Source organism: Zea mays, chromosome 3 (assembly GCF_902167145.1).
Source record: "Zea mays cultivar B73 chromosome 3, Zm-B73-REFERENCE-NAM-5.0, whole genome shotgun sequence".
NCBI classification, from domain to species: Eukaryota; Viridiplantae; Streptophyta; class Magnoliopsida; order Poales; family Poaceae; genus Zea; species Zea mays.
Window position 1 is genome coordinate 213608763 of NC_050098.1, and position 70873 is coordinate 213679635.

The 70873-nt window shown below is 43.3% G+C and overlaps 5 protein-coding genes and 1 pseudogene across 8 annotated transcripts in view; 3 read left to right on the plus strand and 3 right to left on the minus strand.

Moving 5' to 3' along the window:
• The window catches only part of LOC100277124 (uncharacterized), a 664-nt pseudogene extending 233 nt beyond the window's left edge, over nt 1-431 (plus strand). Inside the window, exon 1 of the transcript NR_157059.1 lies at nt 1-431. This exon is cut by the window's left edge and continues 233 nt beyond it. The product of NR_157059.1 is annotated as an uncharacterized protein (transcript).
• A 9388-nt stretch (nt 432-9819) lies between these two features.
• On the minus strand, nt 9820-21718 carry LOC100283437 (uncharacterized). Of its 2 annotated transcripts, NM_001156338.2 has the most exons (7): nt 20343-20634; nt 18865-19330; nt 16710-16907; nt 15072-15316; nt 14755-14913; nt 10810-10897; nt 9820-10403 (listed from the first exon to the last, which is right to left on the minus strand). In NM_001156338.2, the coding sequence occupies exons 1-7, from the start codon at nt 20459-20461 to the stop codon at nt 10122-10124; spliced, it is 1557 nt and encodes a 518-aa protein (NP_001149810.2). In that variant the 5' UTR covers nt 20462-20634; the 3' UTR covers nt 9820-10121. The 2 variants fall into 2 exon arrangements, with proteins under 2 accessions (NP_001149810.2, XP_008672906.1); XM_008674684.3 differs by lacking the exon at nt 16710-16907 and having other exon boundaries at nt 9891-10403; nt 20343-21718.
• Nucleotides 21719-21945: 227 nt separating this feature from the next.
• Nucleotides 21946-25039, minus strand: LOC103651345 (D-glycerate 3-kinase, chloroplastic-like). The gene is made up of 12 exons (NM_001326531.1): nt 24779-25039; nt 24357-24700; nt 23797-23876; nt 23658-23709; nt 23492-23533; nt 23309-23387; nt 23129-23160; nt 22973-23041; nt 22807-22881; nt 22613-22729; nt 22465-22515; nt 21946-22207 (listed from the first exon to the last, which is right to left on the minus strand). Exons 1-12 carry the CDS (start codon nt 24783-24785, stop codon nt 22070-22072), a joined length of 1086 nt encoding a protein of 361 aa, NP_001313460.1. The 5' UTR covers nt 24786-25039; the 3' UTR covers nt 21946-22069.
• Nucleotides 25040-26413: 1374 nt separating this feature from the next.
• On the plus strand, nt 26414-32600 carry LOC100275097 (uncharacterized). 2 transcript variants are annotated; one of them, XM_020549607.3, is made up of 7 exons: nt 26414-26646; nt 27610-27703; nt 27795-27886; nt 28948-29044; nt 29687-30539; nt 30631-30764; nt 31487-32600. In XM_020549607.3, the coding sequence occupies exons 2-7, from the start codon at nt 27612-27614 to the stop codon at nt 32373-32375; spliced, it is 2157 nt and encodes a 718-aa protein (XP_020405196.1). In that variant the 5' UTR covers nt 26414-26646; nt 27610-27611; the 3' UTR covers nt 32376-32600. The 2 variants fall into 2 exon arrangements, with proteins under 2 accessions (XP_020405196.1, NP_001313458.1); NM_001326529.1 differs by having other exon boundaries at nt 26483-26646; nt 27557-27703; nt 31487-32545.
• A 22496-nt stretch (nt 32601-55096) lies between these two features.
• Nucleotides 55097-70873, minus strand: part of LOC100217051 (Splicing factor SF3a60-like protein) — a 25579-nt gene continuing 9802 nt past the window's right edge. The window contains 10 exon segments of the mRNA NM_001143423.1: nt 55097-55382; nt 58125-58271; nt 58907-59035; nt 63771-63848; nt 64782-64946; nt 65041-65112; nt 65226-65372; nt 65603-65699; nt 66047-66189; nt 67056-67160. Of these exon segments, the coding sequence (NP_001136895.1) occupies nt 55236-55382; nt 58125-58271; nt 58907-59035; nt 63771-63848; nt 64782-64946; nt 65041-65112; nt 65226-65372; nt 65603-65699; nt 66047-66189; nt 67056-67160 (1230 nt within the window). The 3' untranslated portion in view covers nt 55097-55235.
• LOC103651346 (uncharacterized) lies at nt 60424-62777 on the plus strand. The gene is made up of 3 exons (XM_008676967.2): nt 60424-61087; nt 61188-62130; nt 62219-62777. Exons 1-2 carry the CDS (start codon nt 60544-60546, stop codon nt 62081-62083), a joined length of 1440 nt encoding a protein of 479 aa, XP_008675189.2. The 5' UTR covers nt 60424-60543; the 3' UTR covers nt 62084-62130; nt 62219-62777.

A 70873-nucleotide genomic window follows, 5' to 3' on the forward strand; every position in this document is an offset into this window, starting at 1 on the left:
TGAGCCCTCTCGCACCACTACATACGCTGTTGCATGCTTTGCTGCGAGCTGTGCGCGCGGAGCATGGAGATGCATGGAGGCGGCAGAGGTGGTGGGTGTGAGCGCGTACGTGGGGAATTGAGGCGTCATGGTCCGAGATATATACATGTCTCTCTTGCTAGGTACCTTAGATTATTCTTAGATTATTCTTAGTTCTGTTGTTAGTACGTACTTCGTCCGACGATCCTGGAATATTGTGTTTTATTTCATTGCTAGCTCTCTTGTTTCTGTTTCATATTTCCTGCCTTTTTTCCCCCTCTGGTATTAAGATTTAAGAAGCTGTAAGTGACGCATCCTTTGGTGTGGAGAGCTCGTTCTGTGATGTTTGGGCATCGTTCCCAACAGTCTTCTCGAGCAGTATTTCTAGTATATATCTATATATGATATATTTATATATGTGTAAGCAGTTGAGGAGGAAGACTAAAGCCTTAAGCCCTGGAATGCATCACTTACACTTTGTCATGTGTAATTAATCTCTGTGTTTGACTGTTTTCATCCTTGCCTTCTTATATTCTACTCTATTATTTCTCTAGCTACTACTTCTGCTCGTATCCACTACATGTATTGGTGTTTAGCGCTGGAACTCAAAAGTGCATCTATGTTTGTTTCCCCTTATAATTTAGTGCCTTTTGGGTGTATAATGCTATCTTCAACGACTTACTCATTCATATCTCCTATTTTAAACTCTACTATGTTAATCTATACTGCAAAACAGTGTTTTACACGGTCATATGCACGATCTGCCGAATAGAATAGAAACTGTCTGAAAGTAGCGCGGACATTTCACCTTCTCCCTATCTTCTTATATTAATCCTAGTGCTCACCTATAGATTTGCAATCCGAGAGAGCATTAATATTTTCCGTATTTGTGTATAAACTACATCATGTTACTGAATATGTATGGTATATAGGGCTGACAATGAGCTCTAAATGTTACACTATAAAATATAATGATCGGATCGGATTAGGATCAAACTCTGTTTCTATTCATTTTTTTGAACTAAAATTAATTTAAGGCTCTAACAAAACGAGAAGAAACATTTAGATCGTGGGCCATTACATACCACCCCTAATAGTAACACATCGGCGAGTAGTTTACCTGCCAGCAGCTCTCTGTCCTTGCCGGTTATCAAAATAACAATGAGAAAGAGTGCAATGATGCTACATGCCAAATTCTCCATGCATCCCTTCCCCCACCTACGGCTTCATCATCACTCGGTGCAGGAGTAATGTATGTGGACATCCCAGATGCAGCCTCATATGCAGATCGACGGTGGTGTGTTTAATGCACACCTCAATAATTGGCGTTAGAGATATATCCCTTGTAACCCCGCACATGAGAAGGAATGTACTGAATCGAATCGAGCCCTGCCGACTGCCGTTATTGCCGGCTGCCGGTACCGCGCTGGAACAAGATAAAGATGTGACGGGACGGAGAGGATCCGGCTGGGCTTGCACAGATCAAGCACACATGCAAGGCATGGCAGCTCTTGCTGCTTTCTAGATGATCCAGGGGGCATTGATGGCATGTAGAACTGTTTACCATCACATGCACGCACGCATGTTTACCCGGTTACCCCCCCCCCCCCCCCCCCCCCCTCTCTCTCTCTCTCCCTCTCCCTCCCTCCCTCCCTCCCTCTCTTCTCTTCTCTCTCTCTCTCTCTCTCTCTCTCTCTCTCTCTCTCTCTCTCTCTCTCCTCCTAGCTTGTGTAGCGGCAGCGCAGCACCTCTGCCCTCTGCTGGTGCTCCGATAGTCCCACTGGATGGATGCACGCATGCCGATCGATGCGGTGTGGTCTTTGCAATGCATCTATCCCGGCCTGCAGCAGAATGGCTAGGGTGCACGACGGTGCACCAGTGCAGCACACAGGCAGGCAGGCAGCGGTGGTAGTCGTACTGCTGGGGGCCGCCGACCGGGGCGCGGGGCTGCTTGTCCACTCCATTCAAAGCTCTGGCTGTTAATGCTCCGCGCCAGGGAATATTCAGCGGACGTGCAGGGTCGAATGCATGCAACGACACTGTTGCTCTCCTCATTTATGGGCCGGGGGAGGCTGCCTGCCTGCCTGCCTTGCCTTTATGCCTTTGCTTTCGATTGGCGTCGCATGGCACTGGGCATTGGCAGCACTCACTGGCCACTGCCCTACCCTCACCCTGTGCTTCTGCCTGCCTGCCTGCCTGCTGGGGCCTGAGGCTATCGGCCCGGCCGGCCACAGGCTGGAGAGGTAAGGTACAGCAAGAGAGCATGCATACTTTGCATTACAGTGCATGGCTACATCTGACTGCATAGCCTGCATGCATGCATGCATGTCACTATATGCACTCCACCTCCAGCAGCCTCCCCCCTCCCGCGTAGTACGTCCTTGTAAGCTTCCTAGCTTGGTCTTTCCAACTCGTGTGTGACGACGCTCGGCACGTGAATTGAGTGATCAGTGGCCTCGCAGTACATCCGTTCAAGAAGGATTAATCGGCACTAGTGCTACAGCAATTCTGCAAAAGGACACAGCAGCGACAGTGAAGAAGAAGCCGTGGTCATTATTACTCCCTCCATTTCGTTTTAGTTGTCGTTGGATAGCGCAAAATTAAACTATTCAGCAACAACTAAAAATAAACGGAAGGATTATTAATTACTAGCTTCGAGTACGTACGTCACCCGCAACATTTCTCTCCCTCAGGCTTTGTTCGGTTATTTTAATTACATGTGGAATGGAGTGGAATGGAGTGGGATTGAGATGTATTTTGACTTGTTATGGATTTAAAACAACTCAATCCGACCTAATCCACATGGTTTAGCATCAAAACGAACAAGCCCTCAAGTGTGTCATGCATGTATGCATGCATGTGAACGAAGCGCATCAAATACACTCACTCATGTACGTTCCAGCTAATAGCTAGAAGTACAGACCTCATGTGCATGCAGCCGTACAAGTTTAAGGTTGCTCCAAGCACCTAAACAAATGACATACACATATGCTTTTGCATGTGCTATTAGCAGATATAAGCTAGCGGCACAGGACATTGTTTAAATCATCATTCCAGAGAGTCCTCTTTTGTTGGCCCGCTACCAGGTGGAGATGGACCATTTTGCAATTAATTGCATCATTGCACAGTAGTGGGGTGTGGTATGCTACAGTGCCGACACTCCAGCTCTACTACCGTGCGTGTAAGATGTGATCCCGTGACCACATAACAGTAACATTTGCTGTGGTGTGAACGAATATGAACTACGTACACAGCGCCTGCCCTTCAGTGTAAATATTGGAACTCATAGATGCTTCCATGCATGCATATATGACATACAAGCCGACTGGTACGGTGCCCTTTATATTTCATGTTTATTTCCTACATTTTGCAGTGCTAGTGGTAGCAACTAGCACTAGCTAGCCTGTTTATTCAGAAAAACTGAGACAGAACTTATGGTGGTGTGCACACAAGTCACAATTTTTCTGTCATGGTGCCGGTGCACCACCACACTGATTAATGTTATGTCTTCGCAATAATGTTTTGTTTGGAACTACTAATGGTTTAAGATATAAATATTCGACTTGAAAATTAATACAACATATATACTGGCTCTGCGTATGCATACGCGTACTCATTGGCGCTAGAGATGTCCAAACGGGCCTCTTGGCCTGACTCGGACCCGTTCAAGCAAGGCACGGCTAGGCCTGAATATTTATCCATGTCGGGCTGGGTTGTCCGACGGGCTCAACTTTATGAACGAGCTCGACACGGGATAGGCTCAACTATGTCGGGCTGGGCCAAGACAGTAAGTCCGGCCCAAAAATGTTCATCGTGCCGGCCTGAGCCCACCAACGCATAAACCAATCTTAAAATTAGATCACCATAAAAATTGAACACATTTACAAATCACAATTGAAGGATATAATTAAATACAATTACATATATTATAAATAATACACATATCACAAATAAATTATAGACCTTAAGATAAAACTATTTTTGCAATGTTTGCCTTATTAAACGGACAGAGTTCTAGTCCGTTTAGGAACGGACTGTGCCCGAGCTAGTCTCCGATGGGCCGAAAACTCTGAACGAGAGCCTAGCACGTAGTTGGCACCGGGCTGGGCCCGGACACACATAGAGCCGGGCCATGTCGGGCTCGGATAATACATGCTACACAATTTTTTCTGTCATGGTGCCAGTGCACCACCATACCGATTAATGTTCTGTCTTCGCAATAATGTTTTGTTTGGAACTACTAATGGTTTAAGATATAAATATTCGACTTGAAAATTAATACAACATATATATACTGGCTCTGCGTATGCCTAGGCGTACTCATTGGCGCTAGAGATGTGTCCAAACGGGCCGCCTGGCCTAGCCCAGACCCGTTGAAGCAAGGCACGGCTAGGGCTGAATAGTTATGCGTGCCGGGTCGGGTTGCTCGACGGGCTCAACTTTGTGAACAAGCCCGACACGGGATATGCCCAACTATGTCGGGCCGGGCTAGGACAGTAAGTCCGGCCCGAAAATATTCACTGTGCTGGCCCGAGCCCAGCAGCATATAAATCAAGCTTAAAATTAGATCACCATAAAAATTAAACACATTTACAAATCATAATTGAAGGATATAACTAAATACAATAGCATATATTACAAACAATACACATATCGCAAATAAATGATAGACCTTAAATAAAAGATAGAACTATATTTGTAATGTTTGTCTTACTAAGCAGACCGAATTCTAGCCCGTTTAGAAATGGAGCGTGCCCGAGCTAGCTTGACGGGCCAAAAATTCTAAGGGCTAGTTTGGGAACTCTATTTTTCTAAGAAAATTCTATTTTTTAGAGGAAAATTAGTTTATTTTCCCTTGTGAAAATAAAACTGAAAATAAAGTTACCAAACTAGTTCTAAACGAGAGCCTGACACACAGTCGGTACCGGGCTGGGCCTGGGGCCTGGAGCCCCGAACACACATAGAGCCGGTCATACCGGACTCGGATCGTGCCCAAGTAGAGCGGGATTCTGGCTCGCCGGCCGCAGGCTTGATGGCCATTTGTAGTTGGCGCTCTGTCCCAGCAAGGCAGCCAGCTACGCGCGTAGATAGTACGTAGTACGTCGACTCGTCTAGGCGCGGGAGGGAAAAGCGCGGCAGCATCTGCAGATGTATACGCGCGCTTCACGCCCCGCCCCCACCATGCTTGTTCGGCGGATCTGCGATCGATGCGCGCGCAACACGACGGCGATGGGCCAGCCCGGCCGGCAGCCGGCCAGCTCGATCCGCTTCCTCGAATGCTAGATAGAGAATGCAATTTTAGGTCTAGGATGAATCTGTGGCTAAAGTCAGACAAAATAGTATGGAATAGATTTAGAGGGTGTTTGGTTTCTAGGGACTAATGTTTAGTCCCTAGATTTTATTCCATTTTAGTTCCAAAATTGCTAAATATAGAAACTAAAACTTTATTTTAGTTTCTATATTTAGCAATTTATACACTAAAAAGGAATAAAATGAAGGGACTAAACATTAGTCTCTAGAAACCAAACACCCCCCTACTACCGCACTCCGCGCATACGGTCTTTGGCTAAGCTAACGAGGAGAAGATCTCTACTACTGTACATACATACATATAGTACAGTGTGTTCTGTCCCTGCCATTGGAGGAGCATGTTGGCCAGGGCCAGCTAAGGATTGGATCCAAATCCAATGGTTCTTTGCTAACTTCTGACGAGAATCCTTGAGTTTTCATGAACCCAGGTTTGGTGGCACACAGTGTGAAACTGATCTTAGGCATATACGGGGGTGTTTGGGAGTGAAGTTTTTTCACAGTTTTAGAAGAATAATGCAGTATTCTCAAATACTGCAGTATTATATACAAAATGGTGTTTGGCAAGCTGGGTAAAATCTCTGTTTTCAAAACTGAAGTATTGCAAATACTATAGTTGTTTTAAGGCATTCTAAACTTAGCTCTGGACCTCAGTTTTCAAAACTGCGGTATTGTAAACTGTGGTATTGTCATGACTAAAGTATACTGTAGTATTTCAAAAACTGTGGTTTTCAAAAACTTTGTTCCCAAACAGGGCCTACACTGCTACAAAAAGTGACTTTGCGGGCAGTCCTAAAAAGTTTTTTTTGCAAACAGTGCACCTTATATTAGCGCTACTACCATTTAAGTGCTTGTGAGGATAACGGTCTTTAAAGAAAGGCACAAGAAGCCCATGGTAAATTAGGCGCTTATAAAATCAAATTTCAACATAAAAAATGTTGAAGCCTAGATCTAGGATATTGGTCGGACCCAGATCTAGACCCTAAGAGCCTTGTGATAAGATCACTGTTGGGCCAATGAAACTGCCGCTTGTCGAGGAACCCAAGGAAGACATTGTCGAGTCATGGTCGCCACCAAGCCGAGGTTGTTGTCGATGAATCAGGACCGTCGCCACTCGGATCAACACCTTCACCATTGCTCGGGCTTCGTGCTTATGCTTAGGACAGTGCACCTAGCTGTGATGATGTGGTGTGGTGTCAGGCAAAAGCCTTGCTTGGCTTATAGACGCGCCGACGACTATACATGTCTAAATGAGTTGTGTCTACTAAGCAACTCGTGACATGCCAAGTTTTTGGCCCATCACAAACACGGTATGGCCCGATGGCTAGCGGGCCCGGGCCGACATGATCCGTTGTTCATGTCATGCGTGAGTTGTTGGCGGACACGACGTGCTAGCCCAGGAACGGCTCAGTTAGATTTTTATTTTCCAATGCATATATATGTATATTATAAGCACTTAAATAAAGCTTGGTTTACTTGGCTAGAGGGCTGCGCCTAGGCTCCTGGAGGCACCCTGTCTTGGTTCAAACCCTCGCAGAGGCTATTTTGGGCCATTTTTTTGCTCATTTCCCTTCCCACCCTGGTTAAGCATGGTGGGCCTCAACAGGCCTCATGACGACCTGTCACAACGTGGCTTTATCTATGTCGTGTTTGGGTCTAAGACGTGGCACGACAGCCTAACTTGGTATGACCCGCCTGTTTAGACATATATGTTGGCGACGATGGCGTCCTTAGGTGTCATACTCTTCTTTGCATTTGAGGCGTCGCTAAAAGAAACCTCTCCTTTGGATTTATCCATTGGTCTCTGTGGCATGTTGTTGTCATCCCACAAGGTCATCGTCGTCGTTTGTGATCCTTGCTGCTCCATTTACCACACCTTGTGCTTGTTTTTAGGTTTTACATTCTCCTTTGCAATGGTTATTCATTTCATAATGTGATTTGGGTTGTATTCCTAACATATGCTTTGTTGTAGTCATTCAACTTTTGTGGCTGATGTTTTGTCACTGCCATGTCTCCCTTGGTGGATGGTAATTGTAGGTCACCTCCCTTTACCGTAAATGTCGCTTCGGACCATGTGGATACTTTGTCGTCGGGATCACACGTTGTTCACATGGTGGATACTTTGTCATCGAGCTCGATTGCGTCTCACCTCTAGTGGATACTTTGATGTTGTTGTTTGTGGAAACTCATGTTGTATTTCTTAAATAGATACTTTATTTGTGGAAGCTCATGCTGTATTTCTTGGATGGATACTTTGTCACCGTAGATTTGGTTTCTTGTACTCAACCATTATGTCAGAGTTTTTTTTTCTCATAGGCTCAAGCCTTGTTTAGTTGGGATATGGGGCTGCGTTTGTTTTCCAAAAACCAAGTGCTCAACCAAAGTGTCTACTTTTTTTAATGATGCTTTTAACAAGCATTTATTTTTATATAATCATTTAAAGATCTTAGACTCTGCTTTTGACTTTCTGTTTTTTTGAAATGGGTGGAATAAATAACTCTTTGATAGTTATTTCAAGAAAAATAAAGATAAGAGGTGCATTTTAAACTTGTTTCAACCAAACAAGTTCTAGTTTTCTCATAGATGATATCTCACAATAGCTTTTTCACATCTTACAGTTCACAATAGCTTTTTTTCTCACACCCACACCTCACATACAGTACAGGCGCGAGCAGGCTACGTACCAAGCAACAAGGCTTTGAATCCACTGTGGACAATACGTTGCCACAATCACCAAGCTTGTTCTTGGATACGCCTAACTCGAAAGAAAGTTAGCTTTGGTCCTCGACCGTCACGGCCCAACTTTCAGTCTAATACGAGTACGTCCGAGCGAGACGCGACACTCGCTGCCTTTATGGCACGTGCTGGCGTGCTGCGGATCGGCAGAGGCCGCAGCCCCCGCCACTGAGTCAGTCAGGCCACGCATCCATCTGCAGTCCCCGGCCGCGCGCCCGCCCGCCCATGCGCAGTCCACTGCCACGACCACGACCCCCAGCTGGGCCTGGGCGCGCTCGCGCATCGTACCCCGTGCAGTGGAGCGTGCGCACGGGAATATGCCGGACTGGCGCGACAATTGTAGGTCCACCGCAGCACCGCTCCGGTCGCATCCCCATGGCAATGGCATTGGATTGGATTGGACGCATGGTGGAGCGTGCGGGCGGGCCATGCCAATGCCATTAACCGATCGCAGCAGCGGGTCTGTTCTGCGCGGTCGCGGATCGTCGCCCTCGTCGTCACTGTGGTGATGCCGTTTGAACTCTGCTTGCTGCTGCTGTTCGTCTCCACAGTCTCTCTGCCCCCCCCCCCCCCCCCCCCCCCCATGCTGTCTTTACTGCTGTTGGCGTACCGTACTGCTGCAACTACCGCTCGCTCACGCATCATCCAAATACCTGCAACGTTGACTTCCACAGCCCAACGAGGCGTGCACCTTCTTGCATGCATGCTGGCGCGCTCGGGTGCCGGCCGGTGCCGACAGTAGGGAGGGCTTCAGCCTGTGGCAGGCCGCCATCAGTCCAGCAGCACCCTGCAGTGGCTACCCAGCACATTCCTAATTTCCTACGACTTGGAGTAGTTTGACTTTGCAGTTTTCAGGAAAGATAGTCCAGCACCCAACCGTGCAGCGGCTATCGAATATACTCGCATAACCAACTAATATTTCAACCACATGCCAGAGTTCAGAAAGATGGTTAATTCAACAGTGTCGTTGTGGTATAGTGTGTGGTGACTGGGCGACCTCGGATTCGATCCCGCTGCAACGGCGATCCTAGTATCAGCCTATCTATCAGGTTTGTTGCCTATTTGCCAGGTCCTGTCGTAGCTATACGCCTCACGTCACGCGTGTACCATGAGAAGTCACACGAAAGGGCAGTCCTACTGTGTTGCCGGTACAGTAGCAGCTACCCACGTTTGCCTCTGGATTACGTGTAGCAGCAGTAGCCGCATGGGCATGGCATGATACCAGAGGAAATAAAGCCGCGGCATCTGGCCTTTGATGAGGCCTTTTGCCCTTTTTACGGCACATGCGTGCGACGCTGTTTCATCGGCAGACCTGAGACCGGCAGCCATCCCTCCAGTGTCCACCAGACGAGAGGCGACCGGCGGCCAGCCTTTGCTGCCTTGGTTGTTGGCTGCTTCGAGACCCCTCCCCTGCAGCGACTGAAAACTGGAAAGTATAGCAAAAGTGCTTTATGAGTTTATGTAACATGACGGGTGCATGGCAACAGACATGGTAATCCAAATGCTTCACAATAAGTTACAACCCTTAATTAATTTTATTTCAAAAATAAATAGAAATAAAGATGATCATATCCTTAGTCTAAAATTTAGAGCTCATTACCACCCCTAATGGCAACACGTTAACGGCGTGTTTGGAACTGACACATGCAAAACACAGGACCGTAAAAAGAACACAGAAATAAAGAGGGGGAGCTCTACAGTGGCACCACTGCGCAGTGGCAAAGTGATTAACGCTTTCTTCACGCCCATGAAAATCTTGGAAGAGCTAGAAGCAGACGTTTCAATCCAAACTGGAAGCATCTGGAGGTATAGGCGGGGCTGCAGTTACGTTCAATCAACATCTGACAATGGTTGCCACGGCTAATTGATGAGACACGTTTCACAGCTAGAATGTACATATCAGGGATTGAAATGAAATAATCGTGAACTTAATTTGTAGTATCCCTGAAAATATACAAGATAGTTCGTGCCTCTGATCTATGCACCAGCGGTCAGCGGATATCAACATACACTTGTCGTGTCAACCACAGAAACCAATGTTGAAGGAGATGACCGAGGTCTCAGGCAGATCCAAACTCAGCCATCCACTTCTCGTGCTTTTCTATGTCTGCAGGCGAGACACTCTTCTGGACCTTCACCAGAGCCTCCACAAAGTCGCACATGGCCACTGGGTCCTTGGCTATATCGTCCTTTGACATGTTCTTGATCTCGTCGCGGGTTTTGCCTGCTATCTTGCGCCGCATACCGTTCATTGAAGCATCACGGCAAACATTTGTCAAGTCATCTCCACTATAGCCTTCTGTCCTCCGAGCAACCTCATCGATGTTAACATCCGCAGCTATCTGTTGAGACAAAAGGAGGTACAGAATAACAGAAATAACAATAAGCCACTGAAGATATGACACAGTAATTGACAATCCAAATGTATGGAATTAGAGTAGTGAGCAAATTGGTTCGACCAAAAAAAAAAGCACCGGTGCAATGCTTCGATAAGTATCTATTTTCTAGGGCATTTACATATCATTAGGAAAATGAGAAATTCAAAAAATAAAATTGCCGGGCAACATACATAATGGTTATGCTGCAGGCATGTACATGTGATTCCACAAAATTAAGCGCCAACAATTTTGACACGTGCATCATGGCATGTCTGATAAAATCAATTTGTTCGCAATGACTCAAAATGAAACAAAGGAAAGGGGACAAAGATATCACGAGATGATCCAGAAAGATATCTCCAACACATACCTGAACTGTTCTAAGATTAATGTTGATAAGTGCCTTTCTGCTTTCGAAATCTGGAAGTGGGATATAAATACGCTTCTCCAGCCTCCGCCTGGGCAATTTAGAAGTCAACATAATGCACATTAATGTGAACAATAGTAAGTTACTAACATATTCCCTCTATTCAAATTGTAGTTCCTTATGCTTTCTCCTACGTTAGACTTCTCTAACTTTGACCAAAGTTTTAGAAAATTATATTAACATCTATAAGTTCGAATAGATGCACTATTAAGAAATATTTAATGGAGAATTTAAGAAAATAGATTGATATTGTAGATATTACATTTTCCTTTAAATTTGGTCAAAGATAAAAAGAAATGGTTTACGATAAAGCTAAAGTGAACTATAATTTGGATCAGAAGTGGTAGATGCATATGGAAGAAGAGAAGTAGCAATGGCAATAGTAGCAGCATACATGGGAATAGCCTGGTGAAAAATAATAATGAGAAAAAAATAGTATTCTCATGTGTGAAGATAAATATCTAGAGTAAATTATAACTAGCAGGTAAATGCCGCTAGTATAGATATAGGCAAAATTCTATTGAACTACCAGACATAAATAGTGTCTACATAAAGCAGGAAACTACCAGACATGAATGTTGCCCAAAAAAGGGATACCAATGGTTCGTAGAACTGTTATGCATGATGTCAGATCCCCACCAAATTTCAACAAAAATACCATCTGGGGTGAAACCAGGCAGGAGGTGGTGCATAGCCTTTTCATTTGCAGCCATGCCTGTTATTATAAAACAGTATCCTATATACATCAATGGACCAAAACTGCCAAAATAACCATCTGTTTTTTCCCTGGTAAAATAATCAATGATTTTGACACCAATAGTTCAGTGTAATTTGTAGTTTCACATTAATTCTCTGTAAGGCTGAAGAAGGGTCTATCCTTGTTTATTTTGGTGGCCTGGGAGATGCACAGGAACGATTGTGTGTTTGAGGGGATTAGGCCTAGTGTTTCTGTAGTCTGCCGTAACCTGTGGTATCTAGCTGGTAATTCTGCGTTTAGCTTTCTGTGCGCAAGGTTGGTGGGGCTGGGCTCTTGAGCAAGCCCCCCACCCCCTTCTGTGTTGGGTCGTTATCCCTCGTGTGTGTGGCGTGCCTATGTCTGTACTGTAAGGGTGTGGGTTTTAGGCCTCGGTCCCCCACTTGTATTTTTTCTTACTCCTTTTTAATAGAATGACATGCAGCTCTCCTGCGTCGTTCGAAAAAAGTATGAAGAACCAATTTAAAAACTCTAACCCTATTATTTGGACAAATAACGGCAAAATCATGTCATCCTGCAAAATTGGGTGCTTTGCTTGAAGAAAATTACATAACTGAACAAGAATTAGGCACTATAAACGCAATGACACAAAGAATTGTAAAGCATTACAAAAGGAACTGGAATGAGCAATTAGTGGATTTGTTTTGTTTAGAACAAATGTAACTAGATACATCGAAAAATATAAATGACATAAACAGGACTGAGTAGCCTTGACCTCAGCCACCAGTCCTCTAGGCTCTGGTGATCAACCTGACCTGCAAAAGACCAGGAAGGGACCAGCCATGAGCTCAGCAGGAGAGCAGCAAAGGAGTTGGATTAATGATTTCTTAAGAGGGAGATCATTAGGCTATTCCTGTTGCATTGTATTATGCAATATTAAATGAGTGCAGCATAGGATGACTTGGTGACATGACAACTTGTGCTTGATATCCAAGACTAGGAAACTGTGTACAGGTTGTGGGCTCATTGTCATCGATACACCATATGCAACAATCAGAGTTGAGGTTCTAAGAAAAAAATCACCAAGATAGAAGATAACGCATTAGGTAAATTTTATCATATTTGTATTCTTATGACATGGCACATTGCAGCATTGGGAGTAGCCTCCAATCAAACACGAACACATCTCAAGCCTGGATGCCTGCATCACTGGCTGGTCGGCCTGCTGGCTGCTGTCGTGGGTGCGTGATTTTTGTACTAGGGAAGATATAATGTGAATTTGCGATGGCTAGTGTTGAGGTGAAGCCCCAGCCTTGGGTGTTCACTTGAGCTAACATCTCCCTTCTTTGTGAATCGTGTCCCCAAGCGGAGTTGAGGAACCAAGCTGATGGCTGGATACCAGGGAAGCCTTTGTGTAGAAAACTAGAAGCCCTCGTATAAAGCCTCTGACTTCCAGAGGCTAAAGGAGCAGAGCAGTCAACCAAGGGCCGAGGGAGCCTCCGACGGAACCTTGGGGAGCAGGCGATCGAAGATGAGGAGAGCCTTCGCATAGCGGAGGGGGCAGCTAGAGACTGAGGTGCTATCGGAAGACCTCGGGTAGGGCTAGATATCGAGACAGCTCGGTTCGGCTAGGCTCGTCCAAGTTCGAGCTGGCTCGTTTAGCTCGCGAGACCAGAAAAAACAATATATATATATATATATATATATCAATTTCTAGTTAATTTCAAACTAATTTAACAATAGAAAATAGTAATTATACTCATAGTTTCACAAACCACATCAATGTAACAACAAATTAACACACCCCATCACTCATCAATTCACAATCCACACACATGTTCATAAGTTTAACCCACAGTTATATTCGCATAGACCAATTTAACACACACAATTCATCAATCATTAGTTTAACTCATAGGTCATAGACACCACACATACATATAACATGTTCATCAATTGTTATGTAAATGATATACGTATAGTTTTGTTTTACTGAAATATGATAGCTCGTTTAGCTCGCGAGCTGGCTCGTTAACGAACTGAGCTAGAATGTCAACTGAGCTCGTGAAAAAAACCAAACGAACCGATCCAAGCCGAGCTGATCAAAAATCGAGCGAGCTGACGAGCCACGAACATTTCGTCCGTCCCTAACCTCGGGAGCTAGCAAGGGTTTTGCCAAGCATTCGCTGTCGTCACGCCTCGGCAAAGGAGTCAACAGACACAGCCCAAAACAAGAGAAGCCTAGGAAAGACCCAAGAAGACCCACAATGTAAGGCGGTTTGGAGTGGAAATGTCCCTCCGTACCCCCGTTCCTATGATGATAGGGATCCTAGGAATATCCTGTACCAGGTAGGGGGCATTCTCGTGAAGGCGAAAAGATCTACCCAACCCCTATAAAAGGGGAACCACTGTAACAGTAATAGGAAAATTTAGTATGGCACCACCCACACTATTGATTGCCTCGGTGTCCATGCAACTATTGGAAGGTCTAAAAAACTCAACCTGGAAGACCTTCTAATGCATGTTGAGAAAACCCCGAACCCTTCCCCATCCATAAGCAGCAACGCCATAGTCCATGACTCCATGTGAGAATGACCACAACTGGCACGGACCTTAGACCTGTGCTTTGGTGTGGGGCAAACGAGGGAATTTTTTAACCCTAGCCTGAAATTCGCACCCATATGGAGTCGGATTTAGTACCCTAACTAACTCAGATAGAGGCCCTTTCACTCCCACCGTTGGAGGGTCAACCCTCGGCGAGAAACCCTCACCTGTGAACACCTCTAATCCTCATAGAAGCGTTCGTGTTTACGTACTGTGTTGGCTACATGTCTTATACAAGGTGCTGGTTTGTCTCTGGTAAATTACATCTTCCACATACTGAAGTTAGGAACTACCATAGTTTCTTGTCTCACCAAATAAACAGTGGTCAGTGGTGTGACAATGCAGCATGACTGAGAAAAAATGATTCTGTAAAAGTCTTGAGAAATCAAATAAACTGTCCCTGGCTTCGACAGTATCTAACGCTACTAGCAGCACCACTCAAGCAATCAGGTGCTACTGCTAAAATATGACAGGTTTATCCGTTTATGTGAACCATCATATGCATCTTCCAGGTACCAACCCTTATTCATAATAATAAGTAGGCAGTAGCACCTAAAATGAAGTGAATATGAGAATAAGAGTTTGCCAACCTCAGTGCCTCATCAATATCCCATGGAAAATTTGTTGCAGCTAGAACCATAACAATTTTTGGCTGACCATCTTCAGTGGTGGAGCTATTGTTTACACCATCAATTTGCACTAGAAGTTCAGACTTCACCCTTCTTGACGACTCATGTTCACCAGATGCTCTGATATGTAGAAAAAATGGACAAATACATTAACTGGCGATATAGGTACATTTTTTCTTGTCCAGCAGAATGATACATTCATGCTTATGGTGCAAAATATTGAAGAAATTTTCATTGACTCGAGTAAATGAACAACTAGCAAACTTGACTTCACATACCCACGTGATGTGCATAAGGAGTCAATTTCATCAATGAAAATTGTACTTGGAGCATAGGCCCTCGCAAGATCAAATAAACAACGAACCATGCGCTCACTTTCGCCGCGCCATTTAGAGGCCAATGTTGCAGAGGAAACATTGAAGAATGTTGTTCCACATTCTGTAGCCACTGCCTTTGCCAAAAGAGTCTTTCCCGTGCCTGGTGGACCAAACATAAGAACTCCTTTCCAAGGTCGACGAATACCCTGATAAAGAAGAGTGGACATAATTAGCCACTATGTATAGAGTTTAGACTAAATGAGAAAGGCTACAAGAGAGAATAGATTAGTTGGGTTCATGACCATTAAAGAATAACATGATCCAAATTGGTATCACAATTAAGAAAACAAATACAAGTATCCAGAAACCACCCATGGAAAATAAAGGAACCACCAGTTTCATGCCATGCCATGTCCACAGCCATAAACATATAAAAAAAGCAGGCAGGCCCAGCATGGTTATTAAAAAGTCGCTTAAGCGCCTTTTAAACGCCTTTTAAATGCCTTTTAAGCACCAAAACGCTACTAAGTGCCTAAAGCGCTAGAACGTTTCACAAAAAAGCGTAAAGCGCTCGTTTTAGGCGCTACAGCTAATTTTAAGCGCCAGTTTTAGGCGTTTAAACGCTATGGGCCGTGAAAAGTGACGCTTTAACACTTTAGGAAGGTCCAGCTCCAGCCCCAGCCCATGAGAGAATCATTGTGCACCCTAAAACGAGCCTGTCAGGTGTCATCCACCATCCACCCGCCACCTCTGCGCCTCTGCACCTGTCATCTGCCACGGCAAGGAAGGGAGATTGAAATGTTGGTTACTAATACTCATGATTTGGATGATGGTTCCTGAGAGATCATAGATAGAAGGGAGATTGAGAGTGATGCTTGTGTCATTGTGGTTGTGGGCATGTCGTTTTAGTTGATTGTGTGCATGTGGTTGTTAGATGTCATTTTAGAACTTGTCATTTTAGTTGATTGTGTGCTTGTGAGATTATGGATATGTCATCTTACAACTTGTATTATGGGAGATTGGTATTTCCCTTGATATTATTATGCGAGCTTATGTTATATTGACATTTTGGCCATGTTGTTTAAAAAGACGTTTTAAAGCTCGCTTAAACGTTGTAAAGTCAAAAAGTAATCATGAGTGCTTCAACGTTTTATTGCTTTAATAACCATGAGGCCCAGTGTCGGAGGCTCCCATATGAGTGTGTCTGCGGGAAGGGATAAACTGAGGCAAAACTCCCCCCCCCCCCCCTCCCCCGGCAAATGCAGAGAGGCTGCTTCAAACCTGTGACCTGGTGACTCAGTGAGACAGCTCTCACCACTACACCAGCCTACCCTTCATAAACATGTGAAAGAGCAAAGTATCAAAAAGACAGTAAGGTTCCCAGCAATATTTTCTGGAAGTATAAAAAACTAGTAATTGTGCATAGCTAGACGATGTCCATGCTAGAGCACTAAACAAATAGTTGTAATGCCAGATCATTCCCATCGCTATGCTCCTGTAAAATTTGTTAGTGCCAACAATAAATAAACATCTTTCAGATACTTTACAGCGCTAAGTTTGAACCAGTAAGGGACAGCATAGCAGAATATAGACTAGTACCTGAAAATATTCAGGCATCCAGAGAGGAAGCACAACTGCTTCCTCGAGGAGTCGTTTGGCCTCACTAAGTCCGGCAACATCATCCCATCTTACTCCTGGAGTAGAATCCAGAACATCCCTTTCAAGCATTGCAGCTAAGTCCATATCTGGCCCTTCATATTGACCCTTCTTGGACTTACCTTCCTCAGCATCACTACTCTAGAAAAAAGAATTGGAAAAGGAAGATTTTTCAAAAACTTTATCATTAGAAGCCAGTCAGTAGCTGGCAATTTGCCCGCAAAAAAATATAAGTGGCAATTGCCTATCTTAGCAGAAGGATGATGGCAGGGGGATACAATTGTACACATGCATATTCCAGTATCCTGATTCAGAACGTAATGGTAGGCACTACAGTTTCAACATAGTTTTATGTTATGTCCTTTGCCATCTAAATGCCAATTCTCGTCTAGTATGCTATCATACTATGCCTAGAAGATATGCAGACAATTCAGGCACAGAGGAGATAAATGGTAAGCCCGAGTATATCAACATAGATAAGAGCCTTCATTATGTTTGTTTGCTTAAGTTGTGATTTGATTGAATTGTTATCTCATCTTCAAAATTTCATCGTTAGAGTGCCCTGATCCAGGTTGTCACCACAGTGTCTAGACATCTGGATCCTGACAAAGACAACCCGTTAATCACGACTGCATACTTGGCAGCCTCCCTAGACATAGGTATAGAAGGGATAGATGATGGCAATGATGTTGAATATCCATCTTAAAAACATAAATATTTGCCAGAACTACATCAAATTAACTCGTTTTTAATGACCAATTGAAGATCAAGATTCTACACTTTAACTACAGCCACCTTATAGAAAGCACAGGGGGCTAAGTGGCAATAGGTGATTGATTGAGCAATACCCCCAAAGAAATATGTTCACTCAAATTCTATGTAAACTGAGAAAGGACTAGTTTAAAAGGTAGAGACACATTCTACAATATTGAGGGTGTCGTCCTTGCGAGCGAAAGCCATGCCCGCTTGCGGGCGGGCGGCGGTGACGCCTACGGGCGCCCGCCACTCCTACCCTATTGAGGGTGCCGTCATTGGACCTCTCACCCCCTATGGGAATCCTCGCCCCGGCTTTCTTGGGGTCTCTCACTGGTGCTTGGCCGGCGTCGGGGCTCTGAGGGTTGGGGCCTGCTAGGTTTGTGCGTCGGTGGACGGCAGAAGGTGTCAATGTGCGGCGGCTTGGCAGGGTGACATCGGCGTGGCTGGCCCTTCAACTTTCTCCTTGGTGCTGGCGATCAACGCTGCTCTGCTAGGTCTTCGGAGGAAACTTTGCTTGGTTTGTTCCAGGCGGGCGGCGGCGGCGGCCTTTCGACGACGTTTCTCCTTCTTGAAGGCGCGGTCCAGAAGACCTCCAAATTGTGTGGTTGTTGGCGTTGTGGAGGTTTTTCGTTGCTCCGCTTGGCTCGGTGGTGTATGGGCCTTTGTCACTAATTCACTATAGACGTCTGCTTGCTCGCGGAGTTTCGGCGTTGTGGATCTTTGCTCGTGGTGAAGAATCGGAGCTGCCTCGCATGAGGTGTGTCGAGGCTTGGCAACGATGACGCGTCGTGGTCTTCTTCCTTGCGCTGGTGTTTGGGTGTAGGCGTCGTCGAGTTCCTTTGGCAGTGTGTGGCTCGTCTTGGAAGTTGGAGCTGCTCGTCCCTTGTGTCCGAGCTTGGCAACGATGTCTCTAGATGGGTTTGGGGGGGGGGGGGGCTACCGTTGTCTAGGTTGTTTGTGGGGGCCTTCCGTCGGTTTCTCTACCGTGCGCTTTGTGTAGGTTTTGGCCCGATTTTCCTTAAAATCGGGTCAATTCCATTCTTCTTAATTGAGAGAAAAAGCTCCTGCCATTACGTTCCAAAAAAACATTCTACAATATACACACGAGAACTGGTTTTAACAGAAGTGCACATTCTAGATGCTTTTATTGAGGTATTGTTCCTACTACAAGGATTGATACATAGGTATACTTCCGAAAACAAAAAACAAGTTACTAGTACTTCAATTAGAGTCACGTTGTTTGCCTATACTAATGTGCACAATGGAAATTAGAATGAACACACATCATGTTTTCTGAAACAAAAAAATTTAGGTATGTAAACATTTATTTGATAGAAATTACCGCTGAATCAGCCTTGCTTGAACTTGGTTTTCCTTTCCTTACAGAACTGTTAGAGGCAGTTGATGATTTAACCACAGAGCCTCCTTTACTCCCATTAGGTTTTGAGCTTCGGCTAGGTGTTCCAGTCCTTGATGAACCACGTGCCCAGGCTCCATCTTGGGAGGATTTTCTTGCACTAGATTGACCTCTTGTTGGTCTTCGGGTCGGTGTATCCCTTGGTGGAGCCCACACATCAGGATCATCAAAAGGAGCTGGTGAAGATGTTGGATACTCGTCCAACGGTTGGAAAACAAATGATTTATTGGAGCGAATAGGAGGTGATGAGGACCGCCTCGTCCCAGGAGCTTCTTTAAGGGACTTTAATTGAGCATCCAACTGTTTCACACTTTCCACTTCTTCAGAGATTGCTTTCTTGCAGTTCATCCATTTCGTACGAACCAAAGCATCGTCCAAAGTAGTTAGATGCCTGTATGGTTAAAATTAACCTTAATAACACGGAACACAACGAAAAGACATTATCTAGGCTTTTAACTCATTTTCCTAGTTATTTTATCATTAAATAAGAAAGAATGTGAGCCCCCCCCCTCAGGATAGTGCTTCAAAGTTATTATCTGTCTAACAGTAACTTCGACAATATTCCACTGTTCTATTTTAGACACACCACACACTATTTTGAAATTTGCAGGACTAAAATAAAGCATACAGCTAGGGGCGTAGCCAGAATTTTTCCTTGGGGGAGGGGCGGGGGGGGGGGGGGGGGGGGGGGGGGGGGGCAACACATATATAACTATTGTTGTAATGCTAATAAATTGAATGATGTATATATACAATGGCCACTAGTAGTAACAATTAACACATACATACGCTACGCTAAGTACATAACAAATTTTAACTTATTATAAACTAACTCTTTTATTTTACCCATAGATATATAACGGCGCCTCCCTTGTCTACGACACTGCATAAAGCTGTTTCACACTTTTTTCACTTATTTGCCTGTACGGCCGTACTTTTCTGAGAGTTCATCCATTTTCTATGAATCAGAGGATCAACATGCACAGTGTATCCATCGTATACTAACATGAAGTACAAGGAAAAACACATTTTTTAGCTTTTAAATATCTTCGCACCAACAGTACTCAATTGTTACAATCATTTATCCTAATATGGATGCAAATCAATTATATTTTTATCATTTCACTTAAAAAATGCAAACTAAAAATAGGGATAGACCCAACAACATAGCCAACATTTCAGCAAAATGCGCCACAGAGCAAAACGACAACTGCTAAACTACTGAAAGCAGCAGTCGAAATGAAAACCGTTGCCGTGAGGCCAAACCCGCAGATCCGGGCGGGCTGGACGTCGCGATTCACACCCACTGATCGCCGATTCGCCGTAGTGGCCTGATAGCGATCGAATCCACGGCGTAATACGGCAACTGGGGAACCGGGGTCAGGGGATTATAGGAAGCTCACTTGTTGATCTGAGCAATGGCGCCGTCGAAGAAGATTATGGAGGTGTCGTATAGGCCCTCGAGCGCGTAATCCCGCGCAAGCTTGATGTGGTCCTGCAGCCCCGCGAGGGGATTCGCCATTTCCGCCGCCGCCGCGAAGATCCGGCGATAGGGTTCCCGAATCCCGACAAAATGCGTGGTGTGGGAAGAGACGAGCAGGAGCAGTTCGCCAGTTCGATGGAGAGAACGCGAGGGAGGCCGAGAGCTGTAGTAGGAGAGTGGTTTGGTTTGGTTTCGAAAATCGAAATTTTGGGGACGAAATGGACTTTCGGTTAGGCCTGTTTGAAACTAGAGCCGATAGATAGCGGCTGAAATTAGCGGCAGAGATTCCAACGCCTAGTAGTTAATACTTTAGCTAACAATTAGTTCGTTAGCTCCAACTAACAATTTATTAGTTGTGTTAACTCAAACATGACCTTATTTTGTTGTTATAGAATTCGTTTAAATGGTTTCTCCGTAATAGTATTAACATATTAGGCTTTCTATAATAGTAACGTATTTTGTGTCCATGGACATTTGATTCAGTTTTTCCCGATGAGCTTTTCTAAAATTTTGGTTATGAAAATAATCTGAGTATATGAAAATTACGTGTGTAGAAAGATAAAAAAGTCCACAATTTATGATATTGAAAATGACGATTTTCTATTACCACAATTACTTGATCGATTTTGGGTTCACATTGATTTTATAGACCGAAAAGCTAGACGTTGACAGTATCCAACAGATTTCGATGGCCAGAAGTGGAAAAAAACTAAGAGTCCGTAGCCATTGGATCTCCGTCTTGTGGTGTGGTGACCTGCTGTTTTGCATTTATCCCCTCCCAGCTACGACGTATTTCCAAAACACCTCCTAGCCTGATTTTTTTTATAAAAAAAAACAGACAGATCCATCCCCACATACAGCTTCATTCTCCTTACATACATCAATACATGCTACCAACGCTGCCAATTTATGGCCAGGCCGCCACCGCTGTTCGGCCACCTCGTCGGCAAGTCTTATGCCTAACTTTAAACCTCTACTCATATACGTTTGATAGAGATAACATCCGCGATAGCGTTTTCTAATGTGTTGCATTGAGTGATTGTATGGAGTGGCACTAGATGGTACACCAATTTATAGTGTGTTACATTAAATGATTGTATTAAGTGACACTAGATGGTTGAGTTGCAAGACAACGGTGCTACGGTGCTAGTTACCTCCTAGACAATTTGGAGATTGTGACTCCGTCAAAGCATGCAAGAAACTTATGTGTAGCACTAGAAAATTCATTACGAGGGTATCATGCTCACCCCACTTAAGACACGAAGAGATCTACAAAGCTACTTTAGGATCAATATAGCTCTTAGAAAGAGATCTACTAGAACACTTCTCTGATTAGATATTACTATATATGGGAGAAATCGAACATACATGAAATTTGCATAATTAGGACATATTTGAACTAAGTCTAGAAAACGAGAGGCTATTAATATTTGCCCATGCTCCACTGTGGGGGTCATAAGTCCTACTCTGTATTTCAGAAAATGTACATTGTACATGAAAAACACTTAGACATTGTTCGGTTATTTCTATCCCATGTGGATTAGATGAAATTAAAAAATATATGAAAGATTTTGACTTGTTTAGGATTTAAACCCACTCAATTCCACCCAATTCACATGAACTGAGAGCAAAACAAATGAGCCCTCATTAGGATCTAGGATTCCTCCCTTCGTCTATGTCGATGACCAGTAGATGGTCTGGCTTTGAACCATTCGGTCCCTCTTTGTACAACTTGGGCAAATATGCGTGGTATGCTGGTAGGTAGCGTGATACAAAATCCATAACCTGAAAGAACTACCAGCATTATATTTCTGTAGATAATCGACTTGTTCTAGAAAAAAAACTAAAGTTAATTGTTGGATAAATGAGTATATATGCTTCCTTTTTAAAATAAATGACATGAAAATGGTTTGCTGAAAGAAGAACATCGGTAACCAGTCAATCAGTAATTTTTCTTTCCACTACCATGACTTTAACAAATAATGTTCAAGGATAACGAAGGGGTCACTCTAAGGAGCGAATAGTTTTGTCAGAGAACGCACCTCCTCATCAGACATTCCAGGTTTTCCATCTGCTCTCATAGCTATCTCCGCCTGCAGTCCAAATACTAAACTCAGAAAGTGCAATTCATGGTTTGTTACAGAGTTCAGTAGCACCACTTGCCACTAGTCAGATTATTCGAGTAATGACCTGCAGCCTCCACTGATAGACAGAACTAGGTTCTCTTATTTTTATAACGATCCACGAGTCGATGAACCTGTCCCAAGCGTCATAGTATGCTTCAAGGTTGTTGTTAACCACCTCGAGCTGAAGGTGACAAAATTACTAAATAGTGTCATACTATTGCTTCAGGTAAGGTAAAAACAACAGAATCAGATAATTGCCTGGGGATCCACTGCTTTCACAACTTCATTTGGAAGAGGTTTAAATCCAAGCATCCATCCTTCAAAGAAAACAACCTAGGATAGCAAAGAAGACACACTTAAGTTGAGAATCACTTACACTTAGTCACTTACCAAACTAATTTTCCTCGACTAAACATGAGATTACCTCTAACGGCCCTTCAACCTCCGGCCACACAGAAGGATCAGCACGATCACCTCTTCCCCCAAAAGCAGACTACATGAACATGTGACATGTATCATGCAGCTGATCAGCTATAAGCCTATAAACATCAGCCAGAGGAACATTAACTGCACCCTTTACCTTGTCATACCGTGGAACCTTCATCTTGATGCCTAATGTTGTGAAAACAATAGTGAGTTCACTAAAATATGTTTTAAAATTGTTGTAAATCATTTTACTAATTTTCCAAGAAGGCACAAATCATCATCCCAAATAAACAACTAGTTTGAAGAAGGCCCAAATATTTGTCTAAACATGTACCTTCTTTTGTTAGTTTCATCAGTGACTCAAGTGTTTCAACACTGAATTGGAGATTGTGGCTTCCAGCATTTCCACGGAGCTAGAAAAGTTTTGGTTAGTTACTCTCAAATCTCAATTCAGCTTGCGTTACAAAGTTGAAAGTAAAGCACGTTCACTAGCCTACTGGAGTGACGGAGTTTGTACCTCCAAAAGAGCATTTCCAGGGTATCTGTCCCTCAGTTCATTCTGCACATAGAAAAACGTAAGTGTTAGCTATTTCACTAGTTTCAATACTAGTTCAGTCAAGAGAAAGAGACTATTTTTGAATATGTGGTCGATATATTTTGCATATATAATAGAAGCTTCACACCTGCTCTTTTGCTGTCAAATAGAAGTCATCTATAGACAATGTGGCGGATTTCCTATGTCACACAGAAGTTTGGCTCTTAAATTTCATTCATACAGGCAAATTAAAGAGCGCAATGATCAGTTCAATGAGAAGAACTCACCTACCAGCAACCTGAAAAAGATAATCAAGTGCGAAGACCAGAGTCGTCTTTCCACTTCCTTGGGGAGCGCTGACCCCGATCTGTGTTAGACAAAAAAAAAACTCCCGTTTATCAAATGTGAACTGAACTTGCTATGCTGTCCATTCATGATTCATGTAAACTAATAATCAGATTCAGGCCCCGTCTAGGTTGAAACATCTCCTTTAGTGATTCCCTCGATCCATCAGGTTTAAGATGATAAGATCATGTGCACTTCTTTTAAGCATGGCTCATGGACAGCATATGCTTTGTATATATTTTGCCTAGCATCTACTGTGTGCGGTAGACTACATAATTCAGAGGAACATGTTCTCTTGTGCACATTTGGTGGAACATGGCATAAGAGCTTTGGATCGTATCCTCGCCTCACTCGAGAACGAATAAATGCCAGCAACACCAGTTTATTTGTGAGATGACGATAGGGTCGATTGCCTTAGTTCTAAACTTCGATTCGACATGAACATGAGCATCTATATGCAAGTAGTAACTGCAAAAAGGGCAATGTTGATGCGAGTGCATACCACCAATGGCGGGATGTCGTCGCCCTCGCTGTACTTGGCTCTGTGCTCTATGACCTGGTCCTCGCACCAGAGGAAGACGGGGATGTAGAACTGGTAAACCCGGGCCTTCTCGGCCTCCGACAGCTGGAGCTCGTCGAGGCGGAGGAGGCGCGCCACGTCAACCCCGCAGCGAAGCCACCGGCCGATGGAGTCGGCGACCTTCTCTTTGGTATAGCCGATCCTGTCCACCAGTGGACCGCTGCATATGAAGCTGTAGAGGTCCCGCGCGCTAAGCGCCGGGGATGGCGGCGGGGCGGCGCGCGGCGGCGAAGCCGTCGGGCCGTCGTCCAGGCATGACAAGAACGCTGGCCGGCACGATGAGACAAGAAATTAGACAATCGACAGCAAGTTTCTTCTCTAATTGTCGACAACGAGAAGATTACCATCCATACAGTCAAGATCCGAGGACCTGAACAATCGATCGGCTAACCAGTATATTAGTAGGAGCGGCTAACAGAAGATCGGTTCTCCAGTATATTAGTTTAGCGACAGAGTGGGTGCGGGATATTTTTTTGTTTATAGCGCATCATCGAACATTGTATACCAAGGGCAGAAATAATCAAATAATAGTAACAAAATGTACTCGAGCGAGGGAGGTGGTGGACAGCTGGAAAAATATCAAAAGGGAGAGAGATAGAAAAAATAAACTAGTCTCTGCCGCTCAAGCACGCTTATCGTCGAAAGAAAAAGAAAAGGACATAAGAATCACGCATCTAGAAGAGAAGTTAGAGACGTCGCTCTTGCTAAGTTTGTGTACATGCAACATGAGCAGTACGTGTGCGTGGCGATTACTGAGGTTAGAACGGGTTGTATATCGAGGCTTGGCTCGACTCAACTTATTCGAGTTCGAGCTGACTCGTTAAGTTAACGAGGCATAGTGTCAGATCGATTTGACTCGTTTAACTTATGAGATAAATAAAAAAACAATATGTATATAATAATTAAGTTCTAATTAATTTAAAAATAGAAAAATAATAATTATACTCATAATTTTATATATCACATCAATGTAACACTAAATCAACATACATTATCACTCATCAATTCACAATTCACACATATGTTCATCAGTTTAACCAACAATTATATTCATATAGACCAATTTAACATAAAGACAGTTCATCAATTATTAGTTTAACTCATAGACATAGACACAACACATACATATAATATATTCATCAATTGTTACGTAAATAATATATATATAGTTCTGTTTTGCTGAAATGTGATAGCTCGTTTAACTAATGAGCTAACTAAGCTAGAATGTCGGCTCTGTTCGTGAAAAAGATTCGAGCGAGTCGATTTGAGTCGAGCTAACTACAAATAAAGCGAGCCAACAAGCCACGAACATTCGGGCTTGTTTTGCAAAACGGTGGCAGCAACGCCAGGTGTTCGATTCTAAACACCTCGGGTTGAATGCGAATGCCTGGCGAGGAGATGCGTGGAGGCGTTGAACCAAACAATCCCTTCGTCCAGCCCTAGGCTAGAAGTTGCGGTGTTTTGTGTACACGCATAAGCACATTAGTTTGAAAACCTAACCCCTTTAAAAATTCCGGTAATTGAGAAAAACGAGCTATTTTTTTCCAAAAATTTTGGAGCGCATTTAAATTTCTAAACTAGTCTTAAAAGTTTTGCCACGAATACTAAAAGAATTAACTTGGTATATTCGAATGTCCGTAAACCATTTAATACATGTATGAAATTATGGTGAATAAAATCAGATCTCTATATGTGACATGTCACTTTGTTGCTTCTTTGACATAATAAGATCAAATGCATTAGAGCTCTGCTCTCACAATAAAAATGACGAGAAATTTGGAATTATGTCATTATTAAAGATAGGTTTCGCTGGTTTGCCATCAAACGAGTGAGCTGCTTGGGCCAACGAGCATTGCTCTGTTTCTATTATGTTTTTGCCTACCCGACATACGGTGCTTACAGACCTTATACACGGCTGGCCAGCCCACGCCACAATTCTACAGTAACAATCAATCTAGCCCAGCTACGGCCCATACCCTTCTACTGTTCTTCATAAGTGCCAGCTTCCTCTTCTATCTCCGATACAGCAACATAGACCGGATGTCACAGTGACCACCGCCCTCTAGCTCGTCGCCTCGTCGGCGTGCCCAGCTTCTGGTCCAGCGCGTCGCCTCCGCTGCTGCTGGGCCCGACGCCCAACTACCGTGCCGAGGTCCCAGGCAGGAAGCATCTTGGCGTACGTGCCGCCGGCGACAAGCACCCACCACACCAGGTACGGCCGCCCCCTCTTCCCTTCCTGATGTGCAAAACTAAGCATCCGAACCCTAATTAAGCTATTTGGCTATCTGTATTTGGATCTGATCTGTATAAATGTATTATGCCTACTAATTTCTATCGGGTGTGCATGTACACCCATGTCCTTTATTGGGTCTACCCTTGTGACGGTCGACTAGTCTGTAGGCCTGTAGCTAGTGTTTGAGCTAATTAATTCGATTCAGCTAAACTGTTTTGTTTGTTAAATGGTGAATGTTCGATCCCGTTGTCCATCTATTATTTGTTGTAGATGGCTTAGGGCATTCTATCCACCATTCAGTTTTAGATCTTTCTTAAAACATGCTAGTTCTGCTGAATAGCGCGCTTTCAGTGAAAAAAATATCAAACCTGTTCCATCTAAAAAGGAGGGGGGAATTCTAGCTCTCTAACTTACTGTGATTGATATTCCAACCATTCTAGTTTCTTGCACTTATGTTTTTCCCTGTAGTGGAGCACCGGTCCTGGTTTCTATTCCAAACCTTTTGTGGATTGGTGCAAGATGGCACCTGTCTGGCTGTTTTGGACCTTCACCTAGCTGTATGTATTCCTGGATGAAGACTATCAAGTTAAATTAGTGATAGAGGGTTAGTATGATTGTGCACATGCATTCTTCTTGCATCCAAGCCGAATGATTAGCTATTGTTTATATTGTTTTGATAAAAAATGATTCATTAGTGACACCTCAAGATCATTGACCATGAATTCATCTTTTGTTCATGGATGCCTTCGATTAAAGATAAGTCAATGCATTTAAGAATTAAAATGGATGCAAACGTTCTAAACCAGAAACCAAAATGCTTGATAACATTTTAATCAACCTCAAACTTTTTTAACGCTGTGGATGTGTTTATTTTCATTTCATTTTGCAGTCAAATGAATAGTTGATTTCATTTCAAGCAATTCCTGAACAACTATATTACAGTCATGAAGTCGTTAGCCAAGCAAGAGACACAGCCAAAATCGCGGCTCATTGTGCGCCTTGGTGTATTCCTTGCATCTCACCACATTCTGTTCAGGTTCACCATCCTCTCCTTCATTTTGCAGTCTAAATCCTTCCTTTTTGTCCTTTTTTGTTCCCCCAACTCACTATTCACCATTTTGGGTCAGTGTTATATGCTGCTATGCAGGCATTATCGCGCTACTACTCCTTCCTTCACTTGCAAAAAACACATACCTCTCGGAGAATGCTCTTATACCTGGTATTTTACCCTCCTCTCTATTTTTTGTTTACTGCTACTCTATTGATGCATACATGTTGTTGTTCTTGATGGGTGTACCTGTCTGGTGGCTGTACACTCAGTTCCTCGGACTGCATAAAGGGGCAGACTTTGTGCCGGAGGCTCCCACATGAGTGGGGTCTAGGAAAGGGATAAACCGATGCAAGCCTTCTCCCCGCAAATGCGGAGAGGCTGCTTCGAACCCACGACCTGGTGACTCAGTGAGACAGCTCTCACCACTGCACCATGATTGCCCTTCATTTTCAGACTTCATACTGTAGATATTTTATAATAAAGTGTATTGTAGTGTTCTCAGCATGCTTTTATTGAATATAAGTCCTCTGATAAAGCAACATATTAATATTGCTAATTATCCTGATCTTTGGGTGTTCAGTTTAGCTTTGGGCCTCATTGGATATTTATCATGTGCCAAGGAATACCTTCCAAAATTAAATGGTTGAATATGATTTAAGTTTAACATAGAGGACTTTGATGTTTTGTTATCAAATAGTAAAGGCAGACTATTCATATCCAATGTGGTTGCAAAAATATGATTGTACCGAGCTAGTATAAATCACACAAAAATGGAGTATATTCTTGACCTGCTTTGTCACTCAGGTGTGCATCAGCATCACCACACCTCTCACTTACATACACGCCAGACGTTGAAGAAGATAAGATCAGAACACACACACGCACACATGAACACTAGTGAATGATGCTGCTGAACTAATGCTGCAGCTGTGGCTCTACCTTTCATATATAGAATAGAAGTCCTAGCAAAAATACATGAGCTCAACTGAGAGCCATGCTGTCCACTAGTTGCTACTATTCTACTTCTACCTGCTACTATCCAATAGACAGGCAGACATGGAGTTGTCCCTGTTCATATGCACCTATGGGGCTATGACAAAAGAGCGAGATGAGAGTGATTATCTAAATATATGTTGTTAAATGATGATAATTTTTTTTTCATTTATAACTCTCTTTTGGAACTACTTACATAAATAACATTCTCTAAAACTAGAGCCTCTTGTATGTAGGCTCTGCAAATCCATTATTTTCTACTGAAGATGCCATTGAAGCAAACAGATTTATGAAAGCAATTGAAGCTGTGGCTAGAGACTCAAGCAGTGTAATGTATGTTACTTCATTCAGCCTTTAATAGTTGTATGCATCGATCTTTGTAACTGATATGTTATGTTCAATATTTTGTGACTGCTGTTTGAGAGACTTGCTATGGTAAAGTACATGCTTACCACTGCATTTTAGTGATACTAGTAAGCATACAAGTATAATCCATGTAACTCAAAACTGGAGTTCAATGCTTTGATGGTTAAAGATAGTTTGTCTGCAGTGGTTACTGAAGGGCAAATGTGGTGTCTGCCTGGGGCTTTGTCCCTCCAGGACATGGCCCTTAAGGCTGGACCACTTGGGGTCGAACCAGGGCCCAATAGTTTTTAAGAGTGGGTTGTATACTTGTATTCCACCCCTTCCCCCCTGGGGGTGCCTAATCCATTGGGTGGGGAGATTCCTTTTTCTTTCTTAATGAAATGACTTGCAGCTCTCCTGTGTGGTTTGAGAGAAATATTTTTTTCTCCAGTTTTGTATAAGAAACATGTCTATAATTTTTTTGTTAAGTTCATTAAGCTAAAGTCACATATTTAATAACTTGTAAATATGAGAATGTGCACAGGGAACTAGGTTAATCCTAGGATTGCAAAAGATAAATAGTTTTAGCCGATTTTCCTTTATTTTACAATTCTGCGTGCAATGTTACAGAGGCATGGCAAATTTCATAGCACAACAAATAGAAGATCTAGGTGCAGAAGTGTGTTACCAAAAGTTTCTCCCTCATGGCAAGAATTTTCACCCTCTGAAGTTCTTCACCTCCATGACAAATGATATTGCAATTCAACCTAATGGCACTGCCACCAATTTTGGGATAAATACTATCGGCATTTTACGAGCTCCTCGTGGCGATGGAAAAGAAGCAATAGTGCTGGTTACTCCTTATAATTCTCAAAGAGTTCAGTCGAATGAATTATTATCGCTGGCTCTTGGTTTCTCTGTCTTCTCTCTCTTAAGTCGAGCAGCATGGCTGTCCAAGGATGTTGTGTGGTTATCTGCAGACTCACAGTTTGGAGAGTATGCTGCAGTCTCTGCATGGCTAAACCAGTATCATAATCCCGTGTTTTTGAGTCACTCAGTGGTGTCACATACCAAGATGTACGGTGCAAACAATATATATGATGGTAATTCAGAAAAAACAGAAGCCACGGCTTTCAAACGTGCTGGAACAATGGCTGCTGCTCTCATATTTAAAGTTGGGGAAACCAGAAGATACAGTGACAGGGATAGTGTTACGATTTATGCAGAGGCATCTAATGGACAAATGCCAAACTTGGACCTTCTGAATGTGGTGCACTATTTGGCTGTTCACAGACAAGGTTTTCGTGTGAACATCGCTGCATTTAGTTCTTTGTTGAGCTCTGCATGGCTCAGGGTTATTGCTGAAATTTTGCATACTATTGGTAGTGTGTTAAGAAAAATAAATCCTGACTGGAAGCTTGATATTGCAGTCCCTGATTATGTGGAAGGGACTGCAAATCTAGCTAACTCTATGTACAACCAGGTAGTAGAAATTAACTTTTCCATTACACCTTAATGTCACGTTTCTTTTTTATGACTCCACAGTCCCTCTTATTGGGATTTGTTTGATACAGGCTCTTGGAGTGCCCACAGGGTCCCATGGTGCTTTCCGTGATTATCAAGTTGATGCGGTTTCTTTAGAATTTTCACCAACATTTCATGTCAAAAATGAGAATGCTAAATCTTTGTTTCTTCTGAAGGGTGGAAGGTATCCTAATGTGTTTCAATTGTGCTGTTTAATGCTTCATCGTTATTAGAGCATGGGGGGGGGGCACCTTTTGATTTTACTAATGAAGTAGAAGAGTTTGCATTCATGCTTTGAGGCATGGAACTGTTTGTACTGTAACTTCACAACAATGGTAACATAACAGTAAACAAATTATTTCAACTGTTTTTGATGTAAATGTAACAATTGCTGAGGTTATATTATGTTCCAGTAACAAATAGCTGATCAGTAAATAGTTTTGTATCTGTGACCGTGCAAGTTATTGCAGAAAATTATTTCATCAGGGATATGATTGCATGTTAAACCACATAAAAGGTAAAAATTAACTTGAGTCCAGTCTTATTTTATAAGAATTTTAGCATATTACGGTTTTGTCGAGGGCAGTACATAGACATTGTGTGCATAAAAAATATTTAATATAAGTGGGACGAATGTGATTATTAGCATGAACTGGTAAAATTTGGAGAAACACCATAATTAGTTGGTCTTGTTTTTTTTTTTTTTGCATGACTATAACAACCCAACAGGAAATATGTGCATGGATGGAAGTGTTTTATGCAAATGTTGCACTGAAGTAAACACAGGAACGTGATCTTAGGTTGCCACTTGGTGATAGGCTGAGGGTGTTTAACAGCTTTACTTTCATTTCCTGCAAAATATTCCTCAGCAGAATTCGTTTGACTCGTGAGAGACTTTTGATTCAGGTTAATTGAAGGAGTGGCACGTTCTGTGAACAATCTGCTTGAGAAGTTCCATCAGTCCTTTTTCCTGTACTTCCTTACAGGTCCAAGCAAGTTCATTTCGGTTGGTGTGTATATGATTCCGTTTGCATTGCTTTTGGCACCTCTCCCAATAGTTGCTGCTGCCCTTGCTGATGGCAGTAGAAGCATGGAAAAAACAGCGGATAAGTTGATAGGCGACGGTAAAACAGATGGCATTGCTGATATTTCGCAGAACAAGGGTGGATCATGGAAATGGCTTCGAGCTGCAAAAGTATTGCTTGTTGTCCAATTATGGGCAGTACTTGTTTCACTACTTCCATATTACATTACTCAGATACCTGATGCCACACCTACGCAAAGCACACTCATTTGGGTTGTGCTCTCCATCGTCGTACTGATCTCCCTATCTGTCTTGTTTGGCTCACCATACTCAACTGGTGTTGAATGGAAACTTCTGAAGGCTACCATGATCACTTCCATCTCCATCGGATTGGGGCTTATGTCGATAATAAATTTCGCCACTGCTCAGCTTGGTGCTCTGATAGTGATCCCAATGTGTTTGTTTTCTCGGCCTCTGAAGGCATCAGGGATGAATTTCCTTCCTCGGGCAGTTTTGTTGGCTTCAAATGTAGCTTTTGCTGTGTTGGGTTTTCCTCCAGTTGCGTTGCTGATTATGAAAGGAGTGTCCAAGGGATCGAGGTCGTGGACAATAGATGTTGGAGATTTCTGGGTATGGATGGAGTTCCTGTGGGAAAGGAGCAGCGCGACGTATCTTTACCTATTTCTTGTACATCTTCCCTGCTGGCTTTTGTGCGTCCTTGTGTTCCTGCACCCATGTCACCAATCAGAATATAAGCTGAAGCAGGAATAGCTGTTTGGCATCCATAGTCTTGTCTTTTTGGATGGTAAATCTTGTAGACTAGTGTAGAAATTTCTCACTTTCACAAACTTTTGGTTACCCATAATTCGGAAATTATTCACCCAGTTGGAGACGACTTGTAGACGATGTATCCTGCCTAATGTACTGTCTGCAACATTTTCGAAGGCATGTTTTTAAAGCTGCTTGTTGCAGTAATTGATTTCTAAGTTTTTTGTTGATAGCAGCCGAGAAATAAATCGAAGTTGGAGGTAAGGGACGCTTTAGAGACTAACGTACTGTAAGGGGGCATTTCCTCCCATATAGAGAAGCGCCAGCAGGGTGAGATTGAAAACATACGCACTGATTAAAGCCGGACATGAGGTTCAGTGGTTCAGTGGCGTGTATAGTGTCGCGTATAGTGTTTGGTTCATGAGTATGCTGTAATAGAGCCGCGCCGTTCTTGATTTGTAGTTGTTTGGACTGATTCCATATAGGATAGAATGATTTAAAAATAGAAAATTATATTTAAATGTTGAATCATTTGGCTCCATATAGGATAGAATGATTCTAAAAATAGAAAATTATATTTAAATGTTGAATCATTTGGCTCTTCAAAGTCTCTCGGATGGAGCCGCTTCCGAGGACGAAGACGTTCTATTCCAAGTGGCTCCGGAACCAAACTCTACCTGAGTGTTTCATGAAAAAAATGTTTTGATGTCTATATCTATTTATCAGGCTCTTTTTTATAATATCCATTCAACCTAGGTGTCATCTTATCAGACTTCCATTACCATTTAAATATTATAAATTGTTTTAAGGGTTATAATATCATATTTTATAGTTGATGGGGTGATGCAGTAAACTCTTGATATATTAGGGGGTGGACTTTTAAAAATGACACATATAAAACGTCTTCGCAGCAGTTGGGTTCTAGTTCTGCTGCCCAGGTCTGTAGGCATTTGGGTTTCTGTGATGAAAACGAGAACATCTCTCTTGAGGATGCCAATGGATATGCAAAGCTATTCGAGAATGGACTCTCAAGTAACCATATTGTTGCAGTAGCTGCGCTATTTGGCTGGCAGGTGCCTCTTGGTGGGCAATGCTAGGCCTTTTTGCTGTTTGGACTTTTCAGGTTGCTTATATTCTATATCAATGTTGGATAGCTGTTTTTTGATTTAGAATGTGAGAGGCCTTAATGACCGGGCGAAAAGGGATTCTATTAAATCAGTGGTGGTTGACCTTAGGCCTTCCATTATTTGTTTGCAGGAAACCAAATTAAGTAACATTTCAGATTTTGATATCCTCTCAATTCTTGGGACTGGTTTCAGTAACTTTGTATTCAAACTAGCTCAGGGATCCATGGGGATTGTTGGTTGTTTGGCGTGATGGATCTTTCTCTTCAGTCGCGTCTGTTATAAAAAAATCGGTCTCAGTGCAATTTCATGACGAGTCTGGTGCTGCTTGGTGGTCCACAGGAGTGTATGGGCCTCATCAGGACAATATCCTTCCTGCAGGAATTACGAGATATCAGGGATGTTTGTGTTGGACCATGGCTATTATGTGATTTTAATATGATCTTCAAGCCAGAGGATAAGAATAACTCCAACATCAATAGGACTTTGATGGGTAATTTCAGGAGCCTAATTAACTCCATAGAGCCGAAAGAAACTCCTTTGATTGGTAGAAAATTTACTTGGTCGAACCAGACAGGAACCCACCCTAGTGAAGCTTGATCATGTTTTCTGCACTACTAGTTGGGAGGAGTTTTTCCCTGATTGTTTGTTGTATAGCAACGCCCCTGAATGCTCTGATCATTGCCCTTTAACCCTCAAATTTCGAAAGGATTGTAGGGGGAAGCGCAGATTTTCACTTTGAAGGTTTCTGGCCCAAACTCCCTGGATTCATTGAGGTGTTGGGTGATTCCTAGAATCAGCCAATGTTGGCATCCTGCCCTTTGGTGAGACTGTCCCAAAAACTTAGAAGGCTCGCTAAACATCTGCAGTCGTGGGGCATATAGAGGTGGGTAATGTGAAAAACTAGTTGGGTCTTGCTAGAGAGGTGATGCATAGGCTGGAATTAGCACAGGACAATAGAGTTTTGTCAGGAGATGAGCTTTGGCTGCTAGGAAAGCTGAAGTAACATTGTTTTGTTTATGCTTCTATCGAAAGAACAATTGCACGTTTGAGGTCCAGGATTAAGTATCTAAAAGAGGGTGATGCAAATAATAAATTCTTCCATATGTAGGCTCGATTTAGGAAGAAAAGAAATTTCATTTCACATCTAGAGGAAGAGGGAAGAGTGGTCACTAACCATGAGGATATACAGGAGGTGCTAGATGGGTTCTTTTCTGGTCTTTTGGGTGCTGATTTTCAGAGACATCGCACTATTGATCTGTTGAGTTGTCACAGGGAGGCGGTGGATCTCAACAATCTTGAGTGCCCCTTCTCAGAAAGGGGAGTGTTGGACACTATTGTGTGCTTTCCGTCTGATAAGGCTCCAGGGCCTGATGGGTTTACAGGGGGGTTCTATAAATCCTGTTGGAATATCATTAAGATGGATCCGATGGCGGCTCTGTCTATCATTCACCACGACAATGTGAAGGAAACGGGTGACGCCAAAAGGGGGGGTGAATTAGGACTTCTAAAACTTTCACTAAACTAGGCCACAAATAAATCCCTAGAGCAAAACCTATGCAAATAATCAAACTAGAATGTGCAAACTAGGTTTTGCCTAAGTGTTGCTATCTCTACCGCAATACCTAAGTTTCAATCTACACTATATAAGTATGAATACAAGATTGAGACTTAAATGCTTAATATAAATGCATAAACTTAAAGACAAGGTAGAGATGCAAACTCTCGTGGATGACACCGGTATTTTTACTGAGGTATCTAGAACCGCGTAAGGTTCTGACTAATCCTCGTTGGTGCCCCTACGCAAAGGGAAGCCCACGCGAGAGCCAAGCACCTCGGTCGAGTAACTCCGTAGAGAGCCACGGGCCTTCTCCACGCGCAAGTGGTGCTCCGCTTTCGGCTCCTCTCGGACGCTCCCCGCCGTCTCCACTATCGAGCTTCCGGCCGAATTACCGCGGGCCTCGTTCCCTCCGGTACACGGTGGCGGCCGTGACACAAACGCGGTTGTCATGATCTCGCAAGACTCTCACCCCACTCGATACAATAATGGCTCGCGCAAGAGCCGAGGGGTTGGTGGTTTATCTAAACTCACTCAACTAACTAGGATTCACCTAGAGCAAGCACTAAAGCGGTCTAACTAACCTAAGCACTTCGCAAAGCACCTATGCCAATCACCGAGTGATTCTATTAAGCACTTGGGTGTTTGAGCTCTTGGAAATACGCAGTATGTGCCTTTGTATGTTGCTTGGGATCTCACACTTGAGAATGGCCGGTTGGGGTGGTATTTATAGCCCCCAACCCCTAAACTAGCCGTTGGACAGAAAACAACAACTTTCTGTCGTCAGGCGCACCGGACAGTCCGGTGCACCACCGGACAGGCACTGTGCAGTGTCCGGTGCACGCCACGTCAGCCGACTGTTGGCGTCTGTAGCAGTCGACCGTTACCCGACTGTCCGGTGCACACCGGACAGTCCGGTGCTACAACCCGAGGGCGCCCTTCTGCGGCTCCTCTGCGCAGACTGTCCGGTTGTCCCACCGGACAGTCTGGTGCGCACCGGACAAGTACTGTTCACTGTCCGGTGCGCCACCAGGTGTTGGCTGACAACCCTCTTCTAGGGTTTCTTCGCTTATTCCTTCAGGCTTCTTTTGTTCTTGAGTCTTGGACTTCTATGCATCTTTTTATGTCTTCTTTTGAGGTGTTGCATCCTCATTGCCTAGGTCCAATCCTCTTCGCATCCTGTGAACTATAATTATAAACACTAACAAACACATTAGTCCATAGATTGTGTTAATCATCAAACACCAAAACTCAATTAGCCAAATGGCCCGAGGTCCATTTTCCTTACACAATGTTCAGAGGTTGGGACAACTGAATTCCTCCTACCTTATTTTGATCCCTAAAAAGATGGATGCTTCTTCAGCTGGTAGCCTAATTCACAGTGTTGCTAAGTTGGTCACAAAATTACTCGCTAATCGTTTGGGCCCTCGTCTGCATGAACTGGTAGAATCTAATCAAAGTGCTTTTGTCAGAGGAAGGTCGATTCATGATAATCTTATGTTGGTCCAACAATCGATCAAATCCCTTCACAAGAGAAAGGTTGCTAGCCTGTTTCTGAAGTTGGATCTGTCCAAGGCCTTCGACTCAGTTTCGTGGGCTTTTCTTCTTGAAGTTTTATCTCACCTAGGTTTCGGTCCTATTTGGCGCAATCTGATTTCAAATCTACTAGCTTCATCTTCTACGCAAGTGTTATTGAATGGGTCTCCTGGGAACCATATAAGGCATCGGAGAGGTCTTCGTCAGGGAGACCCACTCTCCCCTATGCTGTTCATGCTGATCATGGATGTTCTTAGTAGTCTCTTTAGGGCTGCTGAAAGTAGGGGATTGCTTCATAGCTTGGAAGGGGCAGGAGTCCGTAACATGCTTTCTATTTATGCTGATGATGTGGTCCTTTTTGTTAAACCCATTGAAGACAATCTGAAATGTGTTAGATTGATATTGAATTGTTTTGGGTCGGCCTCCGGATTGGTTACCAATATGAATAAGAGTTATGTTATTCCTATTAGATCTGAGGAGCATGTGGTTCAAGAGGGCTACAATGTGCTGAGGTGCAGTTTGGCCGCATTCCCTTGTTCTTATTTGGGTCTGCCAATTTCAGACAGGAAACTAAAGCGGAATGATCTTATGATGTGGATAGATAAGATTGCAGACAGACTCTCTAATTGGAAGGCTCGTTTACTGAACCTGGCCGGGAGGACAACATTGGTGCGGTTTGTGTTATCGACCATCCCAATATACCTTCTCATTGCCATAAAAATACCCAAATGGGTTATTAAATCAATTGACAAGATTCAAAGAGGGTTTCTCTGGAAAGGGCGAAAGGAGGTGAATGGTGGAAGTTGTATTGTACCCTGGGAAATTGTGACAAGGCCACTAAGTTTAGGGGGTCTTGGAGTTCCTAATTTGCAATTGAAGAGTTGGGCATTGCAGGCTAAATGGCTCTGGTTAGAAAAGACTGACCCAACTAGGTCGTGGGTTGGTTTGAGTATCCCTGTGCAGCAGCAAGTTAGATAAATTTTTAAATCTTCGGTGGTCTCTGTGGTAGGGAATGGGACCAATACTTTTTTCTGGTCAGACAGATGGTTAAATGGGAAGATGATACAAGATTTTGCCCCTGAAGTTGTCCGTATGGTGAGTAGCAGACCCTTTAATTCAAGAACTGCTGCTCAGGCGCTGCATAATTGGCAATTGGTTTGCGATATTGCGAATCCTTTATCTTTGATTGGACTACAACAGTATTTGCAGCTGTGGGATGCTTTAAGTGGAGTGGTGCTTAACCAGGAGGAGGATAGACATGTTTGGGTGCACTCGAGCTCTGGAGAATTCTCCTCAAAATCTTGTTATTCGGCGTTTTTATGGGAGCTATTTCTTTTGAGCCATGGAAATGGGTGTGGAAGTCGTGGGCACCCCCTAAATGCAAAAATTTCGTTTGGCTAGCAATAAGGAATAAATGTTGGACTGCTGATAGGCTTTAGAGGAAAGGACTGACGCACCCGGTGGTTTGTCCCTGATGTGACCAAGAGCAGGAAACTATCTTGCACCTCTTATGCTCGTGCAGTTTTGCTAGACAATTTTGGCATATTATATTTTCATCTTTGAGGATGGGCCATCTTACGCCTGCTAGAGAGGCGGGCGCTTTTGTTGAATGGTGGGGCAAGGTGCAGAGGAGAGTACCCAAACAAATCAGAAAAGGTATTCATAGTCTCATTATCCTGAAGGCATGGTGTTTATGGCTACATCGCAATAGGGCGGTATTTGATGGTGCCAGCCCTTCCTTGCACACCATTCAAAGACTTCTTATGGATGAGGTGGAGTGCTCGTGTATGGCTGGTGCGAAGCAGCTTGAGAGTCTTGAAAGGGAATTAGGCTTACACCTATTTCCTTATTGATTTTGGTGGTTGAATTGTCCAACACAAATAATTGGACTAACTAGTTTGCTCTAGTCCATAAAGTTATACAGGTGCCAAAGGTTCACACTAAGCCAATAAAAAGACCAAGAAATGGGCTCAACAAAGAGAGCAAGGGATAACCGAAGTGTGCCCTGGACTGGCGCACCGGACTGTCCGGTGTGCCACCGGACAGTGTCCGGTGCACCAGTGGACTCCAAGCTGAACTCTTCAACTTCGGGAATTCTCAGAGGCGCTTCGCTATAATTCACCGGACTGTCTGGTGCATCACCGGACAGTGTCCGGTGCTCCAGATGAGAGCGACTCTGAACTCGCCAGCTTCGGGAATCCGCTCCGCTATAATTCACCGGACATGTCCGGTGCACACCGGACTGTCCGGTGAGCCAGCGGAGCAACGGCTACTTTGCGCCAACGGTCGACTGCAGGCGCATTGAATGCGCGCCAGCGCGCGCAGAAGTCAGAGAACGCGCGGGTGGCACACCGGATAGCCTACAGGGCTTGTCCGGTGCACCACCGGACAGCCAGGCTGGCCCACAAGTCAGAGCTCCAACGGTCGGAACCCAACGGCCTGGTGACGTGGCTGGCACACCGGACTGTCTGGTGCGCCATGCGACAGCAGCCTCCACCAAACGGCTAGTTTGGTGGTTGGGGCTATAAATAACCCCAACCACCCCACATTCAAGTCATCCAAGTTTTCTATCTTCCAACTACTTACAAGAGCTCTAGCATTCAATTCTAGACACACCCAAGTTTAGGGTTTAGGGTTTAGTGATCAAATCCTCTCCCAAATTCTACAAAAGCTTTAGTGTTAAGTGAGAGAGATTTGCTTGTGTTCCTTCGAGCTCTTGCGCTTGGATTGCTTCTTTTTCTCATTCGTTCTTGCGATCATCTCAATTGTAAACAAGGCAAGAGACACCAATTGTGTGGTGGTCCTTGCGGGAAGTTTGGTTCCCAATTAATTTGAGAAGAGAAGCTCACTCGGTCCGAGGGACCGTTTGAGAGAGGGAAAGGGTTGAAAGAGACCCGGTCTTTGTGACCACCTCAATGGGGAATAGGTTTGCGAGAACCGAACCTCGGTAAAACAAATCCGCGTGTCACACTCTTTATTCGCTTACGATTTGTTTTGCACCCTCTCTCTCGGACTCGATTACATTTCTAACGCTAACCCGGCTTGTAGTTGTGATTAAGTTTGTAAATTTCAGATTCGCCCTATTCACCCCCCTCTAGGCGATTTTCAAGTCTTGGCCTCCTTGCTACCTTTGCTAGGGTCAGGGCTATTTCTAGTGCCTAATGTTGTGAAAGTTGGAGATAAGAATAGGTTTTTTTCTGTTTTCCCTATGTCTTTTTGCCTGTTATGGCATTGTATTGTGGTCCACTTCGGACCTTTCTCTCTTTCAATATAATGATGCACAGTTCTCCTACGCGTTCGAGAAAAAATGACACATCAATAAAAACCACATTCAAAACTATCTCAAGAGGTTATTTAGGTGATTTTCAATAATTTGAAAGTTAGAATATCTAGTTTTATAAGTGAGGGGTGAAGTAGATAACTACCAATAGTTGAGAGGGTTAAGTAGACTTTTTCCTTACATGGTCTTCGTGTTCTTTGGCCAAAGTATTGTGTAAGGAGTCTTTTCAATTCTTTCTAAAACAAGAGCCTTTTTGCTAGCAATATAAAGATCTTGTTTGATCGAAGTTTCGTCTATTACATCTAACTCGTCTTTAACACTTTTAGTTCACCCATTAACTTAGTGATAAAAAGTTTGTTTCGATTACCAAGTTTTTTTGACTATCTATTCCATTTCCTCATCACTAGATTCATTGCAACTTAATTCATCGCTAGAGGAATTGTTAACGGAGAGAGTTTTAGATTTTACCTTCTCACCATTTACCATGAGGCAAATGTGCGAGCAGTAGTAATTGTCACCAGACATATTATTGAAAAGCCTTGGTGGGCTGGATGTCTTTTGAATAACAATTGATGTAATCTTTTCATCCTCTTCATTTGAGCATTCATTTGAAGAATCCCATTGATGTCCAATGTGAGCTTCTCCTCTATTTTTTTATTTTTTCTGATATCCTTTCTTTCCTTCTTTCTTATTTTGTTTGTTGTCCTTCTCATGGGGGCACATAGCGATAAAATGTTCGGTGCTTCCACAATTATAGTATGTTCTCTTTTTTCTTATTTAAAACCCTTCTATTTGTAACATTGTATTCCTCTTTATTAAGCCTTCATGATATCTCTTTACAAATAAAGCAATATCTCCAATTTCCTCAAATTGTTCTTGCTCACTTTCACTAGATGACAATTTTGATTCTATCTTTTCCATTATCTTATTATGTACTTTCATTTTACTAGATGATACATCCTTGTTGGATTTGACTTTGCTGCTAGTGGGTTGCTTGGTAACGTTATTTGCTTTTAAAGCAATATCTTTAATTTTCATACCATATAACTTTGCTTCTAGTTCTCCATGCTTTATTATTTCAAAAGCCTCTTCTCTTTACATATCAAAAGTACATCACTGGAAGTAAATTTCTCAAATCTTTCTTTGCTCTAATCAAGGAGACCATTGTTTCATTTCTTAGTGAGTAAGCATCTAACATAATTTCTAGAATTTTCTAGCAGACTGGCAACTCGGTCACAGCCCACAAGTGGTCCAGCCAGGTCCTCCTCTCACAGGTGATTTGTCGCATCGCCGGTACGTCTCTGTAGGAGGATTACTTCTTTTTGTATTTTTAAACGTATTAAGAAATTTTGGGGACACATGGTGCTGGGAGGCAGTTGAGGTTGGCGATTTGGTCTCTTGAATGAATCCACCCTTTTCTATGCAGGTGTTATGTATTAGTAATATATAATGACAGAGAGTCGGCACCCTACATTTTCCACACACTAAATTCTAGGGTTTCCCTGGAAGGCTGCGACACATAACTCTTCATCTAAGGAAAAATATTTCATGAATAAGCATATCATGTCAGCTGGAGCGGGTGGATAATGTGAGTTGTGAACTTTGTGAAATTTTCAACTTGTAAACTTTGAGTCCATGAACTTATGATCTTTATGAACTTGTTATATTGTGAACTTGTTATATTATGAACTTGTGATCTTTGTGAACTTGTTATATTATGAATTTGTGAACTTTGTGAACCTGCAAACTTGTTATATTGTGAACTTGTGGTTTTTGTGATCTTTGTCAACTTTATTGTATTATGAACTTATTATACTGAGATATTTTCACATTAATATGTTTATCGGTTGTGTTTTAGAGTTTGAATGTTATCGGTGTATTTTTCGTACCAAACTTTCGTTTCCAATGTTTTCGAAATACTGATCTTGTTTTTGTTTTCAGAGTTAGCGTTTTCGATTTCGTTTCCAACAAAAACATGAAAATGGTAACGATTTTAGTGTTTATCGACCATTTTCATCCTTAGTCGTAGCGCTTTTGCTAAGAAAGTATAATGGATTAGATTTCATAATCCTAATTAAACTAGTATCACCCAAACCCATAAACTATATCCATATGAATTAGAATAACACATATTATGCACTCATACAAGTGTCGAATAACGTCAAGTTATTGTACGCTACTATTATACACTCATACGAGTTAAAATAACACTTTTGCTTCACTCATAAAAGTTCGAATAGCATGATACCTATGATACTAACAGATCATGTAGAAATTAACATTTCAATGTGTTGGACATTATTATTAATCTATATTTATAACTATATCTATACATAGTAATATTAAGTACCAAAAGACTCCATCCCACTTTCCTTCCAAAATACTCATTTGTCTTATATTACTATTTAGATCCCCATAAGTCGCTACCGTTTCTATATATCATATGGATAGATCTTGTTCAAATGACATAATTGTTCAAACAAGTTTCAAACCTTTATAGTGATGTGTGCTCGATTTAAACTAGTCGTTGTACCTGGTCTCAACATGTCTATCATGTAACCTTCATAAATTCATATGTGGAGTGAGAACCCATAATTCCAAAATTCCAATCTATGTGTCGTCTCCCATAAAGTGGCTTAGGCTGCATCAAACCCTAGCCACCACTGTCGCCCCTTTCTCCTCTCCTCTCCGACTTGCCGCCACTAGAGTAAGCAGGCGAAAGTCATGAGCGGTCCTCCTTGCGTCCTCTCGACTTCAGACCTCACTGGCGTGGCATGCAGTGGCGCCACGACAAGTGCCCACGCCAGGCGTCCCTCCCCTCCTCAATCAAACAAATGCAATCTTGAATCGAATATATCTAATTCTAAATTTATCAAATCAAAAGCCCATGTACCTTAATCGATGACCTAACAACTCTGCTACGCTGACACCTGGTAGCTCTGCTTGCACAAACTTTGTCTTGTTTGTGCCACTGCCTGCATGCGTGGGCACGTCACTAATGTATTGGTACACATGTCCAAATAGGTTGGGCCTGTTGGGCGTAGGGTGGTAATGGGCCCTAAACTTTACATTATAAAATTTTAGGATTGAATCGAATTAGGATCGGGCTCTATTTCTGTTCAATTTTGAACTAAAATTAGTTAAGGGCTCAAACAAATTGTGATCAAACATTTGGATCATGATCCATTACCACCCTTAGTTTGGCAATCCATGGCTCGACTGTAGGATCTAGAACACCGGTTAGATGGGGTGAATAGATGGTTTTAACTAAAATCAAAGACACTAGAGAAATTTAATCAAAACAACAAGAGATATAAATTTTCTAGCTATGATAGGCTAACAAAATATGATGAACAATTATGGCAATACTACAAATGATAGATAACACAAAAATTACTAACTACTTGCAAAGTAATAAGTAAAGAGTAAGAGAATGACACAGAAATTTTCCCGTGGTATCGGTGATTTGTCGATCATCCCTAATCCATGTTGAGGTGGAATTCAAGCTCTCACCTCCTATATCAAGACGCGGCTTGATCTTTGAGCCAAGTGGACAAGAAATCACTCTATACTTAGAATCCACTAATGTCGCCCTTGCCGCTCCGCGAGGTGGGCGTGAACCCCTCACAATCAACACCGTGGCTGAAAGGGAATTAGGCTTACACCTAGTCCCTGATTTATTTTGGTGGTTGAATTGCCCAACACAAATAATTGGACTAACTAGTTTGCTCTAAGTGTATAAGTTATACAGGTGCTAAAGGTTCACACTTAGCCAATAAAAAGACCAAGAGTTGGGTTCAACCAAAAGAGCAAAGGGTCAATCGAAGGCACCTCTGGTCTGGCACACCGGACTGTCTGGTGTGCCACCGGACAGTGTCCGGTGCACCACCGGACATGTCCGGTGCACCAGAGGACTCCAACTCGAACTCGCTACCTTCGGGAATTTTCAGAGGCACTCGCGCTATAATTCACCGGACTGTCCGGTGTACACCGGACAGTGTCCGGTGCGCCAAGGAGGAGCGGCCTCAGGAACTCGCCAGCTTCGGGAATCTCCAACGGCTAGTCCGCTATAATTCACCGGACATGTCCGGTGTGCACCGGACTGTCCGGTGCAACTCCGAAGCAACGGCTATCTCCGCGCCAACGGCTACCTGCGGCGCATTAAATGCTCGCGCAGCGCGCGCAGAAGGCAGGCGTGCCCATACTGGCACACCGGACAGTAAACAGTACATGTCCGGTGTGCACCGGACATCCAGGCGGGCCCACAAGTCAGAAGCTCCAACGGTCGGAATCCAACGGAACTGGTGACGTGGCTGGGGCACCGGACATGTCCGGTGTGCACCGGACTGTCCGGTGCGCCATCGAACAGACAGCTCCACCAACCGTCAAGTTTGGTGGTTGGGGCTATAAATACCCCAACCACCCCACCATTCATTGCATCCAAGTTCTCCACTTTTCAACCACTTACAAGAGCTAGGCATTCAATTCTAGACACACCAAAGAGATCAAATCCTCTCCAATTCCACAAAAGGCTTTAGTGATTAGCGAGAGAGATTTGTCGTGTTCTTTTGAGCTCTTGCGCTTGAATTGCTTCTTTTCTTTCTCACTTGTTCTTGTGATCAAAACTCCATTGTAATCAAGGCAAGAGGCACCAAGTGTGTGGTGGCCCTTGCGGGGAAGTTTTGTTCCCGGCTTTGATTTGAGAGGAGAAGCTCACTCGGTCCGAGGGACCGTTTGAGAGAGGGAAGGGTTGAAAGAGACCCGGCCTTTGTGGCCTCCTCAACGGGGAGTAGGTTTGCGAGAACCGAACCTCGATAAAACAAATCCGCGTGTCACACTCTTAATTTGCTTGCGATTTGTTTTGCGCCCTCTCTCGCGGACTCGTTTATATTTCTAACGCTAACCCGGCTTGTAGTTGTGTTTATATTTGTAAATTTCAGTTTCGCCCTATTCACCCCCCTCTAGGCGACTATCAATTGGTATCAGAGCCCGGTGCTTCATTAGAGCCTAACCGCTCGAAGTGATGTCGGGAGATCACGCCAAGAAGGAGATAGAGACCGGCGAAAAACCCACTACAAGCCATGGGAGCACTTCATCGGAAGAGTCCCGCACCAAGAGGAAGGAGAAGAAGAACTCCTCCAAAGGGAATGAGAAGAAGTCTTCTTCACATCAAAAGGAGAAGAAGGAGAAATCCTCTTCTCACAAGACGCGTCGGAGTGGGGACAAGAAAAAGAGGATGAGGAAAGTGGTCTACTACGAGACCAATTCTTCATCACCATCCACCTCCGGCTCCGACGCGGCGTCCGTCACTTCTAAGTGCCAAGCGCGTAAGAAGTATAGTAAGATTCCCCTACACTACCCTCGCATTTCTAAACATACACCTTTACTTCCCGTCCCATTAGGCAAACCACCAACTTTTGATGGTGAAGATTACGCTAGGTGGAGTGATTTAATGCGATTTCATCTAACCTCACTCCACAAAAGCATATGGGATGTTGTTGAGTTTGGTGCACAGGTACCATCCGTAGGGGATGAAGACTATGATGAGGACGAAGTGGCCCAAATCGAGCACTTCAACTCTCAAGCTACAACCATACTCCTTGCCTCCCTAAGCAAGGAGGAATACAACAAAGTGCAAGGGTTGAATAATGCAAAGGAGATTTGGGACTTACTCAAGACCGCGCACGAGGGTGATGAACTCACCAAGATTACCAAGCGGGAGACGATCGAGGGGGAGCTCGGTCGCTTCCGTCTTCGCCAAGGGGAGGAGCCACAAGATATGTACAACCGACTCAAAACCTTGGTGAACCAAGTGCGCAACCTCGGGAGCAAGAAATGGGATGACCACGAGGTGGTTAAGGTTATTCTTAGATCGCTCATCTTCCTTAACCCCACTCAAGTTCAATTGATTCGTGGTAATCCTAGATATACATCTATGACCCCCGAGGAAGTTATCGGGAATTTTGTGAGCTTTGAATATATGATCAAGGGCTCAAAGAAGATCAACGAGCTTGACGATCCCTCCACGTCCGAAGCACAACCGGTGGCATTTAAGGCGACGGAGAAGAAGAAGGAGGAGTCTACACCGAGTAGACAACCAATTGACGCCTCCAAGCTCGACAACGAGGAGATGGCTTTAATTATCAAAAGCTTTCGCCAAATCCTCAAGCAACGGAAGGGGAAGGATTACAAATCCCGTTCCAAGAAGGTTTGCTACAAGTGTGGTAAGCCCGGTCACTTTATTGCTAAATGTCCATTATCAAGTGACAGTGACAGGGATAACGACAAGAAGGGCAAGAGGAGAGAAAAGAAGAGGTACTACAAGAAGAGGAGCGGCGATGCTCATGTCTGTCGGGAGTGGGACTCCGACGAAAGCTCTAGCGACTCCTCCTCCGACGAGGACGCCGCCAACATCGCCGTCACCAAGGGACTCCTCTTCCCAAACGTCGGCCACAAGTGCCTCATGGCAAAGGACGGCAAAAGGAAGAAGGTAAAGTCAAGATCCTCCACTAAATATGAAACCTCTAGTGATGAGGATGATGCTAGCAATGAGGTGGATAACTTGCGCGTTCTTTTTGCCAACCTTGACATGGAACAAAAAGAAAAATTAAATGAATTAATTAGTGCTATTCATGAAAAGGATGACCTTTTGGATTCTCAAGAGGACTTCCTAATTAAAGAAAATAAGAAACATGTTAAGGTTAAAAATGCTTATGCTCAAGAAGTAGAAAAATGTGAAAAATTATCTAGTGAGCTAAGCACTTGCCATGAGACTATAGACAACCTTAGAAATGAGAATTCTAATTTACTAGCTAAGGTTGATTCTCATGTTTGTAATGTTTCAACTTCCAATTCTAGAGATGTTAATGATGATTTGCTTGCTAGGATTGAAGAGTTGAACATTTCTCTTGCTAGCCTTAGAAATGAAAATGAAAAATTGCTTGCTAAGGTTAAAGATTTTGATGTTTGCAATGCTACTATTTCCGACCTTAGAAGTAAAAATGAAATATTGCATGCTAAGGTTGTAGAACTAAAATCTTGCAAACCATCTACATCTACCGTTGAGCACACTTCTATTTGTACTAGATGTAGAGATGTTAACATTGATGCTATACATGATCACATCACTTTAATTAAACAACAAAATGATCATATAGCAAAATTAGATGCTAAAATTGCCGAGCATAACTTAGAAAATGAAAAATTTAAATTTGCTAGAAGTATGCTCTATAGTGGGAGACGCCCTGGCATCAAGGATGGCATTGGCTTCCAAAGGGGAGACAATGTCAAACTTAATGCCCCTCCTAAAAGATTGTCCAACTTTGTTAAGGGCAAGGCTCCCATGCCTCAGGATAACGAGGGTTACATTTTATACCCTGTCGGTTATCCCGAGGACAAAATTAGGAAAATTCATTCTAGGAAGTCTCACTCTGGTTCTAACCATGCCTTTATGTATAAAAGTGAGACATCTAGCTCTAGGCAACCAACCCGTGCTAAGTTGCCTAAGAAGAAAATTCCTAATGCATCAAATGAACATAATCTTTCATTTAAAACTTTTGATGCATCTTATGTATTGACTAACAAATCCGGCAAAGTAGTTGCCAAATATGTTGGGGGCAAGCACAAGGGGTCGAAGACTTGTGTTTGGGTACCCAAAGTTCTTGTATCTAATGCCAAAGGACCCAAAACCATTTGGGTACCTAAAGTCAAGAACTAAACTTGTTTTGTAGGTTTATGCATCCGGGGGCTCAAGTTGGATACTCGACAGCGGGTGCACAAACCACATGACAGGGGAGAAGAAGATGTTCTCCTCCTACGAGAAAAACCAAGATCCCCAACGAGCTATCACATTCGGGGATGGAAATCAAGGTTTGGTCAAAGGTCTTGGTAAAATAGCTATATCTCCTGACCATTCTATTTCCAATGTTTTCTTGTAGATTCTTTAGATTACAATTTGCTTTCTGTATCTCAATTATGCAAAATGGGCTACAACTGTCTTTTCACTAATGTAGGTGTCACTGTCTTTAGAAGAAGTGATGATTCAATAGCATTTAAGGGAGTGTTAGAGGGTCAGCTATACTTGGTAGATTTTGATAGAGCTGAACTCGACACTTGCTTAATTGCTAAGACTAACATGGGTTGGCTCTGGCACCGCCGACTAGCCCATGTTGGGATGAAGAATCTTCATAAGCTTCTAAAGGGAGAACACATTTTAGGACTAACAAATGTTCATTTTGAGAAAGACAGGATTTGTAGTGCATGCCAGGCAGGAAAGCAAGTTGGAGCCCATCATCCACACAAGAACATTATGACGACCGACAGGCCGCTTGAGCTACTCCACATGGATCTTTTCGGCCCGATTGCTTACATAAGTATCGGCGGGAGTAAGTATTGTCTTGTAATAGTGGATGATTATTCTCGCTTCACTTGGGTATTCTTTTTGCAGGAAAAATCTCAAACCCAAGAGACCTTAAAAGGATTCTTGAGACGGGCTCAAAATGAGTTCGGCTTAAGGATCAAGAAAATAAGAAGCGACAACGGGACGGAGTTCAAGAACTCTCAAATCGAAGGCTTTATTGAGGAGGAGGGCATCAAGCATGAGTTCTCTTCTCCCTACACGCCTCAACAAAATGGTGTAGTGGAGAGGAAGAATCGAACTCTATTGGACATGGCAAGGACCATGCTTGATGAGTACAAGACTTCGGATCGGTTTTGGGCGGAGGCGGTCAACACCGCCTGCTACGCCATCAACCGGTTGTATCTACACCGAATCCTCAAAAAGACATCATACGAACTCCTAACCGGTAAAAAGCCCAATATTTCATATTTTAGAGTCTTTGGTAGCAAATGTTTTATTCTTGTTAAGAGAGGTAGAAAATCTAAATTTGCTCCTAAGACTGTAGAAGGCTTTTTACTAGGATATGATTCGAACACAAGGGCATATAGAGTCTTTAACAAGTCCACTGGACAAGTTGAAGTTTCTTGTGACATTGTGTTTGATGAGACTAACGGCTCTCAAGTAGAGCAAGTTGATCTTGATGAGATAGGTGAAGAAGAGGCTCCATGCATCGCGCTAAGGAACATGTCCATTGGGGATGTGCGTCCTAAGGAATCCGAAGAGCCTCCAAATGCACAAGATCAACCATCCTCCTCCACGCAAGCATCTCCACCAACTCAAAATGAGGATGAGGCTCAAGTTGATGAAGTAGAAGATCAAGCAAATGAGCCACCTCAAGACGATGGCAATGATCAAGGGGGAGATGCAAATGAGGAAGACAAGGAGGATGAGGAACAAAGGCCGCCACACCCAAGAGTCCACCAAGCAATCCAACGAGATCACCCCGTCGACACCATCCTCGGCGACATTCATAAGGGGGTAACTACTAGATCTCGTGTTGCACATTTTTGTGAGCATTACTCTTTTGTTTCCTCTATTGAGCCACACAGGGTAGAGGAAGCACTCCAAGATTCGGATTGGGTGGTGGCGATGCAAGAGGAGCTCAACAACTTCACCAGGAATGAGGTATGGCATTTAGTTCCACGTCCTAACCAAAATGTTGTAGGAACCAAATGGGTCTTCTGCAACAAGCAAGATGAGCATGGTGTGGTGACAAGGAACAAAGCTCGACTTGTGGCCAAAGGATACTCCCAAGTCGAAGGTTTGGATTTCGGTGAAACCTATGCACCCGTAGCAAGGCTTGAGTCAATTCGCATATTATTGGCCTATGCTACTTACCATGGCTTTAAGCTTTATCAAATGGACGTGAAAAGTGCCTTCCTCAATGGACCAATCAAGGAAGAGGTCTATGTTGAGCAACCTCCCGGCTTTGAAGACAGTGAGTACCCTAACCATGTCTATAAGCTCTCTAAGGCGCTTTATGGGCTCAAGCAAGCCCCAAGAGCATGGTATGAATGCCTTAGAGATTTCCTTATTGCAAATGGCTTCAAAGTCGGAAAGGCCGATCCTACACTCTTTACTAAAACACTTGAAAATGATTTGTTTGCATGCCAAATCTATGTTGATGATATTATATTTGGGTCTACTAACGAATCTACATGTGAAGAGTTTAGTAGGATCATGACACAGAAGTTCGAGATGTCTATGATGGGGGAGTTGAAGTACTTCTTGGGATTTCAAGTGAAGCAACTCCAAGAGGGCACCTTCATTAGCCAAATGAAGTATACTCAAGACATTCTAAACAAGTTTGGGATGAAGGATGCCAAGCCTATCAAGACACCCATGGGAACTAATGGGCATCTCGACCTCGACACGGGAGGTAAGTCCGTGGATCAAAAGGTATACCGGTCGATGATAGGTTCCTTACTCTATTTATGCGCATCTCGACCGGATATTATGCTTTCCGTCTGCATGTGTGCAAGATTCCAAGCCGACCCTAAGGAAGCTCACCTTACGGCCGTAAAACGAATCTTGAGATATTTGGCTTATACTCCTAAGTTTGGGCTTTGGTACCCTCGGGGATCCACATTTGATTTGATTGGTTATTCGGACGCTGATTGGGCGGGGTGCAAAATCAATAGGAAGAGCACATCGGGGACTTGCCAGTTCTTGGGAAGATCCTTGGTGTCTTGGGCTTCAAAGAAGCAAAATTCGGTCGCTCTTTCCACCGCCGAAGCCGAGTACATTGCCGCAGGCCATTGTTGCGCGCAATTGCTTTGGATGAGGCAAACCCTGCGGGACTACGGTTACAAATTGACCAAAGTCCCCTTGCTATGTGATAATGAGAGTGCAATCAAGATGGCGGATAATCCCGTCGAGCATAGCCGCACTAAACACATAGCCATTCGGTATCATTTTCTTAGGGATCACCAACAAAAGGGAGATATCGAGATTTCTTACATTAATACTAAAGATCAATTAGCCGATATCTTTACCAAGCCTCTTGATGAACAAACTTTTAATAAACTTAGGCATGAGCTAAATATTCTTGATTCTAGGAATTTCTTTTGTTGACTTGCACATATAGCTCATTTATATACCTTTGATCATGTCTCTTTCATATGCTATGACTAATGTGTTTTCAAGTCCATTTCAAACCAAGTCATAGGTGTATTGAAAGGAAATTGGAGTCTTCGGCGGAGACAAAAGCTTCCACTCCGTAACTCATCCTTCGCCGTCACTCCAAGTCACTCTCCATTCTTGGGGGAAAAAGCATGAGCACCAAGCAAAAGGACTTCGTCTTTGGTATAATCTTAACTCATTTATTTATGACCAAAGGGGGAGATCAAAAGGGCTCTAATGATTCCGTTTTTGGCGATTCATGCCAAAGGGGGAGAAAGTAAGAGCCCAAAGCAAAGGACCGCACCACCACCAATTTCAAAAACTTCGTGTTTTCAAGAATATTATCAATTGGTTTTCCTATTATGTTCAAAAGGGGGAGAAAGTAGTATTTCAAAAATGATATATCAAAACCCTCTTGAACACTAAGAGGAGGATCTCATTTAGGGGGAGTTTTGTTTAGTCAAAGGAAAAGCATTTGACACAGGGGGAGAAAATTTCAAATCTTGAAAATGCTTCTCAAAATCTTATTCATTTGCCTTTGACTATTTGCAAAAGAACCTTGAAAAGGATTTACAAAACATGTGGTGCAAGCGTGGTCCAAAATGTTAAATAAGAAAGAAACGATCCATGCATATCTTGTAAGTATTTATATTGGCTCAATTCCAAGCAACCTTTGCACTTACATTATGCAAACTAGTTCAATTATGCACTTCTATATTTGCTTTGGTTTGTGTTGGCATCAATCACCAAAAAGGGGGAGATTGAAAGGGAATTAGGCTTACACCTAGTCCCTGATTTATGTTGGTGGTTTAATTGCCCAACACAAATAATTGGACTAACTAGTTTGCTCTAAGTGTATAAGTTATACAGGTGCTAAAGGTTCACACTTAGCCAATAAAAAGACCAAGAGTTGGGTTCAACCAAAAGAGCAAAGGGTCAATCGAAGGCACCTCTGGTCTGGCACACCGGACTGTCCGGTGTGCCACCGGACAGTGTCCGGTGCACCACCGGACATGTCCGGTGCACCAGAGGACTCCAACTCGAACTCACTACCTTCGGGAATTTTCAGAGGCACTCGCGCTATAATTCACCGGACTGTCCGGTGTACACCGGACAGTGTCCGGTGCGCCAAGGAGGAGCGGCCTCAGGAACTCGCCAGCTTCGGGAATCTCCAACGGCTAGTCCGCTATAATTCACCGGACATGTCCGGTGTGCACCGGACTGTCCGGTGCAACTCCGAAGCAACGGCTATCTCCGCGCCAACGGCTACCTGCGGCGCATTAAATGCGCGCGCAGCGCGCGCAGAAGGCAGGTGTGCCCATACTGGCACACCGGACAGTAAACAGTACATGTCCGGTGTGCACCGGACATCCAGGCGGGCCCACAAGTCAGAAGCTCCAACGGTCGGAATCCAACGGAACTGGTGACGTGGCTGGGGCACCGGACATGTCCGGTGTGCACCGGACTGTCCGGTGCGCCATCGAACAGACAGCTCCACCAACCGTCAAGTTTGGTGGTTGGGGCTATAAATACCCCAACCACCCCACCATTCATTGCATCCAAGTTCTCCACTTCTCAACCACTTACAAGAGCTAGGCATTCAATTCTAGACACACCAAAGAGATCAAATCCTCTCCAATTCCACAAAAGGCTTTAGTGATTAGCGAGAGAGATTTGTCGTGTTCTTTTGAGCTCTTGCGCTTGAATTGCTTCTTTTCTTTCTCAATTGTTCTTGTGATCAAAACTCCATTGTAATCAAGGCAAGAGGCACCAAGTGTGTGGTGGCCCTTGCGGGGAAGTTTTGTTCCCGGCTTTGATTTGAGAGGAGAAGCTCACTCGGTCCGAGGGACCGTTTGAGAGAGGGAAGGGTTGAAAGAGACCCGGCCTTTGTGGCCTCCTCAACGGGGAGTAGGTTTGCGAGAACCGAACCTCGGTAAAACAAATCCGCGTGTCACACTCTTCATTTGCTTGCGATTTGTTTTGCGCCCTCTCTCGCGGACTCGTTTATATTTCTAACGCTAACCCGGCTTGTAGTTGTGTTTATATTTGTAAATTTCAGTTTCGCCCTATTCACCCCCCCTCTAGGCGACTATCAGTGGCTCCTCCACAATCTTCACGGAGAGCTCGACAGAGAGAACATCCGAGCCGTCTAAGAGGCGGCAACCTCCAAGAGTAATAAGACAATGAAGCTTGTCTGGTGTACCACCTAGTCCCTAAGGATCACAATGGATGCAAATGCACTAGAAGATCTCAATCACTCACTATAATGCAATCTCAAGCAAGGAGTGTGAGAGTTTGAATTAGAGGCTCACAAATGAGCTCAATGTATGCTAGGAATGGCTAAGAGAGCCCTCACACACAAGCTCCACTTCTATTTATAGCCCCCAACTCAATACTAGTCGTTATGTGCAACTAACACAGTTTCTGCGCACACACTGACGGTTCGCGCCCTATGGGCGGACGGTCCGTCGTACAAGTAACGACTATAATTCCCATTTGAAATATGTCAGTGCTGTCAGGAAAAGACAGGCCCAAACGGTCCGATAGCCGAGGCCGGACGGTTCGGGACCTATCAACATAAAACGCCAGGTCACTAACCATATTGAACAACATGGGCGGACTGTCCGCCAACCATGGCCGGACAGTTCGCCCCTGGGACCAAGTACTGTTTGGGCAAAAGCCCCGGACTGTCTGTAGTACAAGAGTTCAAAAAAACGTCGTCCCTGCCCAAATCCATTTTGGCACATGCGGACGGTCCGACAACCCTGGCCGGACGGTTCGCATAGGAACACAGAGACAGGTGCGCCAGCAGACCCCTCTGGCGGGGTCGCGGACGGTCCGCCCTCCTGGCCCGGACGGTCCGCCGACCCTAGAACTCAGTAATTTAGATTGCGCTTAACAAAAGACTTTGACTCTCGAAAACGAAGCGTTGTTAGTCCTCATGCAAATGCAACACTATATGCTCTATGAGGCACTAAGTTTTATACCGATCAAAATCATTGACCCCTCTTAATAGTACGGCCATCTAGGCTACTAATACGATCAATTTCTTCTCTAAACTCCTGATGACTGGCAAAAACAAAATATATGGTATACCTTTGCCTTCACTTAATCCACAACCATTGGTTATAAGTCTTCAAGACTTTTCTGTTCCCTGTGGTCCAATCCTGCATTCTTATTTCTCCAAGAATTGTTAGTCCACAAGTAGTTGTCATTAATTACCAAACACCGCTAAGGGGCCTAGATAATTCACACCGACACGGTTTAGTCTAACCCGAGCATGGTCTGACCTGTTGTCCAATGGGACTATGCCAACCCGATCACCATGTTGTCAATAGACCTTAGGTGAGGCACATATAGAGATGACAATGGAACCCGATCTTTGATTCCTCGTGGAGAATTCATCTATTAGAGCTAGTTTGGAAACCCCAATTTCCCACGGGATTCTTATTTTCCCAAGGAAAATTAGTTTATTTTCCCTTGGAAAAATGAGAATCCCGTGGGAAATTGAGGTTGTTTGGAAACACCGTTTTCCCAAGGGATTCTAATTTTCCCAAAGGAAATTAGTTCATTTTTCCCTTGGTAAAATTAGAATCCCTTGGGAAAACGGTGTTCCCAAACTAGCCCTAAACTAGACCTCAAGTGACAAGAATAGAGGCAATTTATTTCCCACGGACATTGAAACGGGAAACTTTATCACCATCGAGTTCACGGTCCCGCGAACCCGCTTCACGAAGTTCTCTATATCTAAATTAGTCATTATATATTAAAACTATACTAAAAAATTGATAATAGTATATTGTAAAATATTAAACTAAAAGTGAATGTCTCTTGTAATATTAAATCTTATATCTTCAATATTTAATATAATTAGTTTAAATTTGTATCTCAAAATTGTATTTTCTAACGGAAACATATTCTTCGTTCAGATAAATTTCTCCACAAGGACGGTTGGCAGGGACGTGGAGTCGGGGATGAGTTGCCATTATCCTATGGAAAATTTCCAGTTACCATCCCTATCCCTAGACATAGTGGGCTAGACCAAAAACAGCCTAGTTTTATTTTTTTCTAATTTTTTTATAAAAATATGTTTTACGTGATGCAAACACCAACTTGTGCTTAATACAATAACACATTTACGATTATATAAAACATAACATAGCTACGGACGACCAAGCTGGGCAAACAGACACACGAGACAACCATGACAACCGGGAAAAGCACATGAGTTCCGGAGAATCATGTTATTACATAAAATGTATGCCAGATGGGCCAATATTTTCAGAGTTACAACTACATGAGATAAGTTCTGAACAAATCCCGACAACTTTAACCAGCAGGAGCCCTAGATCAGGCCTTGACGCTGCAGGTCAGTGTAGGTCTTCTTGTTGTAGATGTTGCCTTCCTGATCTTCATACTCTTCCTCTAGGTCTGGCCGCCACTTATTCACCCCTTGTCGTGCTTGAATTTTCTCCCAGAGCGCTTTCGCCTCCTGAGAGTAGAAATAAATGTTAAAGCACATACAATATACAATAAACCGGCCAATGTCAAGAATATGGCAGACATGCATTCTTTTGCATTCTGTTTCAAATAAGGAAACAGAATAAATAAAGGACAAGGAAATGTGGAAGCCAATATGATATGGGCAAATCTCATCTCTACTATATTAAAGCACCAGTTTCAACGATCGTCCCACGTCATATTTTTACAAATACCACCTTATGTTGTTTGAAATGACCCCTCGCCGACTTTGACCACTGTCAAACTAGCTTGAGGCTGGATCGCTAGACGTAAACATAGGAAGCAGCGACGCTTTTGTGCAGACAAATCCGCCAAACCTGCCGGCAGTCGCGAGGTCGGCTTGGCGCCATGCGTCCCCGTCACCAAATCTCACCACGGTTCAGATTCTTCACGTGACGGAGTCATGGCCCACAGAGAAAACAAGTGTCTTTTCCGGTCGTTTTTTCTGCTATTACAATTACGGAATATATCATATACCTTAGCTTTGAAATAGATCATGATCCATCGTCTCCTTTGCAATAATATATATATATATATATATATATATATATATATATATATATATATATATATTAAAGCACAAGTTTCGACGGTCGTCCCGCGTCATATTTTTACAAATAACTACTTCTATTGTTTGAAATGACCCACAAGATACATTCTCTTCACATCAATCGCATCTAATCCAATTCGTCTATCCACTCGTCCTCAGCGAATCAGCGCCCCGCACGACGCACGAATGCCTCAGTCACCCACGAAATGACAGAAACCCGCACATGTCATGTCTTCTGTTCATAGCAACGATCGGCATGACAAGTGAGCCCGCGCCAAATGCACCGCGAGCCCAACAACCCATGCACGTCGCTCCGTAGGGGATAGGGAAAGCGGTTTCAGCAGACCCACACACGCTGCGTCTTCCATGCATAGAAACGCGGGGAAAGTGGTTCCAGAAGCTGCGGGGTAGAGCCGTTTTACTCATCCTAATCCGCCCACCAACCTGGCTACGAAAAGTCATATTGAGGACCCTCAAACGATAGCGGTGGTGGATTTGCTCGCCACCGGTGGCCTGACGCTCTTCAGCTAGTCCGACTTGCCTACGTCCTCCAAGGTACGCACGTACGTACATCTGATTTTCTGGCTCATTGACTCCACAAGCATCTTCACAGGCCTGTCCACCGAGTCTGTGTCACGTTCGTGGGACCTAATGGAGACCGATGCTGTCGGGATGGAGGGCATGAGCGGTTAGGCACGGGCCACAGAGAGGGCATCAACGGCAACTCACCAACCTTAGGCACGACGACAGGCATTGGCATCAAAGCGCCAACCTTCGACACGACGGCGAGGATTGGCGGCAGTGTCCCTTTTGGCATGACGGCGGTATTCGGCACCACATGGACCTGTGGCACGGCGCCCACCGCGGGAACCGTTGGTATGGCGAGCATCGGTGGAAGGGTGGCCACGGGCACGATCGACGGCGACAAGAGCGACGGGGCGTGAGCAAGATGCCGCACAACGTGGCATGTAGTGCTGCCGCACAACGTGGTCACGACCGTTGTGGCGGAGAAGAGAGACGAAGCGTAACAAGTCATTGCAAGCGGCTAGGACAAGTGCTTCCTCAGGAGTGAGGAGCTACAAGGTCGTCGTGTGTTTGCGATGGTTCCTTGGCGAGCATTTTATTGTAGCTCCATTCGAAGTTGAGTGTGTACTGTTTTGCTAGAGCTAGGACAGTTGGGAATGGCCTTCCGATGCAAAGCATGGACGACAGATACGTAGTGGATGGCTGTTGTTCAAGGCATTTGGTTCATTAGTTCATTTGTTTCTTGTAGCTTGATCAGAATTAACCACCCCTCGTAGTGGATGGCTGTTGTTCAAGGCATTTGATTCATTAGTTCATTTGTTTCTTGTAGCTTGATCAGAATTAACCACCCCTCGTGCATGACGCAAGACGATACTGGACACCGATCAACTCATGCATGGTTCATGCATGTTGCATCATGAATCCATGCATGACCTCTGTTTGATAATTGTTGAGGCATGTTTTCCTTCTCTATCAGATTATTGTGCAATAGCTAGAGACATCTTTATGATTCTATCTGTCCGTGAATTGTGTGTTTAATGCGTGTGTCTAAGAGAAAATAAAAGGGCATAGGTTCAGTGGAAGATGTTGTGGGTCTTTAAAACCGGCAGCCATAATGTGTGTTTATATGGAGTCAATGTCTTGAGTTATAAGTCATCAAGGTTGTTACACCATATATAGACCGTGAGAAGCCACCAAGCGCAATACGACAGGAAGCCGTACACATATAGTAACAGCCCGTTAGTTGAAGGAGGACGAGCTAGAGAGAGCTCTATAAAAATAGGGATTGAGTTCTTTTTCAACTCATCTTTCTCGGTCTTTTTGGCTAAAATAAAGTATAATATTTATTTTTATTATCTTGTCTATAGACAATATGCTCACTTTGATATTAAATTTATTTATTATTGGTATTTTTTAGGGAGGATCCATATGACTGGTTTACTTCGTTCAACCATTGGTTGCATTGCGGCTACAGCCTCGCCCTTCCCAACCAATATCATGAAATACGATTGTGTACCGTTCCAACGCACGGGTATTAGTATTATACTAGTAAAAAGTAAATAAACATTGTAGTAAGCTATGCACCAATAAGTATACCAAGTAAATAAAATAATATCAATAAAACAAGAGATGATATACCTCGATGGATGTAATTTCATTGAAATTCTTAGTATTGGGAATGCCAAGGCATCGCATCCCATGCTGATGACGCCATTCCTTGAAATGACGCTCATAAGCCCTTCGCCCCCAATAGCTATGGTTTCCACATATCTCACACTTGAATTCCTGAACAAAGCATAAGTCCATAACAGTTAAAAATGCATCAGAAAACAAATTTGCTAGAGCTTACTAAGCATAAAAGAAAAAGGTGCCTTGATTTTCTGGTTCAAAGCACTTCCTGAAGAGAGAAAATGCACTAACAAACGTGAACATGTGTTCAGATAAATACATTAGTCAGATGGATCACATTTCTAGATTTGCATACAGATACAGTTTATGCAGAAATAGAATCTTTTAATGCTCTAGACTGGGTGAGGAGAAAACAATCACCTCATTAGGTGGAAAGTCCCTAGAAATTAAACTCCAAAAGGTTACTATTGAATGCTAACACTGCAGAAAACTTAATAGAAGACTTCATATTCATCCTATACTGCTAACATCCTTACTGACTTGCATAAGTATTAGTCACTGAACAAGGATGGGTACCCAATTTATATAGCATAAGAGAATTTCATTTTTGGTGTCATAGATGTGAAGTAATGACTGATCAGTTCATAAATGACTGGCATCTTAATGGGTGCCAACTAGTCAATCTGCACCATGAGTGAAAGCATTGGTGCTACTGCCGTGCCATCTCACTGACTAAGACTAGAGGTAACAAGCTACTAGGAAATATACTCCCAAATATGACAACTAGTTACCTGCCCAAGGCCATGTAGCTTGTACAGCCAGTAGGGGATAGGTTTGCCATCCCAACCCATCGGCAACTTGAGAGGATTGTAGATTTGTTGCTCTTCGTCATCACTCTCAGTGTCAACTTGTACCTCCTCCTATAGAAAATACATATATATAAGCCAGTAGTTGAAAAACTAAGTAGTTTACTTCCATGCATGAAAAATACTATTTTCAGCCAAGTGGTATAAGATCATACAATGAATTTGAAGCAAACAAGCCAAAGCCTTATAAGTCCCTAACTGAAAACATTTGTTCACCTTTACAACAAGCTACTACCACTATCCACTAAGATTTTACATTGGACTCGTCACGAAATGCGGCTTAATAAGTTATTAGAGCTAAATGTGACGGCAACTACTGTTGTGCAAGCTGTCCTTAGGTGTAAGTGTGCAAGGGAGCCTCCTGATCCGTTATATCATGATCCAACCGTATGTCACATTTAACATTTAAACCCTCCCACCATCGGGTTGTGTTTTTTTTAACTAACAAACCACAATTGCATCTATGGTTGGATCATGATCTAACGGACTAGAAGAGTCACTTGCACGCTTGCACCTAAGGACAGCTTGCACAACAGTCATTACCTTCGAGTCGTGGTGGAAGACTAGCAGCTCTCTGGCATCTGATCATTTGAGGGAGGGTTTCAATTCTTTAGTTATCTTAGGTGCTTGGACCATATGGAAGCATAGGAATAGACGTGTCTTTGATGGATGTAATCCTAGCTTGGTCACAGCCTTTAGGGTGGCTAGGGAAGAGGCGGTGCTCTGGTCCTTGACTGGAGCCAAGGGTCCTTGACTCGAGCCAAGGCCCTGTCTTTCCTCCAGGTTGAAGAGTTGCTGGGTTAAAACAGCGTTGTGGGTCGTGTTCTCTCAGTGTTAGTCGGTGATCATATGTTAGTTTCTAGTGTTGTAATGTGTGTGATGTAATGGGGTCCGCTCCCCTTTCTTCTTCTATTAATACAAAGATGTGCAGCTCTCCTGCATATTCCAGAAAGCAGTGGTTGCCATGGACTCGTCACGATACAGTGTTCAGCTAGGCGCCGACTAGGCGGCGATTAGGCCCGCCTAGGCGCTAGTCGGCAGCCTGCCGCGTAGACTAGCGCCCTGTGCGTCTTCTAGGCGGCCGCGGCGCCTAGGCGGCGAGTGGGCGGCGCACAGCGCCTAAGCGGGCGCGCAGGCGGGCGCGCAGGACGGGCGCGCGGGCGCGCATGCGGGCGCGCAGGCGGGAGAGCGCGCGTTTTAGCGCGCGCAGCGCGCGTTAGTTTTTAGCGCGCGTGAGTTTTAGCGCGCAGGGCAGTTTTAGCGCAGTCTCCCTGCCGGCTCCCTGCTCCACCGCCCGGCTCCCTGCTCCACCGCCGGCTCCGCCGCCGGCGCCCTGCTCCCCCGCCGGTGAGATCCCCTCCTGCTGCTCCCCCGTCGGCTCCCTGCTCCCCCGCCGGTGAGTTCTCCTCCCCCGTCGGCTGCTCCCCTCCCTGCTCATCCCCCTCCCCTGCTTTCCTCCCCTGCTTTCCTGCTTTCCTCCCCTGCTTTCCTCCCCTGCTGAAACTGCTTTCCTCCCCTGTGCAGTGTACAAGTGAAAGAAATCAAAGGATTAAGGTTTAAGGATGTCATCAGAAACTGCAGCTACACCTTCTGAAACTGAAGCAGCTAGAGCGAATCTCCTAAAAAGAAATTCAGATGATGTTGGATGGGAATATGGTGTTCTTGTTGATGCTAACAACAAAGACAAGGTGAAGTGTAAGTTCTGTGACAAGGAGATGAGGGGAGGGATTTATAGGTTGAAGGAACATCTTGCCCATGTTGGAAAGAATGTGAAGAAATGCACGTCTGCAACACCGCAGGCTCTAGAGGCTAAAGAGAAGTGCAAGAAAGCAATAGAGGCTGCAAAAAGGAAGAGGGAGGAGAAGACTGTTCGTGAGCTAGAACTTAGAGAGGAAGTGAATGTATCTAGGGTTGGAGAGGAGTCAGAAGAAGTCACTTGTGTTGGAAGCTCACAGCCTCACAAATTAGGGCCAATTGACAAATGGACACGTGCTATTGATCCTACCAAGGCTGATTCATTCAAACAACAGCAGCTGAACAAGGAACTATGGAAAGAAAGAGAGCATGAGGTGCACAAGTTTATTGCAAGATGGGCCTATAATCATGGTAAATTGCTAGTATACGATGCTGTTTTCACATTTTAAAATTCATGAACTTTGAACTGAACACATTTTAAAATTAGACTTCATTTTTTAATCATTGGCAGGAATACCTTTCAATGCATGTGACAATGATGAGTTCAAGCAAATGTGTGAAGCAATTGGACAATTTGGACCAGGACTTACACCTCCAACTCAAGATGCCTTTCGAGGTAGTTTGCTGGAAGAAGAATATGAAAGAACCAAGTGTTTGCTGCAGGAACGTGAAGCCGAGAAGATGAAAAATGGTTGCTCTATTATGACCGATGCTTGGTCAGATAGGAAGAGGAGAAGCATAATGAATATATGCACTAATTGTGCTGATGGAACCTCCTTCATCAGCTCAAAAGAGATGTCAGATGTGTCACACACAAGCGAAGTCATTTTTGAATTAGTGGACAAAGCAATTGAAGACATTGGTGAAGAAAATGTGGTGCAAGTAGTCACTGACAATGCCTCTAACAACATGGGAGCAAAGAAGCTATTGCTTGAGAAGAGACCACAAATATTTTGGACCTCTTGTGCAGCTCACACAATCAACTTGATGCTCCAAGGAATTGGCAAATTGCCTCGGTTCAGGAAAGTGATTGACCAAGCAAAGTCATTTACCATATTTGTGTATGGCCACACAAGAACATTGGAGTGCTTGAGATACTTCACAGAGGGGAAAGAGCTAGTGAGGCCAGGAGTGACTAGGTTTGCTTCATACTTTCTCACTTTGAACAGTATGCAAGAGAAGAAGGACCAGTTAAGGAAGATGGTAGTTCATAGCAGGTGGGACTCATTAAAGGATGTGAAATCAAAGAAAGGAAAAGAGGCCACAGCTACTATATTGAGTCCAGCCTTTTGGAAGGATGTGAAGCTAATGTTGGCTGTTTCTAATTTATGTCAGCATCATGGTGGCGGTTATATGGAACTGAAACACCAGCTTTACAAAAGATGGCTACAAGGATATTATCTTTGACATCAAGCTCTTCTGGTTGTGAAAGAAATTGGAGTGGGTTTGAAGGGGTTAGTACCTATGACCTATCTATTAATCATTTCAGCAGTACTATGATTAAATTTCAGAACTGAAAATGCTTCTGTTTCTAATTTATAGATACACACTAAGAAGAGAAATAGGCTGACTACAACCCGCCTCAACAAGTTGGTCTATATTCAGTTCAATAACAGGCTGATGAATAACAGAGAAAAGATTAAGTCAAAGAAAATCACTGATGTTCTCTTGTCTAGTGATACAACTGAAGCTCAAGGTTTTCTCCAAGACGGTGGAGATGATTGTGCACAAGTTGTCTTTAGAGATGAGGAGGAAGATGAGATGGAAGGTACAGGGATACCTTGGTCTGTTATTGGAGAGGCAGTGGGAGCAGAAGAACAGCTTGAGCCTCGTAGAAGTGCAAGAGTGAGAGAGCTCTATGAAGGAGAAGAGTTTGAGTCTGAAGAAGAAGAGTATGAAGATGAAGATTTGTGCTACAGTGAAGATGAAATATGATCTGGACCATCTCCATGTAGTAGTGAAGCCTTTTGTGATGCCCTGGTCTTATGAACTGCAGCTGTGTCACTTTGTGTCTGTGTGTCTTCTTTTGTGTGAGACCTGAACTAAGAACTATGTGCTTGTGTTGTCCTTTATTTATAAATTGTGTTCTGCACTTGTATTACTGTCTTATCCACTTGTGTTGTAATTACCAGCTGCTGATATGGTGTGCAGTGTGCTCAACTGCTCATGAATGGGAGGCTGCTGAAATCATCCAGATAAGTCACAATTTAGTGTTTTCTATTTTTTATGAACAACTAGCTGTCTATTGACTAATTTACTAACTACTAGCTGTCAAAATGTGTTGCAGCCTTGCAGGAGCTAGGAACATGCAAGACAGCAAGAGTAAGCTCAGCTAGGAATCAGATATGTCTACCGGCCTTCTTTTTATACTTACTGTGAGTCTGTGACTCATATAGTCATATATAGTAGTTATATACGTATATATAGTTATATACATAATATATATAATTTATGGCTATATTGCCAAAACGCCTAGAAAAGCGCCTAGAAGCGCCTAAGACCGAGTACTCCCGACTAGGCGCTAGGCAATGGGTCACCGCCTAGATTCCGCCTAGCGCCTAGCTGAACCTTGTCACGATATGCGGCTTAATAAGTTATTAGGGCTAAATGTGACAACACTAATCAGCAAATCACAATGGAAATGCATAGTAAACAACTTGGAAACTTATTCACTATGTACTACAAAATTTTCAAAGCAAAAGAGCATGCCATGACCCAGAGAAAGGATTTTCAGAATACAAAAAAGATTGGGTTACATCCAAGACACTTGCAGAACTGTTTTAGGGGAAAGGAAAATGGTATTCCATGTCCATGATCATGATTTTGGTATATCTCAGTAGCAACAATACTGATAAAAAAGCAGCCAAGAGCATCTTTAGCTGAGTAGTTCTCTTTCTAAAGCATATCAGAGTATCAGACATGCATATGTCAGTTCATATTTTAGAATTGTTAAAAAACACACTCATTGGTGTTTTCAAGATAGCACAAGGATAGCAGCAGCTACAACATTGAAAATAAAGAACACATTCTGGACTCCAGGAATAGTGCAAGACACAGATAAGTTTTTTTAGAAGAGGGGTAAGTAACTAATTACCTCTTCCCGTTCTGCTTCCATCTCTTCATATGTCAAAGTAAGCTTCTTCTCCGCATTTTCCTTTGTCCTTACAAAGGCCTACACAAGCAACATAAAATGTCAAAAATATCAGGTTAATGTCAACATATAGACATAAAAAGATGCAACGAACACTAGTAGCTCTTCCCAAAAAGAAGGTTAGTAGTAACAAGAAGTGGATTGTTCTGGAATGGAATTGTAGCACAGTCCCGGTACAGTTTGTGCTTGGGTTTGCAAACAAAAATATACATATCTACCATATTAGAACTGGCATGTGATTATATTGGTGGCCAGTACATACACAGTATTATTAGGAAAAAAGAAGAGGCGATGCACTAATCATCTGTTAATTTTTTTTATAAAGCCGTTAAAGCATGTCTTAAGTTGTGATAATATAAATGGAGTTTTCAACACAAACAAAAAGTGATAGAGAATACACAAAAGGAAAAAAACACCCACACATCACATGAACTATTTCAGAACAAGTCTACAATCATACCTTAGTACTTCCCTGCATGCCCAAAATTGCAATTTGAGGAACAGTGTAATGCCAGACAAACGAGAGGTCTAGCCAAAGAAATCAATATTCCATTTGAATAGACTAGCCTAAGATGGCAACAAAGTACATTCCTCAAAGTAAGCAGGTTTGATCTTCATAGGATGAGCTTATATGAGGAATTAAGGGTGTGTTTGGTTGCAATGACAGGACGGGACGGAATGGGACGATCCCTCAAATAAGGTTGTTTTGGTTCAAGGTCAAGGGTTGGGACATGACTATCCCAATGTTATCCCCACTTATCCCTCAAAATTGGAGGGACAGGAGAGGACGCCAGAGAACGTCCCTCTCCTGTCTGTCCCGTAACCAAACGCACCCTAAGTGGTCACAAAAGGATTGACTGCACATGCTAGTGCATTTGCATGAGTGTACCATGCGTTCAAAATTACATGAGTAAAGTCGTAAGTCGTAACCACAGGGAGCAGTGAAGAGCAGACCTCATCTAGCAGCTCACAAAGACGTTTCATCTTCACTTCCATCAATGCAATTTCTTTCTTCATATCCTCCTTGAAAGCATTACCATTAGGAGCTGTGTTTGAGCCATCTTTAGTATGTGGAACTTTGGCAAAATGCTTCCTATCTAGTTGTTCCAACGGTGTAACCTGCAAAATATAATCAACAAAAAGTTCAAAATGAATGGTAAAAAGGCAAGAACAATAGATGAACCAGCAGTAGCACTAGCGTCTTTAATATCACCTTCAACAAGAAAAGACGATCTGCACGCTGTTGAACAGTACCGCCACTCTTCAAACCTCGAGCAGCTAAAGCCTAAAACGATGTAAATGAATCAACAGAACTCATCAGAAAGGAACCTATGTACAGTTGACAATAACAGACAAGAAAATAACTTTTGGTAACAGCATAATGTTTTAAAATCAAACCTGTTTTAATTTTTCTGGGCCAAGCTCAACAAGTTCTTCAACTGTGCTGTAGTAATCGAGATCTATTTCAGACTCTTTTTCTGTCCCTTTATTCCCCCATCCAAGTATTCCTTCATTGGCCCATTGTTCCTCGAATTCACTCTCCAGCTGTACCAATGTATGCCATTAGAATGTAAGTTATTAAGTATTTAATCATAAATATGCTCTATGCTATTGAACAAATCACTGCCAAAGCACTATTAGCAGCTCCAAAATGAATATAAAGAAGCGACATCATAGTTAAAAAATACAAAGCAAAGTATGATCCTCTACATAATCACATAAACATGTGGAACACAAATGGACATTAATATAGAAAATGGTAAAATAAGACTGACCTTTAAAAAAATCTTATCAATGTCTTGCAATGGCTCTGTGCGATACAGAAATGATGTCAGATATTCCAAAATATGTTCCAAGTATTCTCTGTATTTTCTGTCAATTAAAGAAATTGTAAGATATAAAGAATATTCAACATTATAATTGACATATAAGGGCACCAACATATGAAATAAATGTTAGACAGGTAAACAGCTGAGCAACTATCATCCACATGTACTTGGATATGCAATACCCTATACCATGATTTAGGGTTTTTCCCTATTAACCATATATGAAATGAATGCTAGACAGGTTAAACAATAAACAGTTGAACAACTATTATACATATAGACTTGAACATGTTGAGCCTTATGATCCTACGGTAGGTAAACCATACTAGTCAAACCCATGCCAGGAGATCGTACATTTCAGACCTTAGTGAAAAACTATGCATGACATACCTGGTAGCTTTATGACTATGTGAGATCTTGTCCGTCTGGGAGAAACAGCCAACATAAGCTGAATATTCCATCAGTGTTCCGAACTTGGAATTTATGAACTCATTATAAAGCTCATGCAAGTCAAGGTAACGGCCAAAAGTTTCCTATCAAAATGCAGAACCAGATCATCACTTCATCAGAAAACATAATTAAAACTGTTTGTAAAGCTCATGCAAGTCAAGGTAACGGCCAAAAGTTTCCTATCAAAATGCAGAACCAGATCATCAGAAAACCTAATTAAGACTATTGTGAGAATAGTATAATAGTAACAGAAAAATGTAGTAAATATGCAACATGGTATAACAGGAAAAGGACTGTGCAGCGGTGAAAATCAGAAAGAGGAATAGATCATTGAATGATTGTCAAGTTATTCATCATTCTACATCGCAGTTTCAATCATTGCCCAAATCTTACCATCGACACCACCAAGATCCCACAAGAGGAATCAAACAATCCTGCAGAAATTGAAGTACACGTATCACAAAGGAGATACCCTCAGCTTCAAGACTACTGTAGTGAAAGGAAAAGGAAAGGCACTGATGGACTCTAAGGGCTCCTTTGGTAACAAGGGAATTGAGGGGGATTGGAGGGGATTGAGGGGGAAATGAACTAATTTCCCTCTCAATCCCCTCCAATCCTCTTCAATTCCCTTGTCACCAAACAAGCCCAAAGGTTTTTAGAAAACCCTGTTGATGAGCAACGTAACTTGCATAGGTCAAAACACAAAGACTATAACATGGCACAAACAATTACAAAAAGATGTGTCCAGATAAACTGCAATAGTTTTAAAGGCTTGAATAGTCACAGGCATATAAGTATCAATCATCTGGAAAAATCATGCAAGTAACAAGTTACTAAGACTAAATGCGTGCAAGTAACAAGTTACTAAGATTAAACGTCATATGACCCATGATAAAAAGGCACACAAAATATCAAACGAAGTTGCAATAATCAAAAAAGGTGACAATACCTCGCCAGTGAATTCAATAACTGGTTCCTCCTTTAGAAGCTCTTCATAGTCATCAGTTGTACTAACAAAGCGGGCAGATGGGTTCCGCCGATGATATTCACGGATCTGTAAGCAAGCAATAAAATATACTTAAAAGTTCACAAAAAAAAAGAAACACTAGAGATTTGCTGATAAATGAATATCTGTTTACTAGCACAGCTTCTTCGAAGACAAATTACCCATAAATCACAGGGGGGGGGGGGCAAAGGGACCAAAAAAGGATGCATGTAAAGAACCAACATGCTGCAAATCTTACAATAATAGGGAAACCAACCCAATGTCTGGTCGCTGATCAGTTCATTTTCCAAGGCTTACTTTGGTAATTGGGACAGCAAAAATAGACTGCCCCCCCCCCCCAGCGCGCGCCACAAAAAAATGTTCTTAATTAAATGCATGAAATCTTTGTTACTTTCAAATCATTTTTCCAACTTGTCTACTTTTTGGATATTCACATGAGTCATTTCGTTAAAAAACGGCACCACCATTGAAAAACAGTATCATGTTTATGGGGTTTAAAGCATTTTCAGAAATTCACAATAAGATGCTGAGGAGGTGAAAGGGAAATGAGCTCTTGGGCCATTTCTAAGTATTTTGGTGATTGAGTGCAAACACAAGTGCTTAAATGTGAATTTATGCCCATGGATGAACAAAGTGCAAATCAAGAGTAAAGGTATGTTTCTAAGCCTTAGTAAATTGGTTTTGTGTACTAATATATTTGTCTAAGTGTTAGAAACAGAAAAGAAGAGAGGTGCAAAAGCTTGGCTGTGTACAGCCAAGACTCAGCTCAGTCTGGCACACCGGACTGTCCGGTGGTGCACCGGACAGTGTCCGGTGCGCCAGGCTGACTCGGCATGAAGTGGCCGCTCTCGGGATTTCGCCGACGGCGTACGGCTATAATTCACCGGACTGTCCGGTGTGCACCGGACTGTCCGGTGAGCCAACGGTCGGCCGGGCCAACGGTCGGCCGCGCAATCTGCGCGGGACACGTGGCCGAGCCAACGGTCGGAAGGGGGCACCGGACTGTCCGGTGTGCACCGGACATGTCCGGTGCGCCAACGGCTCCCAGATCTGCAACGGTCGACTGCGCCATTTAAGGAAAGAAATCGGGCACCAGACAGTGTCCGGTGTGCACCGGACTGTCCGGTGCACCAGTCGACAGAAGGCAAGATCAGCCTTCCAGTTTTACTCTCAACGGCTCCTAGCTGCCTTGGGGCTATAAAAGGGACCCATAGGCGCATGGAGGAAGAGACCAAGCAACCTTAGAGCATTCTTGATCATCCACACTCAGTCTTTGCGCATTCGTTTGTCATTCTCAGTGATTCGAGCTCCGTTCTAGTGAGAACTTTGAGATAGTCTTTTGAGCTCGATTCTTGGTCGTGTGTGTGCGCATTTTGCTGTGGATTTGTGTGTGTTGCTTCTCTCCCTTACTCCGTGCTTCTTTGTGAACTTCAAGTGTAAGGGTGAGAGACTCCAAGTTGTGGAGATTCCTCACAAACGCGATAAGAAAAGAAAAGCATAACACTGTGGTATTCAAGTTGATCATTGGATCACTTGAGAGGGGTTGAGTGCAACTCTCGTCCGTTGGGACGCCACAACGTGGAGTAGGCAAGTTTTGTACTTGGCCGAACCACGGGATAAATCACTGTGTCTTCTCTGTGTTGAACTCTTTGTGATTATCATATTGATCTTCGCTCTAGCCACTTGGCATTAACTGTGCTAACGCTTAACAAGTTTTTGTGGCTATAAGTTTGAATTATTCAGGATCACCTATTCACCCCCCTCTAGGTGCTCTCAATTGGTATCGGAGCCGTTCTCTTCAAGAAAGGGACTAACCGCCCGAAGAAAGGGATCCTAAGGGGAAGGGAATCGTGATCAACGATAAGGAGAAGGAGTCCTTCGTCAACGAGCCCAAAGATGACAAGCCTACCGACTCCGGCTCGGGCCACAGACGGAAGGAAGGGAAGAAGAGGAAGACAAGGCGCATCAAGGAGATCGTCTACTACGACGACAGCGACGAATCTTCCTCTTCCCAAAAGGACAACGACGACAACGACTATGACAAACAAAAGACGGTTAACTCAAACTTTTCTTTTGATTATTCGCGCATTCCGCATAGCTCAAATGCTCATTTGCTCCCCATTCCACTTGGCAAGCCTCCTCACTTTGATGGAGAGGACTACGGATTTTGGAGTCACAAAATGCGTACTCACCTATTTTCTCTCCATCCAAGCATTTGGGAGATTGTGGAAAGTGGAATGAAATTTGATAGCTCGGATAGCCCTTCGTTTATTAATGAACAGATCCATAAAAATGCACAAGCTACTACTGTGTTGTTAGCCTCTTTGTGCAGGGACGAGTATCACAAGGTGAGCGGCTTGGACAATGCCAAGCAAATTTGGGACACCCTCAAGATCTCTCATGAGGGGAATGATGTCACCTTACTCACCAAGATGGAGTTGGTGGAGGGCGAGCTCGGACGATTCGCGATGATAAGGGGCGAGGAGCCGACACAAACATACAACCGGCTCAAGATCCTTATCAACAAAATAAGGAGCTACGGAAGCACGCGATGGACGGATCACGACGTCGTCCGCCTAATGCTAAGGTCATTTACCGTTCTTGATCCTCACTTGGTAAACAATATTCGTGAAAATCCTAGGTACATCAAGATGTCGCCCGAAGAAATTCTTGGAAAATTTGTAAGCGGGCGAATGATGATCAAGGAGGCGAGGTACGTGGACGACGCGTTGAATGGCCCAATCCATGAGCCTCAACCCATTGCTCTCAAGGCAACAAGGAGCAAGGAGGCGCTACCCAGCAAGGTGGCGCAAATTGAGGCGGTCGGTCTTAATGATAAAGAGATGGCCCTCATCATCAAAAGATTCAAGACGGCACTAAAGGGTCGCAAGGGACAGCCAAGCAAGACTAAGACCAAGGGAAAGCGATCATTCTTCAAATGCGGTAAGCTTGGTCATCTTATTGCTAACTGTCCCGACAATGATAGTGACCAGGAACACGGGAGCAAGAGGGAAAAGAAGAAGCATTACAAGAAGGCCAAGGGCGAGGCACATATCGGAAAGGAGTGGGATTCGGATTGCTCCTCCTCCGACTCCGAAAATGAAGGACTCGCCGCCACTGCCTTCAACAAGTCATCCCTCTTCCCAAACGAGCGTCACACATGCCTTATGGCAAGGGAGAAGAAGGTATGTAATCAAAACAATGTCACTTATGATTCTTCCAGTGATGATGAGTCTAGTGATAATGAAATAGATTACTCTAGTTTGTTCAAGGGATTGGATAGAACTAAAGTAGATAAAATTAATGAATTGATTGATGCCTTGAATGAAAAAGATAGACTCTTAGAAAAACAAGAGGACCTTTTGTATGAAGAGCATGACAAATTTGTAGAGGCACAAAAATCTTATGCTTTAGAAGTTAAAAGAAATGAAGTGCTTTCTAGTGAACTATCTTCTTGTCATGAAACCATTGCTACTTTAAAGAGTGTTAATGATGACTTAAATGCTAAACTAGAAGTAGGTAGTAAATCTAATTCTTGTGTAGAACATGTTGAGATTTGCACTAGGTGTAAAGATTTCAATGTTGATGCTTGTAGTGATCATTTAGTTTCAATTTCCAAATTAACTGAGGAATTGGCTAGTCTTAATGCCCAACTTAAGACTAGCAAGAATGAATTTGATAAACTAAAATTTGCAAGGGATGCCTACACGATCGGTAGACACCCCTCAATTAAGGATGGACTTGGCTTCAAGAGGGAAGCC

Bases quoted from the DNA above. Each gene is read 5' to 3' on its own strand.
- LOC103651345 (NM_001326531.1), bottom strand. The intron at 23,388-23,491 runs GTACAAACTCCG...AAACTTTTCTAG, and splicing joins CTGGAAATGCTCTTTTGGAG to CTCCGTGGAAATGCTGGAAG. The intron at 22,208-22,464 runs GTGCGTTCTCTG...TAGTTCTTTCAG, and splicing joins CTGGAATGTCTGATGAGGAG to GTTATGGATTTTGTATCACG.
- LOC100283437 (NM_001156338.2), bottom strand. From the start codon at position 20,461: ATGGCGAATCCCCTCGCGGGGCTGCAGGACCACATCAAGCTTGCGCGG. The intron at 16,908-18,864 runs GTAATTTCTATC...TCTTTTTTCTAG, and splicing joins CAAGCAAGGCTGATTCAGCG to AGTAGTGATGCTGAGGAAGG. The intron at 15,317-16,709 runs GTACTAGTCTAT...CTTCTTTATCAG, and splicing joins GGATGCCTGAATATTTTCAG to GGTATTCGTCGACCTTGGAA.
- LOC100275097 (XM_020549607.3), top strand. From the start codon at position 27,612: ATGAAGTCGTTAGCCAAGCAAGAGACACAGCCAAAATCGCGGCTCATT. The intron at 29,045-29,686 runs GTATGTTACTTC...GCAATGTTACAG, and splicing joins AGAGACTCAAGCAGTGTAAT to AGGCATGGCAAATTTCATAG. The intron at 30,540-30,630 runs GTAGTAGAAATT...TGTTTGATACAG, and splicing joins CTAACTCTATGTACAACCAG to GCTCTTGGAGTGCCCACAGG.
- LOC103651346 (XM_008676967.2), top strand. From the start codon at position 60,544: ATGTCATCAGAAACTGCAGCTACACCTTCTGAAACTGAAGCAGCTAGA. The intron at 61,088-61,187 runs GTAAATTGCTAG...AATCATTGGCAG, and splicing joins AAGATGGGCCTATAATCATG to GAATACCTTTCAATGCATGT.